We start from the raw sequence: 54,423 nt of genomic DNA on the forward strand, positions 1-54,423 counted from the left end.
TACCATGTTAATGTACATATCAATAATATGTACAGCTTTGATTTTTCTATGGTTACAATTTGTGCAGTTCTACAACCAGTTTAAAACCAATATATTTCCATTTTCTTTTCTTTTTATTTTTGCGGTTTCATTCGCCCTCGTAGAGAAAAGGAACCCATCGAAAATAACTAGAAACAGTAGAGGATTAAAATATAACAATGAAAACCTTTCAATTCTGATGCAAACGTTTAATATTGATACTCTAAATATAGCAAGTGGCAAAATGTCACAAAGTTAGAGCTATATTATAAATGGAAACAAGGAAGACAAGTTACACATAAACGATGTATAGCCGCTTAGTGTTAAAGGTAAGCAATTTATACCAACTTAATGGCGTTATAAATAATGTTTGACCGTCTAATGTCACTTGGATACTGTATTGATATCGTATTCACAACTTGTGAGCGTTTATTGTCAGACGTGTGAAATGTTAGACCGTTTAATGTCACTGAAACACTGTTTGCCTATTTGATGTCGTATTAACAACCTATACCCTTTTAATGTCACGCGAAAACTATGTTCGGCGATTACTATAACGAAATCACTGTATAACTATATCATGTCATATTAAGATCTTACAGCCTTTCGATGACACAGGAACTTTATTTGGCCATTTAATGTCCCTTAAACACTGTAGTACATATCAATAGTGTATATCTGTTTAATCAGAATGATGCATAGAATAAAACCGTGACATTTTGGGATTACTTCATCTTTTTTTCATTCCCTTTGCCCGTTTTTGAAATAGATTCTATTCATTTTTTTGTAGTTTTTGATTACTTCTGAATCCAACCTATATGAAATGCTCAAAATAGGTACCATCGCTAAAAAGAAAAGCATTATAAGAGTACTTAAGTAAACCAGAATCCATATTTGATGGTTTCTTAGGAAAAGAGAAGCTCATTGCCTTTAGCTTGCGATATAGTAGCCAACATTTTAAACATCGAAACAAACATCACCTATGCGATATGCATACGTTTATTTTTTTCAATTATGAACTGACTGGGTTCTTGTGAAGTACCATGGCTACAATACTTGTGGTATTGTGTAATGTGTCCATTACATGTTGACCAACCTTGCATTTGATCCGTTTCTCAATGACTGAATGGACTAGTGCACCTTCCCGTCAATATTTTGGCATTTGTTTCGATCACTTTGTATTTTCCTCCGTTGCCTCGTAGGTTTATTAATTAGGCCCTTAGCATCACTGACGAGCCCTAGATGGAAGAAACAGCTGTGTGATTTAGCATCCTGATGAGTCCTATATGGAAGAAACAGCTGTGTGATTTAGCATCACTGACGAGTCCTAGATGGAAGAAACAGCTGCATGGTGCAGCATCGCTGACGAGTCCTAGATGGAAGAAACAGCTGTATGGTGCAGCATCACTAACGAGTCCTAGATGGAAGAAACAGCTGTATGGTGCAGCATCACTGACGAGTCCTAGATGGAAGAAACATCTGTGTGATTTAGCATCACTGACGAGACCTAGATGGAAGAAACAGCTGTGTGATTTAGCATCACTGACGAGTCCTAGATGGAAGAAACAGCTGTGTGATGTAGCATCACTGACGAGTCCTAGATGGAAGAAACAGCTGTGTGATATAGCATCACTGACGAGTCCTAGATGGAATAAACAGCTGTGTGATATAGCATCACTGACGAGTCCTAGATGGAAGAAACAGGTGTGTGATTTAGCATCACTGACGAGCCCTAGATGGAAGAAACAGCTGTGTGATATAGCATCACTGACTAGTCCTAGATGGGAGAAACAGCTGTGTGATGTAGCATCACTGCCGAGTCCTATAAGGACGAAACAGCCGTATAATGCAGCATCACTAACGAGTCCGAGAAGGACGAAACTGCTGTATGATGTAACATCACTGACGAGTCCTAGAAGGACGAAACTGCTGTATGATGTAACATCACTGACGAGTCCTAGAAGGACGAAACTGCTGTATGATGTAACATCACTGACGAGTCCTAGAAGAACGAAACTGCTGTATGATGTATTATCACTGACGAGTCCTAGATGGCCAAAACATCTTTATGGTGCAGCATCACTGACGAGGCCTAGAAGGACGAAACAAATGTATGGAATTTGCTTCAGCGGAAAGATTCGTGTTTCAATGCAAAACTGGTCTTGAGATACTTTTTTTATCTCTTTTGTACAACCTTCGTAGTAGACACCTCTGGGAAACTTTAGTTCCCAAAGTTTGCCGTAACCTGCAGGTCACGTTTTAATTCATTCGAATAGCGCACGGTTCAAAAATGATATACGTACTTGATATTGTTCTCAATTTTTCATTTATATGAAAATTAAGAAATTTATTGAATAATATAGCGAGTGAACCTCCTCATCAACCTTTTCAAACTTTTCAACTTTTCTTTCGATCACTTTAAATTTAGGCCCTTAGCATCACAGACGAATACCTAGAAAGACGAAACAGTTGTTTGATGTGGTATCACTGACGAGTCCTAGAAAGGAGAAACAGCTGTATTATGCAGTTTAATTCATTGTTAGACTCCGCGGTAACAAACTCTTAAAGTTGTATTAAATGTGCTATTCAATTACGTGTCCTTTGTTCAATCCTATCATGTTGGTATGAATTAATGACAATTGTTTAGTTAACCTTTTTGATGAGAAATGATTCACATAACATGTATTGTATATTTATTTTGATTAATCTGTTATCAGTGCAATAACAGAAGGATTTTGATTTTTGTTATGGTTAAAAATAAATAACAGATAGCGATGTTGTGGTCGCTATTGTTTCAAATGCAACGTCATAACTTAATGGCGTAAAATGCATTTTGTCTTCACCAAAGTAAAGTAAATTAGAAAATCGCAAATTTAGATTTTATATCAGTATAGAAAATAATGTGTACACAAATTTCTTGGAAATATATTGAAAACAACAAGGAAAATACAAATGATACTATGGCAAAATATAAACAAACAAACAAACAAATTACAACGATACCATTGAGAACGTACGATGAGAATCAGAACAGGTGTTCCGGAAGACGTATTTATCTGACATTTGTTTCCATTTCATTTTAAACTTACGAAACTCGTCCGATTTTTTTTTCATTTTTTAATTTCATTTTTTTTTTGTTATCATTTGTCAGAGGCTTAGAAACACGAATTTTCTCAGGCATGTTTCGCACCAATTTCATATGAGAGAGAAACACATGTCAGATCCTCTACAAAGCCATGCTACTTGTCAATGTAAAAGTTTAGATGATAAAGGAAATTACGTTTGAATTGAATTTCACAATTCAATACATTTGCAGTTATAACTTGTCATTCTAGCATCTTGATGTTTTAATCTGTACGACAACATGCATAGTAGTATTTAGTAATCACCATGTGGTCTGTTAAGTACGGTTGATTAGAGAGTAATAAATTTAAATTCCATTGCAAAAATATCAATTCATTGATCACAATTTGAGGTCATTGACTTCTTTGAAGTAAAGCAAATGCAATAATGTTATTTATAATACAATCATCAATTCTATAAGTACCAAACTTACCATCAAAGTGAGGTAAAGAATCTCCACCTCCTGTAAAATTCCAAAAATATTAAATGTGAAAGAAATTGATGCTGTCATATCTTAAAAGAATGTACATTAGTTATCTACAATTACGCCCTTCATCTATGTATTTAAAATAAGAATGCTCACTAAAAGAGAATTTTTAAAAAATACCGGTAATTATGTTAAGATTATGATCTAGTGTCTTGTAAAAGTATGTACATTAAAGGTCTCTCCTATAACACCACGTCTTTACGTAAATCCTTCACATCTTTCCTTTGTGATGTTCTTAATCGTATACATAAAATACATCGGCTAGCATTATCTAATGCTTGAATCAAAGGAATTATCCCCGTTAAGCCGTGTATCCATCCATTCCAATATGATGATATGGTTCGGCCTAATTATCGGGGCAATAAACTCTATATTTAATGGTAAAATGTTTTGGTTGTTGGCATAGTGTTTATAGCTTCACCACGTTTTTCCTAATTGTACCAAGCTTGGCACAATAAATAAGATTATCTGACACGGGTCTTAAATACCCACATGTTCTCCATAATTACAATAAAGCAGCGTTACCTAAGTATGGAACTATTTTATAATATAATAAAACAAAATTCTATACTTAGCAAATGTGTGTGTTAAATTGCCCTATCAATTAACACTCAAAGTGGAAATGCTTGTCTTTAAAATTGAAATGTGACATTAGTGTGTTTCCATACTATGACGTATCTGTGTGTTAAGCAGCGGGATCGGTGATGTGTTAGATGTAATGGTAGCCATATCACAGCTGACTGTTTTGACTGATATTGCCAACATGTGTGTATGACAAGTAATAAATATACCCTACCCCTACAAACATATCCCAAAGTAATCAATATACCATTAAAATGTTACTCTACACAAAACGTGCCTTGTCTATTACACAAAGAACTGTCCCAGTCTGTCGCGTGTCCGTTGCCCCATTTACAGATCGAGATGATAAGAGCATATATAATACCTCGAGAACAGTATTAACTGTAATTATTGTAATATTCTACTTACGAAGGCCTCTATTTGACAGAATAATGTTGAAAATAAATGCGTTTTTTCTGTATTCATTTTACGTAACAACAGCTTGAATGGAATTTATATGTATCATGGCACTGTTGGGGAAATTCAATTTCTTGTAGAAAACTGGAAAATATCAAAGTAAGAAACAACAGAAAATAAATACAAAAAACAAACAAACCAGCATAAACAGCAACCAACAAAAGGAAAAGAAAAAAATGCAAAAACGATCTCGTTTGTTGACGCTATATCACATATCATTTGTTCGCAAATAACAAATTGACAGTATTTAGTGACCAGATGTTCCGGAAGCGTCTTCAGCATCAGCGTCGACACGCGCCCTGTAAAGTAAATATTTCATGTCATCAAATGAGAATGATATTAGAAACAACGAAATCACAAGGCATAGTAGCGTCCATCGAAAATATCTTACTTCATATGATAGAAAGAAATGGAATATTTCCCGATGTGATGACGGTGACGACCAAAAATAACTCCAATTATCTTCATTAACTTACGTCTCTGACAACACTGAGTGACAAGATTAATTTCATTTGTTCACATCTTCAGCGAACATCATGTTACTGGGAACGAGGTCTTGACTATTTAAACAACTACGCTACAGCGTTGTTCGCGGTCTGGTGCTACCACGTTGCCGTATTTACGGAAGCAACTGGATAGCCAAGTACAGTAGTTGTAATGGTCGGTATTCATCACTTGAACTAGGATTTATATACGAGGGGGTTGTTTAAAGGTTAATAGGCGTGCTATGTCCTTGAGTATCGTATTTAAATACACATATATCATGATACGAGAGAAAAATCTGTTGACTTCAGCAGTTTCTGATATACAGATTTTACGTACCATTCACTGTGAACATCTGATATGTACTAGACTATCAAAGTTTTCATACTTCGATCAAAACCAAGTCGAGTAACCGGCATACATAAATGGCTGACCGTGTTATATATCGAACGAACTGGATGCTATTGAATCTGATAATACGATCAACTGGTTTACGTTAAGACTTTTCAATGTAATATCTATGGATATTCTACTTTTGCTGTATAAACAACAAGAAAACACCAACGTCAATTTAATCATAATCCAAACCCAAATTCAATAAAACGATGGCAAAACATGAACAAAAGAAACATTTACACGGAGAGAACCTCGGAAATATCGAAGTTAGATACGGTTTTAATACATATTAAGTAATATAGTTCTGTAGTGTGGGAGCTTATGTGACTGTGTGTAAAGGACACAGATTTCCTCAATAATTTTGTTGTCAAATATTTTACTCCAGCTGGAGATAGGGATACATTTACCTGCAGAAGTTAGCAATCCAATACAATAGGTTTCAAGTTGCAATATGTATGTCATGTAATTAGTAATTGAAAATACACGATATCACTCGACAATAAAGCATCTCCATTATATTTCTATCTTAACAATTATCCTATGTTTGTCAGCTTTATCAACAACAAGTCTGTTCGTGATAAAAGACAGGATGCCATTAGCATTTGAATTATTTCAGGGGGGTCATTGAATGAACTTTTTTTCATGATGTGATTTTTAGTGTAATTCATACCCTCTGTAAGACAGATATTTTCAATATATGAAACTAAATCATGATTAATTGACTGACAATAATTTTTTTAAAAAGTAGACTGTTTATAGGTTATTTTTTAAGCTATGTTGGATTTGGTACAATGTACTGACATTATCTCGCTTAATGCTGCTTATGTTAAACGTTAACATACTGAATATGTAAAAGAAATAAGATTGGCTGTTGAACGACCAATCAAATTACATCAACAACTTATCTGCATGAAGAAACATTTTTGAAGGATAATTGATAAATTTATAGGTTTTAACTTCGTGAGGTCATGTATAAGTGCAGTTTTGCCGTGTGAACTACTTGGTTCAGTTTACACTCATGCTGTAAAATTATAAAAAATGTTATTCAAAGCAAGCTGTGATATATTGCTGGGATTCAATATTCGCATATAAGATAGCGACAGTCGTGTTAGTCAAACACACATTAAAATGATATCCTGTTGTGTATCGAACGACGCCTTAAGTGTAACGGTAGATAACTCTATATCCATTACACCATAAGTTATTTTCATTTCTAGTTCAGGACTGTTAAAACAGTGCCCTCTTTATCAGATAGGGTATTATCACAATGTTGATTTATGATTAAAGTTCCGTACATTCCCGTTTACACAGTTTCGTTTTGATGCTAATTTTGTCATTAAAGTTCTTGATTTTTGCAATTGTTGTCGAGTTCCTTTTGAACGAGTTTAGACGTGGTACGGAGACACATTTCTGGTTAGCTATTCGATAATGATACAGTTCTTATTCCTTAACATGTTCATTGAACGTTTTGAATATATTGGGTACTGTGCCTTTCAACAGAATCTCTCCATAATGTGATTGCCCTGCAGCACTCTTTGTCGTTTTATTTAATTTGAACCTAATGTTTTAATGCTCATCATAAGAAATATGGTCTCCGAATGTTTAGTTTGAATATACCAACATTGTTTTTTTTCTCTGATGTCAGCGACAGTTTTCCACCGCGATTGTATGGATAGGAAATCAGAATCCTGAAGTTGATTTTTGGTGGTTTTGGATCCTGTTGTCATGCGTTTGCATTTCTCTGACTGCATTTTGAGTATCCACAGATTGCTCCAATCGCACATGATGCCAAGGTCCATCTGGAGTTTCTTATGACCATCTTGGTTTTGTATCATTAATCCCCTACCGGTTAAACGGAAGGGACTATCGTTTTCCACTCCATCCGTCCCAGCGTCTGTGAAAGATAGTCAGCTCCCTCGCGGCTTCATTCTATAAGGGATTCTCATCAAACTTCATACACCTATTACGCATCAAATTATCCAAGACAAGTTCCAGTTTTAAGGTTATTGGGTCGAGGTCAAGTTCACTGTTACTTCTATTCATTGTCAGCGCTTGTGGGGGCCAGGAGGGGACACGTATTGTTTCAGCAATACTGAGTATGCTTGTTTTAGTTAATAGAAAATAGATACTTGATTGGTTGTACAGATCATGGAAGTTCAACAACAAATAATGCAAACAAAAATAAATAGTCTGAACACTTGGCCTGTGGGATTCTTGGTGTTATGTAGCTCCGTTCACTCCGAGTCTATGCTGCTTACTGACACTATTTGTTGTAGTCAAGAGTGTTGTTGCTCAAGACCTTAGTTTACTGAGAAGTTATATGCGTGTAATTTATTCATTAATGTGTGAAACGGTGTTAAACGCCATCTGATGGTTCATATATACATGTATAATATATACATTCAATCTTAAACCTGCCCTTTGTATACGGCTTCTAGCCATTTTGAAGATAGCACAAACTTGAACCCTATTCCATTCATCTGATAAGGTTTCCGTCGGAAGTGATTGCTTCAATATTTTTGAATTAAAAGACGTTGATATTGCTTAAGCTGTGCTTTTGAGATGAGATCTTGATTATGTTAAAGTCAGAATTATTGTAGCTTCATTTTATTTTGCAACTTTATTGCTCTATCCCATACACTGTTAAAAAGCAGCACGTAATGGTCTCCCTGACCGGGTGCTCTTTGGTATTCAATACTTGAAACTGAATTTCACCTCTGTTACCAGATCAATGATTTGCTAGTTATCTGTTTCATGCCATCTCATTGGCTCCTGTATTTATTGGAAGAAGAACTTTCGGTGTACCTTTATCACTTACTGATATTTTCATGTTTCTATACTCTTACCCATACTGCTCCAAATTTATGCCGGGTAATTAATGTCTCCCATTATTAAAAGCTTTGCCGACTTTTCCTGGTCATTTCTTCCATCAGTTCTTGTAGTTTGCTTTTGTCATATACAGTTTCAGAGATTGCTCTGTTATTGTTGCCTATTTGGTGTTTTGTATCGTGACCTGCTTTTATCTCTACAGTTGTATGATCGCACAACGTTACAACGTAGAAATGGTTTATAAATAAGTGAGGGATAGGGTTTACTTATTTCCTAAATATACAAGAATACAACTAAGTTCCTTTCCGAATCAAGCCATTAATATATTGGTTGAACACTTGTAGATATATAAGATACACAGTGAATGTTAGATACACTCGTAATTTAGGTGTTTTGTTTACAAACAGCCACACGTGACTAGTCTTATTATATTATAAATACATTATATATGTGAACATCAAATGGAAATCTTTATAAGTCACAGCTATGAATAATTTTGTATCTCGTATCGTCAGAAAGGAAACTTTATTTTCATCACTTCAATATTACTCTCATTTCTCCTTCATTTTGTAAACAAAAAATGTATGCTAAGGTACATCTAAAGTGTTGTGTTGCGACCCAGCCGGTACAGATCCCAACCTGAAAACTTCTGTTGCCCGATGCACCAATTTCGGAGGTGTGAAACTATATACGATAAGAATGATTAATGCAGGTCCAATGTTGTTTCGAAAACCGTCGAATTAAAAATAACTTTCGTAATCACCGATCAATTTTACTGTTCATATGATCGCTATTGAGTAACAAATTCACGAATTTTACGTTTAATTTTCAATCCATAACGTTAGCCAGCCATTTTTACCAAACCGCACAAAATGTGCAATCCTATAGCACAGTTGTGCGCACGATACTGTATCGTGCGTGTGTGCGCATGATGTACACACGATGATAACGTTTTTGGTACGTTTATGCGTTACCACAACTGTACGAATATGTACACCTGAAACGAAGGTTGTATGTGCTCTTTGTCATTATATACATATTTTCAACAAACAACATGTGGTGTGGGGTTTCCGTCTATACTATATTATGATTTTTCATTTATGTTATTTGATAACTCTAAATCAATTCAGAATTACGGAATAAATGACATTAATCGACAATATTTTCGCGACCTGTTCAGTCTGGAAGTTTTTTTTTTGTTTACAAGCGACGGTGTTTTCTGCGCATGCGTCATCATATATGACACAAACATTTACTTATTCAGATTGTTTATAAACAGAGAAATAATTCCTTTTAATGATTAATCTCTTTATGTTTATATTTCAGCGAAAAGCAACCGTAATTGTTCATAAGAAGATGCTCTTGATCTATACATGCAATAATGAAAATGGACGTTTTATTTTCGTCGAATTCGTGGTTTCTATGTCTATGAAATCATAAACGGATAAAAATCGACCTGGATTATCGGACAAGGTTACCAAGATTACTCCACGAAATAAAGTGTCAAAGAATACATGAAATTTACATTAACATATTATAAACCAAGATGGCCTTATTATCGTTAGAGCATTATACAACTTTTGATATAATGTCTTTACATGTAATATTGTTATTGTGATATCAGGTTTCTGTAAGAAAACTGTCAATTATTGTCAATGTTGTAGTACATTTTTGTTGTATGTCAGTGAAAGATTTATTTCAACTGAAGTTTACAATCGGATTACTATCTTATTCGGTAAGTACAACCAAGTTATTTGTTTACATGTTAATCAAAGATATTATTTAGCATTACATCGTCATATTTTACATGTGATCTTTACCTGTCAAGTGATGTCATTTATAACGTCTATAAATGCCAGAATAAGAATGTTTAGTGTTCATATATCACACGGTAATTCGATTATAAGGTTATCATAGAAATAAAAAGTGAAATAAAATGATTCAATACCGACAGTGTAATCCGTCAAATGTAATAGCCACATGACTTAACTGTCAGCATTTCTATACCAACGATGATGATCATCTTGGTCACGTTTTGTATGTCAATACCGGTACTGTGAAAAGCACATTTTTTTGCTTAGTGTATGTAGCGACACTGTGAACATAACGTAATATGATGAGATAAAACCCATGACGTCACAGGATTTGAAATCATTGTCAATATTATTGTAGCCGAGAAAGCAAAGAAAAATCATGTCAAATACTTTTTCTTCTTAACATGACAACAATTCTATAAAATCATTCTATGATGTTTGTAACAGGTATTTTGTCAAAAGTTTATCAGAAACAAGAGTAGTTCATGTATCTCATTAAAGAAAAAATATGTTAAGCTTGCCGACTAGCCTTGTGTAAAAGTACATTTATCTTTCTTAATCTCAATTATAGCAACATACCACGGTATTATGATAGTTACTATTATACATACAACTGACGATTTGGGTTTGTTGCTAAATATAGATCATCTTAATCTAAGTACAGTATGTTCTAATTGGAAACACAACTCTCCTATTTGTAAGCCACAAAACAGATGCTATTTAGAGAGGTCGCTACGAAGGGGAAATAACTCTTGTCAAGGCACATGGACTGTTGGCATGAGGTCGGACAACACCCTCTGTGTATCATATACAATATGTTACATCTACTTCGTGTATGCCGCAATCAGATCTGAAATTGGAAGTCATTCTTATTTCACAAACATGTGTTGTTTATGATATTTACATCGTCAACATAGATATAATTATATAGTATGTAATATATTTGAATCATAAACCGAAGTTATTGATTTTTACCTTTCTTGTTTGATCTGTCGAAAACTAAAGAAAGCGCCGACAAGTCAACAAAATCTTAATTCAAACTGTAATTTGATGGTACTAGGTCAGTTTACGAATAAGATATAGACTTACACGCACCCCCTTGAAATATGACAAAGAGAAAAAAATCCACGTGCTCCAAAAGGGAAAGCGTCTTCAATTTTATCGACGACACACGCAATGCAAATTCTGGTCAGTCCAAGTTTTGTCAGGTTCTATAACGTTAACAATGTGAGGAGGAACGAAACCACAAGACATAGTACAAAGTTTACTGTAGCTATCTAATCATCTGCAACATTTTTTTCGTCGTATATATAGATTGAATTAGTTTCATATGTATTGTACATGTCATTAATTTCATACATGTCATACTTATTTATAGATTGGTATTCTTTCCATGTTTTCATAGTTCGTCCTGTATTATATATAGTTAATTTAGTACCCGTTCTACATACAGTTAGTTTTCGAGTTTTTGTACATGGAGTTAGTTTCAAACTCGTAGTACATAGAGTTAGTTTCGCACTCGTAAAACACATACTTGGTATCAAACTCGTAGTACATATAGTTAGTTTCGTACTCGTAGTACATAGAGTTAGTTTCGTACTCGTAGTACATATAGTTAGTTTCGTACTCGTAGTACATATAGTTAGTTTCGTACTCGTAGCACATAGAGTAGTTTCAAACTCGTAGTACATATAGTTAGTTTCGTACTCGTAGTACATAGAGTTAGTTTCGTATTCGTTGTACATTTAGTTAGGTTCGTATAAGTTGCATATGTTCTTTGTTTCGTACATGCTGTATGTGTCTATAGTTTCATATAGTTTGTACGTAGTTTCGTACTTTTAGTACATATAGTTAGATTACTTTCCTATATGCTGCATGTGTACTTTGTTTCTTGCATACTTTATACGTCTTTTCGTATAGTTTGTACGCTCGTTTCGTACTCCTAGTATATGTTGACAGGTTGATGATTTCGAATCCAACTTTAGGGACGATTGCTGATAAGTAATCATAATTGTTATTATAGTATAAACTGCACTATAATACAACTAATTTGATACCTAACCTTTCAACGTCCGGATCTGTTTTGCGATAAAGTGGCGTACATGTCTAATGTCATGAATACAGTGCGAAAACGATGTACATAGTTCAGAATCAAGTACATGTATTACGAGAGAGCAAGAGAATGTGTTGAACACATTGCCGTAATGTATAAAGTGGGTTATTGATGTTGACACACGCCCTACATTTCTGCATTAAAGATACATTGGAAAGTGACAGCGATGGTAAAACTAAGGCATTGATACGTCTATCTTGGCGCTACATCTTCAATCTTGTACAAGCTGTATATTACAGTTAACCAGTAAATAATTCGCTATTTATGCAGTATTAACGCCCGAGAAATGTTCACGTAAGTATTAAGTGATGTCGAAAGGTCAACAGGTCGCGTTCTTCCGATCTCACCAAACAGCGATATACCAGAGACACCTTATGATATTAACATTGTCATTTGTCAGCCAACAAGTTTATCATAGAGCGCATGCTCAAAGAATACGTCCACGTGTTGATCAGATGAAATCATTATTGTTGAAACACGCGTTGAACAGGGACCGCGAGAATTTTTTTTAACTATTTAATCCCATGTACAAGGGTCTTATTAAGCACGCAAAGAGCACAAACTCACCAACATGCGTCATTTCGTACAGAACCTTTTTTCTGGCGTGGACTGAAACAAGAAGTAAATAGGCCTAATTTAGTATAGGTTTGCGGATGGCGCAGTTGTAACACACTCGCCTTTCATTAAAGTGTAAGGGGTTCGATTCCTTGAGAGAAGTGAAATGGTGAACGACCACTGGGATTTTCCCTTGGTTCTCCGGTTTCCTCCCACAGTAAGACCCCTCGAGGGAAACAGGGATGATTGATATAAGCTGATAGGTTCTGGAATGCTTAAGTTTAAACTTTAATGTAGACCGTGCCATGCAATGGTCATTTTATTTCCAATTTTCTCCGCTAAAAAAAAAAAAACAAACAGAAAATGCTTATATAAAGATTTCATAAATTGTTGCATCGTTGATATCGGAAAAAGACAATAAATTTTAATTTTATCATTCGCTGGTAATTTTTCTTTTCTGCTACCTTTAGGAAAGGTAGAAATACATGACTAACAGTGAAAAGTATAAGTCAACAGATATAAATCTCTGCTTCATATTTTACATCTGGTCATGTTTCTTTGAAAGCAAAATGTTTGTTCAAACTGTAAATGGTATTTTCAGACCATGCAGTAAAAAACTATTTTCACCGTGATTCAATTAAAACTTGAATTCTTCTCATCCGTTTGATAACTATAGTATTTCAGACCTTTCATTTTCAAGAGTGACATATATTGTACTAAAGGGAGGTAATTCTGCATTAGTAAGACTCGAGCAGCGCCCGGAAGAAACGCTCGCATAAATATAAGTGTATAGCAACAGTAGTGTTTAACGACGTTACAACGACTTGTTAGCATAGTTCAATCGTCACATCAACATTAATACGAATAAAATAAAGAAGCACTCTTACATTAAAAAAAAATATAAACGAATAAATTAATAAATTAATTTAAAAAACTTTATCAGAATTCGAATCAAGGACCACCAAGCAATAGTTTAGATCAGTTTTCCTTCCATTGTCCCTACCAACAAAGGAAATTGCCCTTACAGCATCCCAGGATCTGGAGTGTTGCCTTGCGTAAGTAACATGTTTCATTGTATCATCGTAATTGCAAAGATTCAATTCAATCGAGCCAGATGAGGATTCGATCCCCCGGACGTCAGAGACTGACCTTCTAACCATTTCAGTCACCAGGCAAATACGTTGTGTCAGTGTGACGTCTGTTCGGATGTTCTACCGGATTAAAGGTGATTTCTATTTCTCATATTACTGTTTGGATATTCAAAAATCCTTCACATAACTATCGGAGAGGCATGTGTATTATAGAATGTTTATAAAAATAAATCCAGCTTGTAGGCGTTCAGGATATGATTTTGAAATACATTTTGGCTCAAACATGGAAATTCCACTATCTTCTATTACACAAATGACGCACGTACATAGTTTCTGTGTGACAAAGTCCTTGATCTAGGTTCCTGGCAATTTCACAAATTCCGAAAACTAAAAACAACATCCATTAACTTCTCTTATCGTGGCATTTTGACCTATATCTGCGGCCAAGGATTAACTGTTTCAGAATAAAATCCGATATTTTCTGGTAAGAGTTCATTCGGCTTCGTCTTATTTTGATGTTCTTTCGGTGCAGATTCGTTTATATTACAAAGTCAATTTTTTCAAATGAGAATGCCAACTCGCCTACGATAAGTTATAACGGAATCGTTTGTTAGGTATCCAAGACTTTGACCCGAGATAGCACTATCGCAGAACGTACGAGGGACTGACACGAAACACACGATTTTAGACAAATGAAAAAAGAAAAAGGAGAATTTAATTACTTCCAAAGCATGTTTATAAGATAACAAACAAACATAGGAAATAAATCAAGATTTGCGTGTGCGTTGAAAGGTGATTAATCCATTTTGTATTAATTAAAAAGACCAAGAATCAAGTGGTTTCCGAATGAACCGTTTTCTAAATTTGTACAATGAAACCTGTGATATCCTGATCGTTACTAATAATTCCGAATGCATTCCATTAATTGCATACATGAAACTCTAATTTGTACTTATCATCAACTAAAATATTTCGGTAGCTATATACATATAATCAATTTAAGCTGTCACAAATACTTTGCGTGATATTGTAGTGACGTGCGTTATACATTTGTCTGATAATGAATTAATTCGTGGTAAACGTTTGTCTGATGTTGTAGTGATGTGTGGTATAAATTTGTCTGATGTTGTAGTGATGTGTGGTATAAATTTGTCTGATGTTGTAGTGATGCCTGGTATAAATTTGTCTGATGGCTGTATTGACGTATGGTATAAGTTTGTCTGATGTTGTAGTGATGCGTGGTATCAATTTGCCTGATGTTGTAGTGATGCGTGGTATCAATTTGTCTGATGTTGTAGTGATGCGTGGTATAAATTTGTCTGATGTAGTAGTGTATAAGTTTGTCTGATGTTGTAGTGATGTGTGGTATAAGTTTGTTTGATGTTGTAGTGATGTATGGTATAAATTTGTCTGATGTTGTAGTGATGTGTGGTATAAGTTTGTCTGATGTTGTAGTGATGTGTGGTATAAGTTGTCTGATGTTGTAGTGATGTGTGGTATAAGTTTGTCTGATGTTGTAGTGATGTGTGGTATAAATTTGTCTGATGTTGTAGTGATGTGTGGTATAAATTTGTCTGATGTTGTAGTGATGTGTGGTATAAATTTGTCTGATGTTGTAGTGATGTGTGGTATAAGTTTGTCTGATGTTGTAGTGATGTGTGGTATAAATTTGTCTGATGTTGTAGTGATGTGTGGTATAAATTTGTCTGATGTTGTAGTGATGTGTGGTATAAATTTGTTTGATGTTGTAGTGATGTGTGGTATAAGTTTGTCTGATGTTGTAGTGATGTGTGGTATAAGTTTGTCTGATGTTGTAGTGATGCGTGGTATAAGTTTGTCTGATGTTGTAGTGATGTGTGGTATAAATTTGTGTGGTGTTGTAGTGATGCGTGGTATAAGTTTGTCTGATGTTGTAGTGATGTGTGGTATAAGTTTGTGTGATGTTGTAGTGATGTGTGGTATAGGTTTGTCTGATGTTGTAGTGATGTGTGGTATACATATGTCTGATGTTTTAGTAATGTATGGTATAAATTTGTCTGATGTTGTAGTGATACGTGGTATACATATGTCTGATGTTGTAGTGATGTATGGTATACATATGTCTGATGTTGTAGTGATGTGTGGTATAAATTTGTCTGATGTTGTAGTGATGTGTGGTATAAATTTGTCTGATGTTGTAGTGATGTGTGGTATAAATTTGTCTGATGTTGTAGTGATGTGTGGTATAAGTTGTCTGATGTTGTAGTGAATGGTTGTCTGATGTTGTAGTGATGTATGGTATACATATGTCTGATGTTGTAGTGATGTGTGGTATAAATTTGTCTGATGTTGTAGTGATGTATGGTATAAGTTGTCTGATGTTGTAATGATGTTGGTATAAATTTGTGTGATGTTGTAGTGATGTGTGGTATAAGTTTGTCTGATGTTGTAGTGATGCGTGATATACATATGTCTGATGTTGTAATGATGTGTGGTATACATATGTCTGATGTTGTAGTGATGTATGGTATAAATTTGTCTGATGTTGTAGTGATGCGTGGTGTAAGTTTGTTTGATGTTGTAGTGATGTGTGGTATAAGTTGTCTGATGTTGTAGTGATACGTGGTATACATATGTCTGATTTTTTATTTTTGTTTATAATTTGTCTGATGTTGTAGTGATGTGTGGTATAAGTTGTCTGATGTTTTAGTGATGTGTGGTATAAGTTGTCTGATGTTGTAGTGATGTGTGGTATAAGTTTGTCTGATGTTGTAGTGATGTGTGGTATAAATTTGTCTGATGTTGTAGTGATGTGTGGTATAAGTTGTCTGATGTTGTAGTGATGTGTGGTATAAGTTGTCTGATGTTGTAGTGATGTGTGGTATAAATTTGTCTGATGTTGTAGTGATGCATGGTATAAGTTGTCTGATGTTGTAGTGATGTGTGGTATAAGTTGTCTGATGTTGTAGTGATGCGTGGTATACATATGTCTGATGTTGTAGTGATGTGTGGTATAATGTCTGATGTTGTAGTTGTCTGATGTTGTAGTGATGTGTGGTATAAGTTGTCTGATGTTGTAGTGATGTGTGGTATAAGTTGTCTGATGTTGTAGTGATGTGTGGTATAAGTTGTCTGATGTTGTAGTGATGTGTGGTATAAGTTTGTCTGATGTTGTAGTGATGTGTGGTATAAGTTTGTCTGATGTTGTAGTGATGTGTGGTATAAGTTGTCTGATGTTTTAGTGATGTGTGGTATAAGTTTGTCTGATGTTGTAGTGATGTGTGGTATAAGTTGTCTGATGTTGTAGTGATGCGTGGTGTAAGTTTGTTTGATGTTGTAGTGATGTGTGGTATAAGTTGTCTGATGTTTTAGTGATGCGTGGTGTAAGTTTGTTTGATGTTGTAGTGATGTGTGGTATAAGTTGTCTGATGTTGTAGTGATGTGTGGTATAAGTTGTCTGATGTAGTAGTGATGTGTGGTATAAGTTGTCTGATGTTTTAGTGATGTGTGGTATAAGTTGTTTGATGTTGTAGTGATGTGTGGTATAAGTTGTCTGATGTTGTAGTGATGTGTGGTATAAGTTGTCTGATGTTGTAGTGATGTGTGGTATAAGTTGTCTGATGTTGTAGTGATGTGTGGTATAAGTTGTCTGATGTTGTAGTGATGTGTGGTATAAGTTGTCTGATGTTGTAGTGATGTGTGGTATAAGTTGTCTGATGTTGTAGTGATGTGTGGTATAAGTTGTCTGATGTTTTAGTGATGTGTGGTATAAGTTGTCTGATGTTGTAGTGATGTGTGGTATAAGTTGTCTGATGTTTTAGTGATGTGTGGTATAAGTTGTCTGATGTTTTAGTGATGTGTGGTATATATTTGTTTGATGTTGTAGTGAACAACTTAATTAATGTGTTGTACAAGTTTATTTGATACTTATACCATGGGTTTATTATTGTCAGTTATATCATTGAGTGATATTGGTCAGGTACTATAGCAACGCGTTTTTAAGTATAGCAAAACTCGTGTATATGCGATCATAGCACTGTTTGTTATATATATATATATCTTCATAAAGATGTGTTACTAATACGTGTAATTCAAATCAATCATGCAAATTTGACTATCAAACGAGGTAGAAAGAGATGTACATGTTTTACAGAATCTATCACTCCTCTGGGGATATGACGGAGGATCTCGACACTGAGAAGTGGTAAACACGAGGTTTGCAAGGATCCCTCAAGAGGGTATATAATTATTTCTCTGTTACCCTTCAGGCATTCGTGTCGTTTCGTTATCTCAACACTTGATAATAGTGGCGTTACGTCATAACAGGGGAATCCCCATCTCAACGCCCTATGGTGAGAGTGTGAAAACACCTGTCAAGGGTATAGGAATATGACGTCAAAATGGGATAAAATGACGACGTCACTAACATACGGCGAAATGTTTTCATTTCATTAAAGGTACTTTAACGGATCACGTGATAATATAAGATATGAGCCTTCAGTTCTCTCTAAGTATGCTGGGGAAAATATCCTTAATGGCCTGTTTTTTTTATTACGTCTTTGTATGTCTCTTTTTTATTATAATATAGATTTTATTATCCTCATGTTCGCTTTGTCTATCACGCTGAAAAGTCACATCATTCTCGTTTCGTGCTGTAGCTCTAAGAGCTGTTGGATATTACGGGTTCAGTGTTAAAATCACCCTAGCGCTTTAATTACATCCCGTAGTACCGTCCGTTATCTCCTCAATTTTGATTTTTTTCCGTGTTTGATGTATTGGCACAAGTCAGATGCTAGTTCTTCAACATTTTGATAATGTTAGGTGACATTGCAGGCTATTTTTTTAACCTGCCACCGATCCATGTTGATGTTGATTTATGAGAAAGCCTTGTGACAATTATGTGTCATTGAAGTAACGATGACGCATGATATCTCCGTATGACCCAGTAAACTCCGTGCCACAAGGCAACGTCATCGCACGTGACTGATTGCTCCTGACTAAATTACACCAATTTAAGAACAACGTCACTCTTCAATACAATTCAAGATCTCAAGTCGACATTTTCTGTTTTAAAAAATCGATTGAAGCCGTTGAATGTAATCACATCCCGTGACATCCAACATCTTCACCGGACAAAATACACGATACAGAGTGGAAATTTCATGATCTTAAATGAACATTGGGATGGTCATTTATTTCAATCGGTGCCCTTAAAAGAAGCGCCTGTCACCTTAATGTTTAAATGTTGCATTTACCATCATAAGCGGCTTTTAAATCCTTGTGGGTTAACTGAATTTGAATTACATGCAAGAATACAGGATGTGTCAGGCCACAGGGGCCTGGTAATTATATCATCAATCCGTATGTATGCATTAATGGTATCTAGGGAATTCCATCACCCCTTCATTATGAACAGTATATTACCAATGTTACATTACAGTGATATTCAGGTTTTTTCCTGGAAATAGTCACTGTCGTTTTAATTTAATATTTGTAAGACCTTACTTAACACGATTAAAATTTACTTCCTATAACCGCCAAATTCTATATCCTACTTTGATCCTAATTAGACCGATATAAGTCTATGGTGATATCACATGAGATGGTTTTACTAACAATCAAATACATATTTACATTTGCGCTGCAATATCACTATGTAAATCAGGTAATTTTTGTTCCAAGTTACAAGAATAGAGATGTTCGTTCATATGGACAAATCGGTTCGTTAGTAATTTAAATGTTTAAGTCGGAATGAACCTGCAAATATAAATACAAGCCTTAAAAGCTTGTCGAAACTCGTCACAAGGCAGAATAAGATCAGTGGGTAGGTCCTTATTCCGTAAAATAACATCTCTGGTCCAACTGGTCCAACCAATAAATGGATCGGACAAAGCGCAGGCGCACAGTAAATGTAATAATTGCTTTGATCAGAGTACTACTTTGTAATAACTTGGCGGCGCTAAAATAACAAAACTTAAATGATCCTTAAGATAACATCATTGTTACCACATCATCGATATGCAACGATTTAAAAAAAACTTTTATTTATTTAGTTTCAAAGAAAATTAATCGAAACATGTCTGTTTCAGGGAAGCTTTAGAATTAATAACAAACTTACGTTTTTATTTTGATATGGAATTTTTTGCATTTGAATTATCGAACGGTTAGATACAGACATCAAACAGTTATTCTTACCGATTTATGATCATTGGAGTCTGTAGTGGATAAGGTTGACACTTTCTGTAGAAATATAATACAATATTATCCTTCTTCACAAAATGGTCCATGATCTTGTTCCTTAGAATCTCTAAAATATCTGGTGTTTGGAACCCCTTACGAAACTCTGTTAAAAATCACCCTTTAGTTTATTAAGTGAAAACTCATCCTCACAAACCTAGTATCGTTGTTAAGCATCTGAAGATTTAGAAAGGAAAGCTTATGCTGAACTCTTGTAATCCACAGCAATTGAATACCATAGTCTCAATGCGCCTCACAACATGGTTATTAAACGCGAAGGTGGAATCACACAAATACTGTAAATAAGAGGACAGCAGAAACGGAAAACATGACCTGCCCCAAAAGACAAGATCAGGTGTTGTGGACAAGTATGCATCCCAGATGCATCTTGTCTCAATGTGATAGCTCTGTCTTGCTTTGACAGATAATAACCATTTTTGAAATAGAATTTTTGTTGTTCGTTTTCTTTTCTTACATCCGCGTAAATAAGTTTTGGCAATTCCTCTTACACTGCTGACGTATGGGTGTCAACCATTACCTATTAAGTATGTTGTATTTGAGAGATCAGTACCAAAAGCAGCTTTCATTTCTAAAATATATTTAGCCCTACATATCGACAAAAGTTTTTTTTATTCAGAAACAGGAAACAGATATTATATATACAATTTTTCCCTTACTATTATTGGTAGAGTTCAGGTATCAAACGACACAGGATATTGGCGTGGTATTTTAGGTGGAGGTCCATGTATTAAATAATATTTAATTAGGCTCATGTTCTGTGTGTGTGTTTATTTCATAGATAAATGACACTCAAGAAATCCATTTATTTTAAATGTTCATGTCAATTCTTTAAGTTTATAGATTCATAGACACAGGTAATGGTTGACCTACGAAATTAACAGAAATATATCATCCACGAAAAGCAATGACCTTAGAGTAAATTCTTTAAGAAAACCAAAATACATTAAACGACTCTGCTATATGTCTCTTAAATAGAAAAAAATGGATGCTGTTCAATATGAATCGTTCAACAAAGTTGTCTTGTTTTCTTAAATGTTTGTTCGTGTATGATTAAGTAACATCGAGAAGCTCCCTTATAATTTAAGGTCATAAGCACAAACCTTCGTGTGAAATTAGTATTGTTCATTCTATTACAATCAAGCGGGAGTTACCTCCCTTAGATTACGTCGATAAACTTATCCAGTTGATGTCGGGAGAAAAAGAGTTATCTCCCTTATCGACATCTAACCACTTCTTCACATATAAGCTCATATATCTTCCTTTTTTATTTTCGAAGAAAGAAACTTCGGACATAAGCTACAAAGCTGAAGGAATCGGCAGAATTTAAGTTTGACAGAAATATCGTGATTTGTTTGGCTTATTCAAAATCCTCTTACTGTTGAAGTTTTTTATTCATAGAATTATCTTTGAATGGATTTATGCGGAGTTTAACGTGCCTGATAAGAATTTGTTCTACATTCAGAATTCCAACAATGAACTCTTGTTAGGCCTGCTCCCGGGCTGTACAGACACAGTCATTGATTGCTCTCAGTTTATTCAACTTGCGATTGCGAAATGTTCACATTTCAAAATTATTCTTTGAATTTTCACATCAACGGACGGCAACATTGAATATATTTCGCTATTGAGACGTTTTTGATGTAGGTGAAAAAATATGCGATGACCAAGCTTTCATGGCATAAAACTCCCGTTTGATTGTAACAGAAAGCGTAGAATGGTACAGAACAATATCGAAGTCAGTTTTAGTTTACATATTATATTGCTGTCCATATTTGCAACATCTACCTGTCGATGTTGGCATAAATATACAAAATAGGAAATGAAAAACAAATAACATATACCCCCACCCCCTCCAAAAACTAAATGAATAAATAAACGTATAAAAAAGAAAAAACACAAAAAACAAAAAGAAAAAATTGACTCCATCTATGATGAATTTTAATACGTACATGTATAAAAGCGTTAATGAAATAGTAAACAGTACGTTAATCTTAAATGACCTTTATTTATAATACAGTTTTATTTCTCTGTTTCTGATACAAAATCCTGACTGTATTTTCGATCGAGTACACCAGATTCCTTCAGATCTGACGTTTCCAAATTGTTTTCGATGCAGACATTTTTAGGATTGACTCTCAGAAACCAGTGTTTAACAAACAATTGTTCCATTAGTACTATCAGAGTGGCCAAACACGCCATGCCTCCTAGAAACCAGAAGGAGGTATTCCATGTCCCTGTAGCGTCCTCAATCCAGCCTACGAAAACAATAAATAAATCATTCAAGATAATTGAAGGAAAATATCCTTAATTTTGACATTAGGTTTAGTAAACAAAATATCTATATAATGTATCAGGTAAACATTTCCTGTTTTGAGATAAATCGTGATTTGTGTTCTAAATCTTCAAAAATGTGTGACTTGCGTTGTATTTTTGTCTTAAATATCTTGCATTCTACAGTGCATGCGTTTTCTAATAAATAGTTGATATTTCAATAGAAACTTGTTTTCTATTGTTAAACTTTTCATTTCTACACAGATATGCATTTGATGTCTATTCGACATTCAGTGATTTCTGTAATAAAATTGTTTTATATATTATTAAAGTTCCTGTAATATCCGTACATTGAATTATGTCACAAAGTTGAACTCATGAATTATAAGTATTTACCTGCGATTGGTTGACACAAAACTGCACTAAATGATATGCATAAACATGTCAGACCAAAGCCACTGGTCAAGTCCGTCAGAGGAATACACTGTAACAACACGACCGCCATCAAAGTAAAATAACTTCCAGGGAACACACCTATTATCCCAGCATACACCGCGAGAGCAATGAAGTTATCAAAGAATGGTATTACCATTGCTGAAACTGCACTCACAATAAACGTTAGTAGCAGTAATGTTTTCACAGGGATTATCTTATTATCTACAATCCAACCAAAGAAAAGTTTGCTGATGATCTCCATCGCACCTATAATCGACAGGGCAAAAACGACTTTTTCTTTCCCGTATCCAAGTGATATGATATGCCCTGGCAACACAGTGAAGACACCTATATATGCGAACGTATTCACAGTGTAAGCCATGGCATACATTGCAAACTTTGGATTACGAAATAAAGAAAAATCAAATATACTTGAGAAAAAAGATGCCAACCTTTTTTCGTGTCCTTTTTCAAAATTGATAGCCGTTTCCACATGAGTTTCATTGTTTTCTAATAATTGTCTTTTGTTTGTTTCGTTTTCTTCGTCGTCTTCGTCATTTTGTTCCACAGGTTATCTCATTATGTTTCTTTGTTTGCAATCAGAACTTGATTTCTTTAACTTATTCATAATTTGCGAAGGTTGTCGCAAAAGCAAAGCAAAAGCACAGTTGTTCGTCAATAAGGCGCTCAAGATCATCAGTGCTCCATGAATCCCATATCTATCGATTAAAAACCTGTACATAATAGGAAAAAGGAAACTTCCAATTCCAGCTGTTGAAATCATAATACTGTTGGCTAAAGCTCGCCTCCTCTCGAAATAGAAGTTGACTATAATGTTAGCTGGAGTGAAAGCAAGCCCTCCGCCAACACCTGTAAGGATAATAAAAGAATGTACAAAGAAATGCAAGTAATTAACAAATTTCAAGACAGATTTAGAATGGGTTTATTTAGTAAAGCCAAATAATGAAGTAAACTGCATGATACAGCAGTTTTATCCTTCTAGGACTCGTCAGCGATGCTAAGGGCCAAAATTATTGAAAACAATGAGACCAACAGAAAATCGAAAATGGTCGCAATATAAATGTAAAACTGGAGATTAGAAAGAACACTTCACCAAATTTCAATACAATTATAACAAACAATTTGTGATTACTATCATCATTATTGTTATTATTTCTATTTCTGATTCTTAAGCAAATGCAACTAACTTTATTCCACAAAACATTATTACAAGAAAAAAGTTTACAGCTCAATAGAGTAACTTCTATTTCATTGAGTTTTAACGTGCGAGTAGAACATATCTACCTGCTATAATACCGAATGTTATATAGTGAAGTTCCATATAAGGCATGAAGGCGCTTGCAAACACCCCGATTCCATTCAAGAGGCTACCAAACGCTACCATTTGACGGAATGTAAACCTTTCTGATAGACGGTTCGCTACAGGACCTAAATGTTGAAAAAAGCTACAAGCAGTTGCCTGTATTTTATCACATAATACACCTGTTCTCCAGTGAACTCGGTCGTGTAACATTTGCGTATATGTCTCTAGTGTACTATTTCCTGGATGTTTTTCAGAACTCTATTGTGATGTCGGAATATGGACAGTAATATTACGTCACGAAATGTAATTGGCTCAAAAATGACTTCTTTCGTTTATTTTTGTCCTCCACATTTGTACTTTAAACCTGACAAAATGTACCTTTTCCAAGTCATGCGATAAAACTACATTATTTATCCGAAAGTTATTTTTCTTTCATATGGGATTTGTTTTTTTATTTCTGTGTTAGCATACCGTATTTGTATAAACATCCTATATTGTGTGGTAGTCTGATTTTAAAGGCAGATAGTTACTTATCACTACACAATTTTTTCTCAGAATCTTCGTTCATATTCTTTTACCCATCGCGAAGAATAAAAAAGAGTTGACACTGCCTATCCATGCTGTATTTCCGGATCCGGTTCCATAGTACAGCAGGAACTCTGTGTAGAGGACGCCATACGCTTTTCCTGTTCCTCCTAGTAGCATGTATATTCCAGACAAAGCTACGATAGAGCAAACACATTAAATCAACTAACATCATATTAATAGATCGTTTGAAATTGCAAAGGAGCAAAATTCTTATGTATGAAAAGGAAAAATTCAAATAAACATAACACTCTCTTCAGATGAATGAACTGTCTGAAAATAATTCAGTGATAAAGCTTACATGTAAACATTGTTAAGCTAGAGACTTCATGTAATCATCGCAGATTCGTTCTATCCTTATTCTGGTATGTTGATATTTTCTTATATTGCGAAAAAACTTCTACACCATCATAAGAACACATTGCCCGAACACATTGCAGTAAACCGGAAACGCAGGCGTCCAACAATGGTACAGACTCTTCTACATCAGCTGCTTATCTCAATCTTTACCTACAACGAAGTCTACATGGACAGCTCTCCACCAAGCTGTATGGTAAACGTGAGGATTTCAATTTCCCTATTCTGAATTTTCCATTTCTAGATAGTAATATCCCTACATCTCCATCCTATTGTGTTTATATCTCACGCTGATGCGATATCCAAAGGCCTGTTCCCATTTTCACGATTGCCGTGCCAAGATGTCGTCAACTGACGAACAAACTTGTATCACGGGGTTTTAAAGGATGCAGGTTGATGCAGTTTGATGAAAATTATTGGGAAGATTATGGTCGCCATTGTGATCTCATTTATAAATAGTCGTTTGCTTTTTACAATATGAAGCTTGACGTGTTTGATGATCATTAGATTTTTTTTGTTTTTGTTCCGTTGTTGTGTACCTTGTTCTCATTTGAGAATGTAACACTTACTTGGATTGACCAAGGCGAGAGTCGTGTTGAAGCAGAGGACGCTTACTTGGCCGGAACACTTGGTCTTATTCTCCTTGTACTTTTTCAGGAGTCTCTTTCCGAATCTTTTTTGTTCATGTTTTGGCTTAATTTTATAGAAATTGGTTTTGTATTTTGATTATTTGACATGTTGGTGTTTTATTAATATCTTTTAGAACGTTAAGCAATATAAACACTCTATGACAACGTAATCAAAGACTTCATCTTCTCTATTCCAAGTATATAAAAACATGGCATTTATCCTTATTATAGCTTTACAATTTAAAATTGGCTCACAATTAGTAACATTTAAGAGTCTGAGAGAAGCAAACATGTATACGAGACTAAACAGACAAAATCCCTTAAGGAATTTTCGAGACCTGTTGCCTGATTATAACTTAACGGAAATACGTGAACTTTACAAATTTGAGGCTTAATTATACTGACAATAATGATCAGTTTGTGATTTTAAACCACTGTGATATCAGACTCCTTAACTGAATAATATACATTTTCCAAGTCACTTTTATACTTTTCATGAAATTCTTTACATTAAACTATGAACTCACCCATGAGAATAATCCATGAATATCCAGAGTCCATTGGGGTGTCTTTTGTACTATGGTTTGGGGACATTTCCGTAAAGTTCTCTCTTGAATGAAAATATGTCTACATGAAGGATAGCGATGGTGTTGTATAACTGGAACAAGGTTGTAATATAATCCCGCAATGTCAACAGTATTAAGAATTAATCTCTAAAACGCTGAAGGAACTAGAAAATGTCTTTTAGCATAAATGTCACTCTTCCTATGTGACCCAGAATCAGATAAGTAGTAGACATCGATGTTATTATACAATGTGGTAAATATGAACGAAATCTTTTAGGAATTGGACGCGGCATGACCCATGGGGGAGCACACCCTCTTCCCTCCAAACCCGTTTACCATAAAATGTAAAATGGCTGAGAGGCATATAAATATGAACAAGGCAATTCTTACACATGACTCGCGAACGTTTATAAGAAGAGTAAAACTTTTGGGTTCAGAAGGAATAACAGTTGTTTTATTTCCTTAACGACGTTAGCTTTGTAATCTAAATTTACTAGTGGTCCGTATTTGATGAAGAATTATTATTTTCTAAGACTGATACGGAATTCTAAATGGCTTCTTACATGTGAATAAACAAATAACAATTCATGTATTTTTTCTTCACTAATAAGCAAATTGATTATACGGTGTTATATTCTATTTTAAAATTAGTATACTTTTATGAGTTTAGATACTAGTATAAATTCTATTTTTTTCAACTTGATCCCGTGTTTTGTATATCGTTACTGGTGTGGTACACGATTCACATAATTAAGAGTGTTTTATACTTTTTGTGTTAGGACATCTCTCTTTGCTTTATCGATTTTACTAATTTACAAAACATAAAAAGAATCGCATTTTACTTTTTTTTTTCAAAAACTGACCATGAGGATTTGGTAAACTACGATAAAATAAATGATATATCAGAAGTATCCCCAATTGGAGTTAGTAATCTTCCACTCCTTGACTTAAGCTATTTAAATTTAATGTAGATAAACACTCAATTATATTCCAAAAAGTGTAAATCTATTCTTTCCCGTTCTAATAACGGGGAAGTAGAGAAATGTTTGTATACAAAATTCCATCAAAGATAAAAAAAAAACCTTTAGCACAAGGTGAAATACACTAATATATAATCATGTTTATTTGGATATCTACATGAGTAACATAAATAATTATATTTATAAAGATACGTTGGTATGTTGCATTATACTGTTGTGAGAAGTTACATTTTACGACATTCATCTCCTAATCACTAATGCATTATACTGTTGTGAGAAGTTACATTTTACGACATTCATCTCCTAATCACTAATGCATTATACTGTTGTGAGAAGTTACATTTTACGACATTCATCACCTAATCACTAATGCATTATACTGTTGTGAGAAGTTACATTTTACGACATTCATCACCTAATCACTAATGCATTATACTGGTGTGAGAAGTTGCATTTTACGACATTCATCACCTAATCAGTAATGCATTATACTGGTGTGAGAAGTTGCATTTTACAACATTCATCACCTAATCAGTAATGCATTATTGCTCATTCAAATCCTTTACTAATTATAGATACAAGCATCATATCTACGGTAACTCACTTTCCAGTCTGTATAACAGTGTTGATGACATTTCAAATAGAAAAACCTTTATTTTTCCTAAACGTGTAGTGAAACATCATTAATCTTTCTAATTGGACTCACAGACGGTAATGAAAGTCACTGTAGCTGTGTAAGTAAATACATCTCTGGAATAATGTTCGTTTCCTTATATGTAAATATATGATGTTATACGTATCGTATATAATTAGTCAAACAAGATATGTAAAAAAACTACCTAGACAATTTATAAACAAAGCGTCACATCTGAGATGATTCAATGTTAAAAAGATACAAGGTGGATGCAAAGTATTTGTTATCCAAGAACGGTTAAATGCATATGTTAATGTTGATATATATATATATATACATTACCTTCAATGACTAAAAATAGTCTGTTCAACGAAGAGGAAAGATAATTTTGTTACACTTGTTATTACTGGTGATGTTCCATCGTACCTGTATGACAACTGATTAACTATTGCACTAAAACGTGTATATTATATACATATCGACTACAATGTGATACTGATATTTGGTTTATTCTGCTTCACGTCCTATAAACAGCTAAGGTCAATTCAGGACGGCCTCTCGGTGTATGTAAGATGAGTCCACGTATTAAATGTGTTTGTTTCTATGATACCGAGAATAAACAAACACTTCAATAATCGTTTTGATAACTATGTGATATGTTCCTCTAAACAAATGTATATCCGATAAACACATAGATAGTTACATTACCTTAATTACTGGAGTAGATATGACGGATATATTAGAGATACCACACACAGATATCACAGGTGCGTGATCATGATATACCATGATGTAATGAATATTGATTACAATGGTCGCTCTTTCTTCCGATATCTAAATAGCGCATAGGAGTAACTATGCATTTCTACTATCAAAATCAAAACTTGTCAAATGTTCCATAAAATTTGAATAAGTAGTTGAATATGTTGAAGGTATGGTTGATGGTAATAGATAAAGATGTCATGTCATTTTTAAGACGTTAAATCTTTTGAGACACGTAAATATATACATTAAACATGTAAACAATGTGGTGAATAGTTTATGCCTTAACCACACTCCAGTTATGATATAAGCGTTGAACGTAGCTCGAGCAAAAACCCGAGTGAGCGGGTATCCTGCCATTGGAGAACCATCCTCTCTTTCTATAGATGTTCAATAGGAAATAATGAATAATGTGACATAACATGGTAAAGCATTGTAACATGTACCCGGAACATATCAATCAAGAATAATTCTAGATACAAGTACATGTTAGGACACAATGGCCAATAATATTAAAGGTGTACTAAACGATGGCCTTGTTGTAAGCCAGTCATCAGCTATATAACCATAGGGCATCTCACTATACCATATTCTAGAAACAGCATACTTACCTGCTGTTGAGTTTAAACATTTACGTGTATTTTACGTATATAATATGAGTACTACTGATATGAAACGGGGGAAGATCACGAGTTACCAAATAATGACCGATAAGAGAGATCAAGAAGTCAAACCGAATTATTTAGAGATAAAATTAATTTTTGTAAAATGTTTTATGCAGTTTTGACAAAATGGTGCAAAAGCCAAAATTGATAACCCTTATATAATCGACATCGATCCATCTCAGTCTCGAGATAACGTATTGTAACAACTCTTTCTCTAATTCGTCTCAAACCAGATTTTGTGAGACAGCTCGTATTTGATGATATAAACTGATCTTGAAGATATACAGATAACATATCATTTTGTTTTGTATTCTGTTTCCTTTTATGTATGTATTACATTTTTTTCATCCAACTTAAAAATCACGTATTTACAATATGCAGAAGCGATGTAATGTGTTTGATTAAGTCAGTATCAGCTAAGGTAAGAATATGCTTGATGAAATTGATATGAGATACTGTTTACTTTTGAAATGTCATTTATTCATAATGCAGTATTGTAGTCTTTTTCTGGTTGTGATACAAAATCCAGGCTGTATTTCCTGTCGAGTGTACCAGATTCTTTTAGGTCTGACGTCATTTCAGAACTGTCTTTGCTGTCGACGTCGTTGGGCTTTACCCTCAGAAACCAGTGTTTGATAAATAATGGTTCCAATAGTACTATAAGGGTGGCCAAACACGCCATGCCTCCTAGAAACCAGAAGGAAGTATTCCATGTCCCTGTAGCGTCCTCAATCCAGCCTACGAAAACAATAAATAAATCATTTAAGATAATTGAAGGAAAATATACTTAATTGGACATTAGGTTTAGTAAAGAAGATACATTTTTTTTAATCTTCGAAATTGTGTGACTTGCATTGTATTTTTTGTCTTAAAACTCTTGTATTATATAGTCTTCATGTCCCTGTAGCATCTTCAGTCCAACCTACCATGTATAAGAGAAGAAATATAAACTAAATGGCAAGCAACATCGGCTTCAGGTGAGTAAATAAGCAATTAATAAGCGATAGAGAAATTTTCACCTTGGGCCGAGAATGAATTAGAATAAACTCGCATAAATAAAGCCACAACTCCCTGATGCTGCATTTTTGCTTTATTCTTAATGACAAAACCCGTTAATGGATTCATGCAAAATCTCTACACAAGTTGTTTTCAAAAGTGGTCTAGTGGCTTATTGACCAAATAACCTTGTCCGATGACCACTAATTACTTATTAGCTGTATATCTTAATTGTATGATTGTATATAAATAGGAACTATATCTGTTGAGTGGTTCTTTCGATATTTTGTCCACAAGCTTTGTGTCACGCACCTGAGGACGGCCGCACAACCAAACTAATTAGCTGAGGGTCTCTTAATAGTACATATAGCATTAAACTTTAAAAAAACAAACATAAAATGTCATCGTTCTTATGCTAGTGTTAGTAACAAATAAATATGAGAGAGGTGTGTCCTAATTTTGACATTATGATTGATAAATCCTATTACAGATACAGGATTGAAAAGCATCTTTGTTTATCACTCAATATCGCGCGTGATGTTTTCTAAATTTCAAAATCATATTAAGCATATCCTGTGGGTAATATTGTATATTTTTCTTCTTTTTCTGTTCAACCGCTATTGACGTTTCTATATTTACCTGCAATAGGTTGACATAAAACTGCACCAAATGATATGCATAGACATGTCAAACCAAAGCCACTGGTCAGGTCCGTCAGAGGAATACACTGTAACAACACGACCGCCATCAAAGTAAAATAACTCCCAGGGAACACACCTACTATCCCAGCATACACCGCGATAGCAATGAAGTTATTAAAGAATGGTATTACCATTGCTGAAACTGCACTCACAATAAACGTTAGTAGCAGCAATTTTTTCACAGGGATTATCTTAATGTCTACAATCCAACCAAAGAAAAGTTTGCTGATGATTTCCATCGCACCTGTTATGGACAGGGCAAAAACGACCTTTTCTTTACCGTATCCATGTGATATGATATGTGCCGGTAACACGGTGTATATTCCTATGTATGCAAACGTATTCACTGTATAAGCCATGGCATACATTGCAAACCGTGGATTACGAAATAAAGAAAAATTAAATAAGGTGGAAAAAGATAACGAAGGTCTTTTTTCCCGGGTTGTTTTGCAAGTTTGTTCAATTTTCACGTGTGTTTCCTTGCATTCTGATAAACTGCTCTCCTTTGTCTCCTCTTCCGTTTCGATTAGCGTGACAGATTCCTGTCCATTACTCGTAAAACTGCCGGGATTATCGGCAGGTACAGTTTTCCTGAACTTCTTTATAATCTGTGAAGGTTGTCGCAGAAGCAATGCAAATGCACAATTATGTGTTAACAAGCCGCCAATGATCATTAGTGCTCCATGTATCCCATATCTATCGATTAAAAACCTGTACATAATAGGAAAAAGGAAGCTTCCAAGTCCAGCTGTTGAAATCATAATACTGTTGGCTAAAGCTCGCCTCCTCTCAAAATAGAAGCTCACTATTGTATTAGCTGGAGTGAAAGCAAGCCCTCCACCAACACCTGAATTTGCAAGTGAAATAACTATTAGAATAATTCTTACTTCTTTTCATTCCATACTATCAAAGAACAGATACAAAAAATACTAATACTGTGTTTTTCTTCTTTGATTGAATATTGTATGGAGATTGATAAATAAATTCCTATGTTCAATTCAAATTAGCCTGCTTCCAACTTCTAAGATTGTAGACTCCGAATCATATCCATCATGGCCGCTGTTTTCTCTATCAGCATTAGAGAAGAATTTCTTGTAATGAATTCAGGTATACATGTGAACAGGTATATACTACACTGGAAAACACTTTTATCTTTTTAACACGTCTGCAACCTGACTCGACTTAATCAACAACTTGACTGGAAAGAAGGCACAGCTTCTGCGTCATCTATGGTTGAAAGCAGAGATATAATTTGCTAAATACAAATGAGTGGCATCTGACCAGGAATCCAGTTCGTCTCGTATTAAAACTAACATTCGTGATCCTCTAGATGAAAAAAACAAGTATACGTATACTACCCCCTAACTTGAAAATAAATTAAGTCACCTTGTATAAAGTCTAACGATTGTCTACCAACCTGCTAAAAGACCAATAGTTATATAATGGAGTTCCATATAAGGCATGAAAGCGCTGGCGAACACCCCAATTCCATTTAGGAGACTGCCGAAAAATATCACACGACGAAACGTAAACACTTCTGACAGACGATTTGCTAGAGGACCTAAATGAAGAAAGAAGTAAAATAAATCTATTTAGTATTGTACAGGTGATATAGCATCAGACAGGCAATTTTTTCATAATAAACGAAATCAAACTTAAGCTTGTTGCCTGTTGGTTCCATTGTTGTATATCTTGTTCTCATTTGAGAACAATACATTACTTATTCAGATTGACCAAGGTTTACATGGCAGGTGTCGTTGATGAAGCAGAAGACGCTTACTCTTCCGGAACATCTGGTCTTATTATCTTTGTACTTTGTTCATTAAATACTTATAAGCAATTCATATCAGTGTTTTAATATTTCACTTCACCAATTAAGACCTTTCAGTACAGCACACGGTCAATCGAGTTAAGTTCCAAGCAAAAGCACAAAGGTGCTGAGAAAGTCATCTATGAGGCTAACTGATAAAGTTTTAGAAGTATTGAAGCTAAATCGGTCCTTCACAATTCTACGTTTATTTGTGATGTAGATCCTCACTGCTAAATACATGAAATTTCACTTTTAAAGTCCACCATGTTATAAGGTATAATGGTTTCTAGGTTATCTGTCCTTGATGATCAGTATTCATCAAAAATATACATTTTTACTACTCCGATATACAACTTTGTTAATCGAAACCCATAAGGAAATATATGTATATTAAAGAAGGAAAAAGTTGTTTTTTTCACTAACTAATTTAACACTAAGAATCGCCAAAAATTAATTATAATCATAGAGCACAATAAAAATAGTTCTTTCTTTTGTTTTGAAGACTTTTTTGTTTCTTTACCCATCGCGAAGAATAAAAATGAGTTGACGCTTCCTATCCATGCTGTGTTTCCGGATCCGGTCCCGTAGTACATTAGAAACTCTGTGTAGAGGACGCCATACGCCTTTGCTGTCCCTCCAAGTAGCATGTAAATTCCAGACGAAGCTACAATAAAATACGCAATCTATTAAAACTACTACACATAGAGAAAAAGCATTGGTGAGATGCAACTATCAGAATGTTTCTCTTTTGGAAAGTTTTGATGAGGAGATATGATGCTGGGCCTTCAATTACAGTTGGCTGCTGACTATTTTGCCGTGATCACATGAAACTTTCTACCTAAATACGTGATATCAGTGATAAGTGAGAACATTATTGATGACTTTATTTGATTAATTTGACATGTTCGATGGACAGGAAAATCATCACTGGGTACGTACACTGCATCTTCAATTTAATTTTCAATTTATGTCAATATTTCTGACTCTGCTTCTGCCTCTCCCCATACCGAGATGAGGACAGATGAATCAGTCAAGGAGCTCGTAACCTCAAATGAACATAGCCGCCAGCTACTACAAGGCGACCCCACCTCGAAAATGGCCCTGGCCGTTCACAGGGCTTTAAACCTGGCAAGCAAACAGTTTTGGTCCACTACATTACTAGAGAATTCTGAAAGGGGGTAACATCTCGTTGACTCAGTTTTATAAATTATTCGTCACATGCTCTGTACATCATTGTATGTTATTTTTCTTCAATTCTAATTGACCGCGCACTTTTGACATGATCACGTAAGTTGAATAACGCATTGCCTTTGAAATAGTCTTACTTTACGTCGTTTATTTTCATTCCATTCATAGCATATACAGTGTACGAAATTGCAAATTTGCATTGCATCAGAAATTGCTAAGAGACGGCATCAAAAGGGGAACGAACGCAACTCTCGTTGACCCGCTAGATGTTTGTGTTTCTGAGAATATTTCCATGATCTATATCAAGGTTGAAGAGTCAAAGATGGTTACGTCTCACAAGGTGGCAAGTAATATAGTATCTCAATTGACCTGGTGGTTTTTTTTCAGACAAAAGGATGAAATAAGAAAGTGAGAGAGCATTATTAACTTGAACAAAACGTGATGGTTCTCAAAGAGTTTGAATTGACACTGTGTGCGGAAAGAAATAGAGGTGAAGGAATCAATGAATAGCCTCTACTGGATTGAAAGTTGGATATCAAATAATTTTTTCACTTAAGTTATGTTAATTTATAAAAATCACTTTGTATATACTGTACCTTATTGAAAATAAAAATAGCAATATAATAAATGATAAACTCACCAATGAGAACAATCCACGAATATCCAGAGTCCATCGGAGTGTCCTTGATACGATGGTTTGGGGACATTTTGTTCTGCTGTCACTGTAATACAAATTGTTGATCTTTGTGTCATAACATTCGTGATCATATTCCAATATTTTATAATTACTTATGAATGATGACGGATTAAAACGGCGATGCTCACATGGGTAAAAAAACAAGAAAATATCAAAATGACAATAAGAAAGAAATTTTGACTCAAAGTTGCAATTTGGACTCAAAGTCGATCAGTCGAAGTCAAAATGTGAACAAAAGCACGTATATCCTTAAAAAAGAGAATAAAGAATGACACCATAAGTACGATATGCATACAACAGGCATGTACAAACCTGCTTTAATAAGCGGCAGACACTGAATATCTGGGTCCAGAAGTTGTTTTGGTGACAATGACTTAGACCTGATTTCCTTTTTTGATACACAGTCGTTATATTTGGTAAACCCTTGAAAGATTATTTTATTTATCCTGCTGGAGAAAGTGAGACCGAGCATACTAATGTTTGTTACGATGGTCATTGATATGACCGGTCATTCTCACGCCTTATCTTCGTCAACTCCTTACGGTTTACCTACTTTCTATAGAGGCTTGGTCAATATCTGATCAAATGTTGTCCATCAATTCATGCTGGAGCAGGACTCTCCTGTTGTATTAACTACATGTTTATGACTATGCATAATTTGTAGATATGTTGAATATATATTTGTGTTCTTCGTATCTATAACAGTGTAAAGCATTTCTTCTTTTCTTTCACAATGGCGGACTTAGCCTATTCCAACCATTTTCTTGCCATGGTCTTATCACACACGGGTGTATATCTTTTAGAAAAAACATGCTTACAAGCACAGATGCGTATAATTAATTATCATCTGAAAAACAGTGTCGTTATTTTGAGTTGCTGGAGTAATTCTGATACAGACATATTAACCCCGTTTCTTTTATACATGTATTTTTTATCTGGAAACTTGAAATTGCTCAAATATTTGCAGATTTTGAAAGATTGTTTCATTAAGGGGAAATATTTCTTAAACCTGATTAGTTAGACATCACATAACGGACAGTGAAAATGTGTGATATTCAGTTTGTGATATAAACTTAGTGTCTTTTACAACAACAGGCTAATTTACGTTTATAATTCCAAATACGTTCTCTAGCGTTAAAGTAATATCTGTTAATACAGATAATATTTTGATGTTTATCGTTCGTTCAGGAGAGTGAAAAATTAGTCTCCCTATCCACATTCTGGGACCCAGTCGACGGTCAGCCTTATCTCTATACCTTATTAAAATGCTGTATATTTGGAGAATTCAAGAAAATTAAGCAAGTGGCTTGGGAGAGAAAATTTCTCATTTGGCGGTTTCTGAGAATACAGCTTAAGGAAGAAAAATATTCACGATCGAAAACTAAGATGAAAGAAAAAAAAATCAAAATATTGAATTAAAATCCTCTCTTTTAATGGTGAATTGCAGTAATTAATTTTTCAAGTCAGGATCATAATTAATTTTACCTTTTAGTCTTCCTCACCTTTGCTTTCAGAATTAGTGTGTTCCATTCAAACATCACTACACACCTTTTCGGGTTTCTTCTTCTTCTTTTTTAATACGGGTTGTTAAATTTAATAACATACATCAATACAAACATCCATAAACATATGTACTATTTATATAATTGGTTAATCTATCACTATCTATACTGTCAACCATATATATATATATATATATATATATATATGCATGTGTGTGGGTGTGTGTGTGTGGGGGGGGGTGTATGTGTAAATTATTAATTTTCCCCAAAAACACGTACAAATACATCAACACCGACACATTAAGAAATAAAGTTGATTTATATGAGATGCTACAGTGTATTTAGATAGGGTTGATTACGAACCTCTATCAAAATGAATGTATATATATGGCTCATTTAAATCCATCACAGTGCAGTTGTCTTTAACTTAATTACTTTCAAGTAAATATTTAACTTTTAGCATATTTGATTTATTTGCTTACTATTTATCATTGTAAAACAGTGTGATCTATCCACACCAATGGCGCTTAATCTTTGACAGAAAATACCGCACATCAACTAGTCTTCACTTCTCTTTCCCGAGTAATATTTAGGTGCATTAATATATGATTGGGAATTCAGAGTTGAATATAGCGACGGTTTCGTCAGCGTCTTTCCCGACCTTGTTGGATTCGATCCCTACTACTGACTGTAGAGGCGAGATTACTATAATTGTCTTTCCTGTTGACACTGGTGCAGCCTGATAGAATAGAGACTTCCAGTCGTTGAAGATATTAATATCGTTACCTCTGACCACAGTTAACATTGCTTCACTTCGATATAAAGTTTGTAAGAAATTACATACACTGTGTTCTTGATCGTCCTCCTTCTTCTCTCTGTCGAACCAAAAAGTGTATTAAAGATAAGCTGTTATTGGCCAAAACCTCTGTGATCCCAATTTCTCCCCGGCGACACTATTTAACGTAAAGCATCGATTGGCAAAAAGGGATCACGATCCAGCAAAACAGAACAGGTTACATCAGAAAAACTAATGGAAAGGAAATTCTCAGAATGCCTAATCATAGCAGTTTGTGTTATTCGGAAAGCTGAAAAACTAATAGATATCTACTGTCTTGATTGTCAACAGTTACCTGGTCCCGTCTCGCCCTGTATCACCGTCAACTCAGGTTCGATGGGTACAGCTTGTATTTTGTTTTCGAAGGAGGACAAACACTACTAATTTAAATGTAACAATTTATTTAACAGCAAACATTAATTAACAGGAATTATCAACAACGGCATAGGCCTATACCGACACAGAGACCCACATCTTACACCGAACACATAAACTTATCTATCTCTATACAAAATTACATTCCACCCAGCTATAGCTTCCCACCCGATAAAATAACGAATTACGCTACCATCCCCCGACCTACCTCAGAGAAGGTTTTCACCCTGTGGAAATTAATCAAACGCTCTGCACCCAAATTATTAGACATACAGCATCTTATACCCTAAAATGACAATACGAGACAGTTTGAACCAATCACAACACATCACCAGAGACAGAACACCCTTGACACGGACGAAAATGCAAGGAAAACAAGACAGGAGAACTTGCACGTGATATACATAGACCTCCGACAAAACGGGAAACAGGTGACAGGAAAAAACGCGCTTCCATTAGTGACGTCACCAATACCCGGATGTAAATCAGGGTAATTTGATCGCTTGCTTGATTAACATCTCGAAGCAGGTGTGAATCGGCGCGTTCAGACGGATATATCTCGGAAACGGATGGTCGAATTTCGATGCGGTTTTCGGCATTTTTTTTCTTATACAACAATAAATCCATTGAAAATCGAACCTATCAGCATTCAGGTTCCTCTTTAAAAAGACATTGTCTATAGTCGATAAACCCAGTAAACAATGTCATATCAATTTTTAATGTATAACCAGGGATGAGCTTTTTTCTGATTTGGTGAATATATGATCATATGACTAAAATAACAATGGTTTTGGCTCGACTTCTTTAAAAAGACATTGTCTATAGTCGATAAACCCAGTAAACAATGTCATATCAATTTTTTGTTTTTTCTGATTTGGTGAATATATGATCATATGACTAAATAACAATGGTTTTGACTCGACTTCTGTTTGTTTGTTCTACTCTTATAATATGGAAAACCGTTTTATTTTCCCAAACCATGGTCTGTCCTTTCCAGTTTCAAAATAAGGGACCGTTTGCGAAGATATACGGTTTGTTATCGTGGGTAACCAGATGTTATGAATATTGATGTTAGTAGAGTAGTCAAATACTGCCTATAATTTCTTTTAAAAATATGAGAAAACCGCACGGATGCAGAAATTTGTATACGAGGTTATACGCAAGCTGTGTACGATGGAAGGGAGATAAATCTTTCCAAACTTGCCGAATTTACATGGGTAATTAAATGACGAAGTACGCGAGCGGGCGGGCGGATGGACGGGTTTGGGCGGGTAGGGTTGGTGATTTAAAGGTTATAATAGCACCCAGATTTCACTCACTTACTTTCATTTATTCTTTTCCTGACAACTTTTAATGTTTTCATACGGTCGTATTTATTTCAACCACGTGTAACGATTGTTTTTGTTATTTCTTTCAGATGCAATACTCAAATAAGCATTTTCTCAGTTTTTGAAAATGCCATAATTTAAATATGTCAAAGGAGAATGGAATAAGTTTATATACGGATGCAATTGTTCAGTAGAAAGTTTATCTTTCTGCAACTGTCCGCCTTCTGATTGATGTGAAAGGAGCCATTTAATCATGCTTAACGTCTTTTGTGTGCTAAAATGAATTATCAAAAATGGCAAATTTGTTGGCAAATCCTTCCGATATGTGTTACAGGTGGATGTGAAAACTACAGGAATACATAATATATATATATATGTATATAAAAGAGTTTTGGTTTTCTTCTCCTTATAACTGTTAATTTATGTGTAAGCAAATTGATGATCTTAATTACGTCAATCACCATTCAATCACTTATGTTTGTAAGAGTTTTGTTTTCGTGGATTTCTCGGGCACGTGTTCACAAGATTCATTGGGCTATAAACTTTCCACGAAATTGAGAGTTCACCAAAACCTAAGAAAACTGTGCTCATATATAATATATGATTTTACAGTCAAGCTCTATGAAGTAAGTTTTTCTCTTTTATTGTGACTGTCAGTTGTTTCAGATGAGACTGTTTGTTTTTCAAAAGAGAAAAAAGAATCAGCGTTATTTGGAGGAAATGTTGTATGTCGACAACTTCAGAAAAAAATAACAGATATCTGAGAATAGAGACAGATTCAATTTTATTGTTTAACGATGATGTGTTAATACCTTATAACCATTTTAATTGTGAGATATACGTTCATATACTTGTGAATAATGACAGAAAGAACCCGCAAAGCAAAAGAAAAACTTTCATTTTTAAATCTGTCAGAAAAAAAACCCACCAGTTTTATCATTGTTAATATTTTATGCTAAAATATGAGGAACCTGTCTGCTTGTTCTCTGACTGGTGATGGATTTATAGAAGTTGTAAAACTTGTTTCCATATCCATTTTCAATTACATGTTTGATGTTACTACCAAAGGGAAATAAAATAAAACTTTTTAGTAACATGTCTCGCAAATTAGATATTTCAAAATTAATGTCTTCAAAAATATAAAAATAATGCGTAATTATGTAAGCATATAAGGACTATATATATATATGTTTGTGTGTTCAGTGATAAAACATACCTAGATTTATGTAAAACATTTTTGATATTTTAATGATCATCTGACATACAACAACTTGAAATGGTTTTTTTTTTGTCCGCTATAAAGGGCCGTCGGCGTCCATCGGCCGAAGGGATTATCGAGACACCTGAATTTACACAACCACTGCCGATTTAGATTTATAACTTTGTATTTGTTTTATGTCTACGATGTAATTTATGTAACATTTGTGTCTTGAAAAGGGACAGGTTGTCTCGAAAATTTTACAATTCGCTTGTCCGTACTGTTGCTATTACTTCATTGATCATAAATAACATGTGTGAAATAAAGACATGAAGTTAATGTATGATATCAAAACGTCATAATTAAAGTATGTGCATGTAATTGACGTGAAACGATAAACTTGTGTATGTGAATACAAAGTACATAGGTTACAAAAAGTACAATTAAGTTAGGCAAAGGACATAAAACTAAGATATATGATGCAAACATTACTTAGGTATGTTATCTACATAAAATTGATAGCTCTCCTTGATCCGAAACTAAACTGCTGTGTATGAAATTAACATAAAATTAGGTATATATAGAAATAAAATAGCATGCGAAATGATAAAAATATAGCTTCAAAGCTAGGTCTGTCATTCAAATGAAACAAGATTAACATTTTGTAATTGTCTCGTCGTATTTTAGTCAATTTTTATTCAATAAGAAATTGTCCGATATCGGAAATGGCCTTAAGATTAGATAGAGACAAAGACACGATATACGCTGAATAAACAAACATAAAAAAACTTGCATTAATTTAATTCTAAATTATTTCTTACACGGGCTGTCTGCAACCACAAACAATTTCAAACACTATTTATTTCTAGTAAAAACTAAGTTCGCTATGAAGAAGAAAAATCATTTATCATATATTTAAAGTTCTCTCATAAGAAACCATGGTTACATACCGTAAATGGTGAATGATTCGTGCATTAAAACAACTATAGTATACATCATAGTAACAGTACCATATATAAACACTCGACAGTAACAATCGTATTCCAGCAATATATAACTACAAATAAACACTTATGTTTACATATCGCAACTGATTCGATATGTTAGGGCCTGTTCCCATTATCACGATTTTCCTGCTAGAAGTCATCAATTAACGGACAAACTCGTAAAACAAGCTTTCAAAATTGCAGGTTGATATAAATAAGTTGGGTGTCGTCTATGAATTATAGGACGCTTAATCTTCCGGAACACCTGGTCTTATTCTTCTCGTCCGTTTTCATGAATCTCCATGTAGATCTTTCTTTTGTTCGTCATATTTTTTTGCTCTAGTTTTACTGAATTTTGGTTTACATCGTCATTGTGGTCACATTGGTATTTTTTTTCTAGGAATATTACTTAATAAAAGCAAGTACGTAATTGCAAAATCTATAAGAAATAAACATGCTAGTAACAAATGCAGTGGATATTAATCATATGCTGTTGATAGACTACTATTCCGCTTGAAAAACATAATTACAGGTACGTTGATTCACCAATTGGTATAATATAAATACCCGGCACATTATGATTATTTTGCTCATTGACATGATGCGTTGATATCGCGGGTATATCTGCTGATTTAAGTCCTTCATGTTGATTCGCCTTTGGCTTTTCAAATGTAGCCTCAAAATACTGATCACCGAAATCTTTTCCGTATTTTGGTGTGAATTTTTCCTTCAGTAACTTTGTCTTGTTACGTTTCCAGACAAGGTGAAAAATAGGCTCTGCTATCACAACGACCCCGGCCATTGACACAAACATCCCAATGATTCGGAATGACAAATCCCATGATCCTGTGGCATCTTTTAACCATCCTACAACAAGTATTACAAATGATATGTAACTTGTGTTAACCGCAAATTTTAAGGGTTTTAAAAAAATATTACCACTTAAAAGTTAGTCACAAAGATAAGGTTTTTATCAAATGAGTTTTCAAATAAATACAATGGCTTTAAATGGAGTGATAATTCAAACTAATTATGTTTATAATTTGTGATATGGACAAGTGGCAACTAATTTAGATGACCTGAGGCGGAGGCTCAAGTGAGCTCTTCCTATAGACTCAGTCAATCGCCCGGTGGCTGTCGTACGTATTTTTTCTTGGCAGATTCTGATGGAATTTCATAGAAACGATCAGCAGATGCTGATCAATGTTTGTCATGCTTTAAAAGTAAATGAAAGTCAAGATGGCTGCCATTTTCGCCATATGTAGAATCTCTTTTGAATTAATAACTCTAATACTGTACTATTATAATGATATTTATGAAACTTTGTATGAGTGATCAGTAGTTGAAGTGATTTTTTCATGACTATTTTTTCAAATAATGGTAACTATGAAGGTGAAGAAGTGGACAAAATTTGGGATCATTTCAATGAACGATTGAATTGAATTAAATTGTAATTTCTCTCTATTAAACTATGTACATGTATATTTGCTGCTAGGGGATTCCAAGGGGAATTTAAAGGAAAATTCATCGCTATAACTTTTCTATAAATATTCAGAATGTATCTTTCCACTAGGAAGTATGAAGTCACTGTCAGTTTAACTTGAAGCACTCTAACATGACAGGAATGTGTTCAATTAATCAATGTATAAAATATCTGAATGAAATGGAGATTGATTTGACAGATGAGGTTTGGTGACCTATATTTTGAACTTTTGTATAACTCTACATTGTAATAAGATGTACAAAGAAAAGTGGACAACATTGATTGATATATCTGATTTATTTGACGTCTCGTGACCTATATATTGATCTCTGAAATAATTGTCCATTTTAGATAAAAAGTATACACTATAGATTGATATTGATGATAAATTTGAAAACTCGTTACCTATTGATTTTTGTGAATAACTGTTCATTTCAAAATAGCAAGTGTACACTGTAGATTGATGATTTATTTGACCTGTGATCTTTGGTGAGCTATATATTGACCTTTGGCATGTTTGTCGTTTTAGAATGTGAACAATAAAAAAAAGAATATTGTGTTAAGAAGATATCAACAGAAAGAGTAGATAGGAAAGGCAGCATTAATTGGCTATTAGTTTTTTTCTTTATCTTATAACGTATTGGAACAATTCATAAAGTCCATTAAACAAAATTTAATATATCTACATATAGTGGGCCTCGCTTTCGTTGTAGACCAATAATTTCCCGACAAGGTGAGCGTGTAGACCTATAGGGTTCTTTTTTACGTTACTTAGCCATTATACAGAGCACGAAACAAACAGAACAAGCTGGAATGTTTTATAATTAAATAAAAGACATTATTTTTCTATCAAACCTAAGTATGTTTTAACACATTATTACTTCCCAATCACATAATACCAATGAACAACGTCAGCTTTTGTTTTGATGTGTCTACATCAATTATTACGGAACTGGAAACAAAAATATTCATGAAATTGTTGTAGAGTATCCTACCTGCTACTGGTTGACTAAGAACCATGCCGAATGCCATAAAAAGGGACAAGAGACCCATTGCCTTTGTTAGCTGCTCAAGTGTGACACTCTCCAACAATGCAACAGCCATTAGACTCCAGAATGCTCCAGGGAAAGTGCCTACCACTACTGCGTACACAAGCTATAAGAAAAGTGTGTCGTTATTTTTATGGTATTGCATTTTTCTTAATGTTCTGTGAAAAAGATATATATACCAGGATGCACGATTACAAGTGTTGAAAGCGTGTTTTTTATTCTTATATTTTAAATATTTGATCAATGTTTGGGACAGTCTTTAGACACACTTCGTCTGAAGTGTTGACTAATAAGACAATTTTTCAGGCGAATGTGCATTCCTTTGTGTAAAGCTATACTTTAAAAGGTCATCCATGATACTATACATCCACTGTATGTAGTCATGCCATTTCTTAAAGTCTTTAGGATACAGGGATGTCTTTTCACGCAGTCAAAACTGACCTCGTAAAATTTAGAAATAGAGAGATATCGAAATTTGGGTGTGGTCTGAAGTGGAATTCTAGCATTGGATTATGTGGCCGAAACGAGAATAGAGAATATATTTTCTTTTCAAAATGAATTTAAAAGACGATAAGGAATTATTTTATAATGATAGATATTTCATCAACAAATAAACGTAGATGAAAATTTCACCCAAGTCGCAATGTGACTTCTGACTGCCGTGTTATCTACACACGGACTTGAAAAAAGTACTTGGACACGCGCAGCAGTTCATTTCATAAGCTGGCCTTCATGTACAGTTGTCATGCACCTTTCAAGGTCAGGTCAAGGACCCCTTGTTAAGTGACAAGTATTAGTGTAACTGGACTGCCAGAGGGTTGAATGGAAGTGAATATTCTCTTTTATGTTTACTTTGTGTATGTGTTAAATACTTCTGGAGTGATGTTTCTCAAGTGTCAAGTTTATGTGCATGTCAGTTACCTGGACATTAAGTTCACATATAACACGCTTAATGGACAGCAACAAGTAAATAATCAAACATGATGAATTGTCTATCTGTGATTCTATAGTCTATACAGCTCAACATGGATGGCATAATACCTTGTGCTAAGATAAAATATTGGAATATTTGTGTTTAAAAGTTGAAAGCTTCGCACAGTCCCTCATAATGTTAACATTTTTTAATCATTTTAATTCTTGCAATACAGCCTCTAACATCCATTCATCTTATTAGAAAGGCCATCCCGGTACTTCAGGTATGATTCTTACACACCAGGCTGTCAACCGATTCCTATATTTCAATATTTTCCTATATTTTGGTTAAAAATCCTAGAAAAGCGGAATCTTAAAAAATCGCCTTCTTCAGCGTTATAGCAGATGGGGTTGCAAATCCATTGCAATATCATCGGTCTCTATTGTGTTTCTTTTGTCACTCTGTACATCCTTCATTCAATAACCCTGGCTCTTGTGAAGAGCCCGAATATCTTCCTTATGCATGATATACTTACCATCACCTCATATGAATCCCATAGTGGTAACAGAACAGCTGCAAGTCCGCTGATAATGGCTGAAAATATCAATATGTTTCTGACACTGAATAATTTTAAGTCAGCAAACCATCCAAAACATGGTCTGGCGAGAACTTCAGTGGCACCAATGATTGACATTGCTATGGCAACCTGGTCTTTACGATATCCAACTTCCATTATATAACACGGAAATGCTGTGAAATTCCCCCCATATCCTAAAATGTTCAAACTAAACGCCATGACGTACATTGTGAAATTTGGAATCCGGAACAGTGAAAAATCTAATATTGAACAAATCAAACCCTGTTCCCGTTCAGTTTCACCTGAGTAGACCTTATCATCGTTTGATGTCTCGTATTTCGGAGGATAGTCTTTACCTGTATCGGTATTTGATTTGTTCATATTACGACTGGTTTTCGAAGATTCTAAATCAACATAGGCATGATCATTCTTTATGCTGTTGCTGTCTCTTATCATTACAAGGTCATGGTCTATAGTGGTCTCACGCGCGTTTGAATATTTATTTGTCTCACATTTGTCAACTAAAAGTGACTTAGAATTATTTCGTATTTTCGATCGCCAGTGACATTTGTCATGACTGATGATGTCTGGAATATTCACATCACTCTTCTTCTTTGATAGCTGAACAGGTTCCCTCAAGAGCAGCGCCACAAACGGTACATACATCAAAACGCCACTCACTATAATGAGCGACATCCGTAGTCCAAAACTGTCTAGAATAATGCGGTAGAAATAAGGATACACGACACTGCCTAGCCCCGCTCCCGCTAGAACCACACCCATTGCCAAAGCACGCCTTCTTTCGAAATAGAAACTGATGATGGTTGTACTAGGTGCAAACACAAAACCACAGCCACTGCCTGTAATAGAAAAAAGTGCATGTTAACAAACATATTTCATTAAATATCCATTGTATTTTGATATTACGTCTTATATTACGGCTAAGTTTCTGTTTTCCGACTCGCTTCATTGATTTCATCATAAAAGCCTAGAAAGGCGAGGCAGGTGCTTGGTGCAGTTTAGTTAAGTATAGGCTTGTAATGTCACCCAGGTTCATTAGACCTAATTCTGTACAGCAGACCAAATAACTATTAGTATGTTGCTAACAGGGAATTAATTTATGCTTGCATGATTTAAACGCTAAATATGTATATGTTCAACGTTGTATGAAAAGGTTATATGCAATTGTATGTTTTTGTACAATCTTCAAGAATGCAGGTGGTAGACACTACTGTTTGACATTTCATCCCCGAGATTTGCTCTAACCTGAAATACTTCAATGACATAGTGGCACAGCTCAGAATATACACATGCAATTAAAATAATTAAATGAATAAATAATATTCACATATTATTATGCTAACACATCACTTTATCCAGATTTTGACATTTCGTTCTATCAGTTTTAACTTCCCTACGTCGCCATCTTGGTTTCAAAAGCGAGGAGCCCTAGAAGGACTCTGATTTTGTATGGTATGGTTTTATCATTTGACTCTACCAGATCTAATTCTTAATCTATATTGAAAGATACATTCGCGTGTCTTTAGTACACTCCATTTAAGAAATAAGACAATCCAGTGTTATGTTTTATGAAGATATGACTAAGAAAAGTGATTTTTGACCTCGGGAAACACTACCTTTCGAATTTGTATTGAAAGGTGCTGATCACCTGTGTGTTTTTTTGTACGTCATAACAGGGAAGAGTAAGAAAAATACGTACCAGCTATAATGCCGATTGTTAGATACATCCATTCCATTAAAGGCACAAAAGCACTCAGGAAATGTCCCAGAGATGTAAGGAAACCGCCGAGCATTATCACTTTTCGAAAAGTGAATCTCTCTGCTAGCCTGTTGGCTATGGGCCCTGAGTACAGAAACGTCATTAATATCGAGTAATATACATGTTTTAGTAAGTTTATACACTTATACATTGTAGTGTTGTCGCTTAAGAAAAAGAGATAATGTCACTAAGCATTTTTATTAAACTGTCATTCCAAAGACCTACTCCATTTCACGTATTTACTTTATGTACAATTATCAAACCTTATTGGTAAAAACAACAACATATTTACGCATCATATAAAAAGAGCAACTATACACTTTACGAGTTTTACAGCAACGGTTTGTAAGATCATGACATCAGTCTCTTTAATGTCAGTCCTTCGGCTGTTCGGGCTAAATATGCATTTTATATACCTGAATAAATTGTATGTCGTTGTTAGTCATTTTTGCAAAAAACAAAAACAAAAAAAAAAAAAACAAAAAAAAAAAAAAAAAAAAAAAAAAAAAAAAAAAAATAAAAAAAAAAAAAAAAAACTCCCAGAATTCTTTCATCAGATTATGTCGCTCCCCCCTAACCCCCACCCCAAATCCCTAACAAAGTCTAATTCTATTTCTATGATTTTAATATTTCAAGATACGGATCAGTCTAGCAGGTCATGGATATTCCCATAGTCATTCACCAGTGTTTTTTTTCGGGTAGTTTAATCTCTTGAAAGATCAGTGTCAGTAACCAAGTAGGCTGATAAGAGCATACTTAACCCTTCAGCCTTCGGGCTTTGTTACGTTGAATCTCTCTCATCGATAACATCAAAAATGCTTGGGTGAAAGTGGATTCTTCAAACCTTCAGTTTCTGGTATTTACAAGACGTTATTTTGCATGGTTCTTGGAACAATTATGTAGATGTTGTTACAGTAAAGAACTGATAACGGCACAGAAGTGGTAAGGTGATCAAACTTGTAATTTAGTCTGACAAACATTATATGTACTGCAGAATAAATACCAATATCGTATAATAGGAAATTACGTAAAGTTAATCTACTTCTTTATTAGATATATTACTCACAATACCATATCACTACGGCTTCCGTTGTAGTTATATGTAATTTACCAACCTAAACCAAAGAAAAGAAACATCATGACGCTTCCTATCCAGGCCGTGCTGCCAGCGCCCGTATCGAACTCGTTGATAAGTTCCGTGTAGAGTATACCGAAAGCTTTAGCCATCCCCGACATCACGATGTATATACTGGAACAGGCTGAAAACAATTAACAAAGGTTTCAATACACATCAATGGATATTATGTTCTTAAGCGTAATGTTTACGAACGAACGGACAAGTGGATTCAATTAAAAAAACTAATTTTTAGAAATCCTTTTAACATACTCATAACAGGAGTTTCAAATATTGCTAGAGAAGTCTAACACGTGAACAAAATCTTCATCCAAAAAAATCTAAATTTGTGAAATGACAGTAAAAAAAATTAACAAACGGAATGTTTACTTGGAGGCCTTCGAAGAATAACAAGAACAAGACTAGGTGAAAATGCTGGTTAGATTTGCACAAGCTACTTAACATTACTAGTCAGTCATATCAAAACCCATATTTACCAGGAGAAGTGAACAGATAAGTATTATTTTCAAGTATGGTGTAAAAAAACTAATTTCAAATGCTGTTGCAACCTGACTCAACACAACGTAAAGGCATTGGATACGATGATATATGTTAATCTTAAAAATCACATGGTATCTACAAATCTTATCGAATATTAGTCATATTTTATCGCAACGACAATTGATCTGTTTTTCATGATATTTTTAGTCAACGTCTGCAATAAATTTGCATGTAGACCAACAAAAAATTCCTTGCCTTAGGTATTTAGAAACATTTAAAATCGAATGTATTTGAAGTGTGCTGTTAATATGTTTTACGAGATCATAGCCTTGTCTAACTTGTCACTACACACGTTTGAAAATATCTTATCTAAAATATGCACAGAAAGACATCAATCTCTCTGTACATGCATGTTCAATGCAACAGTATTAAGATACGTGAACCAGTTAATCAGAAAGGATAGACTTTCATCGTTGACAGAAGGTGATAATGAACTGGTATATGTATGTATGATTTTTATCGTCATTGACAGCCTTACAGACTCACTTGATGCCTGACATTTATGTAATCTAATTTAACCGGATGTTTTGCGGTTTGTAATTAGAGGTCGAACAATGTACCCTTTGGGAACTTCTGCTAAGGCGTGCCGTAGTCTAGGATGTACATTAACATCATTAATTTTGTGGAAATTTTTATTTTCTTTAATTCCGTACTTGCTCTTATATCACGTATTCATATTAAACTAAAGTTGAATCAGTGTAAGTAGGTTTATTGAAGTATATCTCTTCACGGAATCAACGATCAAGTCAATAGAAGTAAATAACACCATTCAACAAAAGTTTATAGTTAGATAATGTTTAGTCAAATAACGAATTGTTGCCATGGCATAGAACCAACCCTTTATGCCTCTTAGTATACCCCTTTAAGAGTAGCCGTCATTCATTAAATGAAATCTTCAGTATTCATCACTTCGTATTGAAATAAACCAATTGCTAAACGTTGAAATAAGGAAATGACGCAAACAGCTGCTGGGAAAGCAGAGAAAAGATAAAAAGTCAAAATTTAGTGTCATTTCATAGATGTTCACAGAGGACAAAAGGTTAAACTCCTACACCATGCCTGCAAGGACAGGTCGGTAATAGTAACGAATATTCTATTCAAACTTAAAAGTATACTTCTTTTTAATTCGGATAGGTATTTTTCTGGATTTGAATTTCGCATTAATGTGTCTCTTGTTAAATTCGGAGTTTAATCGGAAATATGATTAAAAAAAGGTCATACGTGCTTTTTCTTTTTATTAGCACAATGTATATGTTTAATCATGGAAAATATCTCCTATAAAGACGAGGAAGCACACAATATTAATGGTAATAGTAATTCTTTGAGAAATCAATGTCAAGTTGTAAAATTCACCGAAATTCTACATCAATCTTTGGAATGAAACGCGGCACACATAAATAAGGAACCATTAAACTATTACTTAACATCACGTGAAACTATCAGGGAAAACCGATCAGAAAAGTTTAAACACTTCTTCATATTGTTTATCATTTTAATTTATATGGCGCAAGAAAGCTTAATATCAGAGAATTGATGGTAAATGTATATACTCTTTTACTTACCAAACAGAATTACCCATGCATATCCTCTGTCCATTGTGGCATTACATTGTTCCACGACCATTTTCACCAGTGGATTTTTCGAAAATGTCAGATGTCAGACGTCACAGCTTCTCGTTTGCATTGGGTTCTTCCTCCTGGTAATGTTATAGTCTACGTGACTTTGGTTTCGTATATTTCTAATGATTAATCAAAATATGTAAATTTACCTCTCTTATTCTCTTACTTATTCAGATTTTTGCAGACTTTTTGAAAATATAATCCGTTTTACACAATAAATCAAACAATAAAATATACCCTTAAAATAAGGACAGGGATATTTATGGTTTTGTATGATAATTTGCACAAGAACTGAAAATGTTTCCAAATTAAACCGGATGTGTTACTATACTCGTTTCGTATGAGAAAAGAACCGTTTATATATGAGAGTGGATGTCATCTGAGCTAATGCATCAGGGCATAGATAAAACCAGACAGACAAATGTCCAAATGTCTCTGTTTCGACCTAGTGTATTGATGTAAAGGTATGTACAGGTATTTATACACTAATGCGTGTCATTCTTGTCTAAATATACATGTGGGGGTCAGACTGGATACGGTATAAATGATCCACACACACTGCCCGCGTACTTTCCTGTCTACGTAAAACGTCACAAAAGTTATTTTTATACATGCTTAATGTAGAGAAATGAAATTTTCAGTGAATAAAAACTTAATGAATAAACCAAAATGAAATGTGGATCAAAGAAGTCATAGTTAAAATAATTGAAATATTAAGGGGATATCTGTATTCAATATCATATAAACAAATACAATACAGCTGTAATTGCATGCCCGAGTCATATCGAGATACAAGACAAAATCGTAAATGAATCATTTACCTTATATGTTTTATTACACTTAACGATATAGTAACATATCATGACGTCAATACCAAAAAGGGACGCATTTAATTATCAACTTTATGGTTTATTATCACAGCATTGTATATTAATTCATGATGTATAAAAATATGTGTATTCATGAGAAAATAAATCTACAAAACTTGACAAATTTTCGTTGCAACTGATTTTTTTTCCAATGTTCAGTGTGAAGTAAGACTATTTCAAGGAAAAGCTGCTTCCTGATTCAGAGGTCAGTTACGATTTGACTATAGCATTCAAATCACATGTACATGTGCGTGCATTCTTAGTATCACGTGCATTGCAAAATTTGAAAAAAAATTGTTTCCATGTAATTTTCAATAGCATTCAAAACATGTGTAAATGTGCTTACATTCTTAACATCACGTGTATGAACACATGTATTGCCGAACATATAATGTTTATTGCCGCTCTATTCAGAATTTCAAAATAATTGTTTCCATAAACATTTTAGACACAAACTTGAATAGGTAACAATGGTTCGAGTGATTTTTGTATTCCTGGTTTTCTTTAGAAATTAAATCTCTTCCGAAAGATAACAAAAACAACCACTGAACACAAACAAGTTCACAGAATCATAATTCAAACTCAAAATCAATAGAACTAGGGAAAATATGACCACATGAGAGAATTCCTTGGAGGATCCTGAAAAAATACTTACATATATTATTAATACCAATTGTTCTGGAAAATTAACATCTGCTGCTACGTCAGTCCAAATGAATCGGACATGTTGATTACAAAAATTACGATACAGTAGTTAGCATTTTTGAGTATGGGTAAACACTTTCAAAAATTTTAAAGAATTTTCTAACACTACAAGGACATCTTCTCATTTGACTTGACGCTGATGGAGTAAGTTCTTGTCATGGATATTTCATTCAATTGTATATGTCTGCAATAAATATAATTCCTTAAAAACGATCACATGATGTATTTAATAGTATATAAACGTACCAGGACTTTGGATAGTATTTTCAATAAAGTAATGACATGATAAAGTAATGTTATTGTACCATAAAGATCAATACAACATCCACAGTGAATATCAAATGTACGATTTTATCTTATACTGTAGCAGGAAACATTCTTTATATTGTAAAGGATATAATTAAAAAACCAAGCTAACATTTACACTGCATGTAGCTCTTTGTACTCCTACATGATACGTCACATCGACGACATGTCGTAATTAGTGTATCGGGATTATCTTGTCCAGCATAGATGTTAGGGTGTGTGTTGTACATAGGGACAATCATTGAAAGTGGATAGCTTACATATATATTTACTGTAAAATAATTCGTTTCCCTGAGGGATTTCTGTTCGTTGACTTTATGAAAACTGTTAATCAGTGAATACATACGTCGGTGAACTGTTAAAATTAGTATAAGTTGGTTCATTGAGGTATATTTATACACGAAATGAATTTTTTACGAAACGTTTTGAAAACCACGAAAAATTGAGCCCCATAATATTTTAGAGAAAGAAATAGTTTGTTGTCTTGTCGGTTTTTCTTGTTTTCTGTATGTTTTTTAACAATATTATCCCAATTTGACAGTTTTTTGTTCCTGTATTTTAAGCAAATCAAATTATATTTACAAGCAAAAATGATGCGAGTATTACAATGTTACAATCAATGTATTGAAGCGGGTACATCCATTTACGTACTTGAATATCTTGTCACCCATTTTGTTTGCTATTTGCCATGAATTTCGAAGAAATTAAATAATATTTGTAAGCAATTGCTACGAATCAATTGGTCTATTTACATACAGGTAAATGTTAGAGTTAAGCCTCTTTGGGAGAGAACGAATTGGTGATTTTTAAAGAAACAGTTAAGCATGTTAGTTTTTATCATCACAGTTAACGTATTTCGTAACAAACATAGCCGCAATTCATTGTGCTATGTATAAATCGGGTTACACAATAGTACATTGGAAAAAATATTACATTAATCAGAAACAATTTAAAGAAACAAACGAATACAACAATTACAAGTAAATGTCAAATTGTTAATCTCTCTAATTACAGATGTACAAACTTATGTACCAGGATTTCCTTGAGAGAAAAGGGATGTCGGCAACTGACAAACTAACAACGTAGGGTGTATGGCCATCATAATGATGTCATTGACGGCTGATTAGGGCTCGTAATTGAATCAGGCTCTTCCCTCGCATTGTTTTCATTTGAGAATGTGACATAACTTTCTTTAATTGATTAAGATTTGTTAGGCCGTTGTCGTAGATGTATCATCCCTGTACTTTTTTCCGGAGACTACGTATAATTCTAGTTGATCGAAGTTTAGTTTGAATTCAGAATCTGACGCAATATATGAATATGGAGATATTTCAAAGATAGCACCTCCATAATTCCACGAAAACATGTGACTTATACGTCTCATTCTAATGTATCATCTTGATAACAAGGGAAAAAAAGGAGAGTACTTGTTTTTATACATGTAAACAGCTGAAGTTATGTCAGAATCTAAATGTATATTTTACATGTTCCGGAAAGAGTGACAATACGTAGAACCGTCCAACAATACATCTGTCGTACACGTGATAAGAGGAACGCCTGTGCATATAATAATGCTGCATCCCTTTTGGGTTGTGACCCCGGAAACAGGACATGAAGTCATTGATAAATGTGTTTTATTTGTCGAAATCAAAAAAAAAATAGAAAATCAATTATAATAATCATTGCCATAGATACAAACCTCAAGACATTTTTTTTAATTAATAGAGCTCAAATTCATCATAATGTGGCCTGTTTTTTCAATTTTCTTCACATCATGAAATGCTTTTATTTTGCTAATTGTTTTCTCGAAACATAGACCACGCTTCAAATATATAGAGATTTTCCGTTGACCTTTATCTTGGTGCAGATCATGCATTTCATCACAAACGTTAGGTATACAAGGACATATATGAGAACTGTTAATATGTTCCCCCAAATGTTACCAGCCTTATTTGATTTGCAAATTAACTGTATTTTTTTCAAACATGGAAAACGTCTTTGAATGCATATTCATTGCCAATATTTCAATAAATCAAAAATTAAATTGTATAATTGGTTGTATTATTACACTGTATATAAAGTGGTCCTTCATATGAATTATGGAGTTTTGCAATATTTGATAAATTGTTAAATACATAAAAGCTAGGTAATTTTCATAAATGCTGTAATGACTATGTATCTAATTATTTAAATGGTTTTAACTTTTGGAAAAACCATACGGAAATAACACTCTCGCGATTCAACACATTTTATATCTTAAAGGAATCCGGATTGGTAGTCGTAATCACGTCCATCAGTCAGTGTTTGAACCCGAGGTTTACGTTCCGTTTATTTATTTAGATAGCAGTTGAACATAGTTTACATGACGACAATTCAGTAGTTCCATGAAAATATTTGTCAATAGCAACCTTGATTATTAAATCATCATTATTACACAAT

The 54,423-nt window shown here is 34.2% G+C and overlaps 1 protein-coding gene and 1 pseudogene across 1 annotated transcript; both read right to left on the reverse strand.

Moving 5' to 3' along the window:
• Positions 1–22,203: 22,203 nt before the first annotated feature.
• LOC132545459 (monocarboxylate transporter 12-like) lies at positions 22,204–26,379 on the reverse strand (annotated as a pseudogene).
• Positions 26,380–29,873: 3,494 nt separating this feature from the next.
• Positions 29,874–34,794, reverse strand: LOC132545466 (monocarboxylate transporter 12-like). Its single transcript, XM_060209147.1, has 5 exons — positions 34,728–34,794; positions 33,420–33,563; positions 32,507–32,650; positions 31,028–31,936; positions 29,874–30,130 (listed from the first exon to the last, which is right to left on the reverse strand). Exons 1-5 carry the CDS (start codon positions 34,792–34,794, stop codon positions 29,874–29,876), a joined length of 1,521 nt encoding a protein of 506 aa, XP_060065130.1.
• Between the last annotated feature and the right edge of the window lie 19,629 nt (positions 34,795–54,423).

The sequence above is a fragment of the Ylistrum balloti genome, unplaced genomic scaffold (assembly GCF_031769215.1).
Source record: "Ylistrum balloti isolate Yb309-2 unplaced genomic scaffold, AGI_CSIRO_Ybal_v1 Utg369848, whole genome shotgun sequence".
NCBI lineage: Eukaryota > Metazoa > Mollusca > Bivalvia > Pectinida > Pectinidae > Ylistrum > Ylistrum balloti.

What these genes read in the sequence shown, in the direction of transcription:
- LOC132545466 (XM_060209147.1), bottom strand. Translation starts at nt 34,794, where the DNA reads ATGTCCCCAAACCATCGTATCAAGGACACTCCGATGGACTCTGGATAT. An exon ending in AACTATTGGTCTTTTAGCAG is followed by an intron (nt 31,937 to 32,506) that starts GTTGGTAGACAA and finishes TTGCAAATTCAG; the next exon opens with GTGTTGGTGGAGGGCTTGCT. An exon ending in TTTATGTCAACCTATTGCAG is followed by an intron (nt 30,131 to 31,027) that starts GTAAATATAGAA and finishes TTGTTTTCGTAG; the next exon opens with GCTGGATTGAGGACGCTACA.